This window comes from Sinohyriopsis cumingii, chromosome 3 (genome assembly GCF_028554795.1).
Source record: "Sinohyriopsis cumingii isolate HCF-2022 chromosome 3, ASM2855479v2, whole genome shotgun sequence".
Lineage (NCBI taxonomy): Eukaryota > Metazoa > Mollusca > Bivalvia > Unionida > Unionidae > Sinohyriopsis > Sinohyriopsis cumingii.
The window spans coordinates 20,689,238-20,750,185 of record NC_142963.1 but is presented as its reverse complement, the minus strand read 5'-3'; the positions used below and the strand labels follow the sequence as shown (position 1 = coordinate 20,750,185).

The following is a 60,948-nucleotide window of genomic DNA, read 5'->3' as shown; positions in this document are numbered from 1 at the left end:
TAGTGTTAACACCCATATGCATACAAGAACGTTTGTGTTTTTCATTACAAACAAGATAAAAGTATTGCAGTTTTCATTTGTGTCATTGAATAACGAAACGAAGAGAAAGGTGAAAGGAGTGTGTGTGTGTGTCCGTGTGTTGTGATTTTAACATAGATTTAACAATCTAAGTCATATTGAAGAATACGAAACACTGTTATATATATATATATATATATATATATATATATATATATATATATATATATATATATATATATATATATATATATATATATATATATATATATATGTGTGTGTGTGTGTGTGTGTGTGTGTGTGTGTGTTGTAAATTAGATTGTATCTGAAAGGTGGGTGGATGTATTGTTAATTTTGATTGCATCTGAAAGGTGGGGGTGGGGTGGGGTGATTTGGATTTTTAACATAGCTTTAAAACACTTTTCAGTCGTATTGTTACGATATCTGCAATGTGGCAGTCTAGAGTGATGTCTTGAACTGGGGCTACGATATCTGCAATGTGGCAGTCTAGAGTGATGTCTTGAACTGGGGCTACGATATCTGCAATGTGGCAGTCTATAGTGATGTCTTGAACTGGAGCTACGATATCTGCAATTTGGCAGTCTATAGTGATGTCTTGAACTGGGGCTACGATATCTGCAATGTGGCAGTCTATAGTGATGTCTTGAACTGGGGCTACGATATCTGCAATGTGGCAGTCTATAGTGATGTCTTGAACTGGAGCTACGATATCTGCAATTTGGCAGTCTATAGTGATGTCTTGAACTGGGGCTACGATATCTGCAATGTGGCAGTCTATAGTGATGTCTTGAACTGGGGCTACGATATCTGCAATGTGGCAGTCTATAGTGATGTCTTGAACTGGGGCTACGATATCTGCAATGTGGCAGTCTATAGTGATGTCTTGAACTGGGGCTACGATATCTGCAATGTGGCAGTCTATAGTGATGTCTTGAACTGGGGCTACGATATCTGCAATGTGGCAGTCTATAGTGACGTCTAGGACGGGGGCATGATACCTCAGACATGTAGCATGAGGTCCCACACAGTCACATTATTCTTACACCAGGTTGACCAGCCCTAACATTAACAACTTTTAAGTCTTTGGTATGACTCCCGCATCTGAGACTAACGCTCTAACCACTAGGCCACAGGAGCGGTCAATGAAAGAATTAGCAGTCCAGTGTGTGTGATTTGGATTTTTAGCGTAGTTTTAACACTTTTTTAGTCATATCGCTACGATGTCTGCAGTGTGGCAGTTATAGCGATTTGTAGCACTTTGACATCATGTCGCAGACATGTAGAATGATGTACCACCCGGTCTCATTAACATAACACCGGGCCGACCAGTTCTAACTCTAACCTCTTAGTGCTGCGCACCTAACGAAGTATCTGTTAGTACCATTTTTGTAAGTCTTTGGTATGATTCAGCTTGGGTTCGAACCCGCGACCTCCCGCATCCGAGGCGGACGCTGTAACCAGTCTGAAAGGGGAAATTAAGTATTAACGCTTTAGTAAGATAAATTTTATTCCAATTAAAGTTTGTTACAAAGAAATTACAAATCTTAACTCTTATAACTGAAATATTGTTCCTTTGTATTTCCTTCAAACTGTTGGAAAATAGACCTAAACAGGATTTAGCGACTGTGTCGGGAATCTTGTAGACATTGCTTAGATTAAATATTACCAGGAATTGAAATCTAATATCTTGTTCTTTTGAAGAATCAATTGTAAAACAGATTTTTTAAATTTGACATAATTATTTCAAGAGTTTTTGAAAAACAATATCTGAGATATCAGTATTGAGCATTTTAGGAACAAAGGTATTGATAAAATGTATGCAGTTGAAAAAGTACATTAGTTAGTAAGAAGAAAAGGACCCTTATTGGATCATCGTACTGAGACGTCTTCATCAAAGACATTATGCTGTTTTCTTCTTTGTCCGATTGTAGAAGTGAGCGCACGACTGTTTGTTTAATCAATTTGCAAGTTATTGAAGGCACTTGAATCTACAGCTTTCTTTTATTGCATTGTCTTGTTTCAAAACACTTTCACTATCTGATACTAGATCGAAGAGAAGAAAATAAAATATATTTTTACAATATTTGCTCTGATGAAGATGTTTGCCACAAACATAAATTATTATCAACTGTTATCCAACTTAATGCATTACGATTTTAAACATATTTGATAACGCTATTTTACTCTGGCTACAGCTTCCCATTCAAGAATGTATCTAACATAGTTGACCAATGCCCCCGCGGCCACCGTGCTTCGATGACAGAGACAGCCGTTCCCTAGAGGTCGCTCTTCTCGCTTCACGATCAAGTGTTCCAGTTTAGAAGTTGGCTTGCGATACTCTGGAACGAAAAAGTAATTTTAAAAAAATAAGACAATTTTAAGAATTGTATTGAACGACGAAATAAGATGGACATTCAACAAATAAATTTTGTTTAAAGGTTCAGGATGAGTTAAAGCAAAGAATTACTGTCTGGAAATATCATTGGACATAACTCCTAAATAAATCAGGTGGTACTGAGTAAAAGAGTAGGGAAAGGTAACACACAATTATTTTTCCCCATCTTGGAACATGTGTTGTCAGTACTCGACACATATATGCTTGGTTGCTGGGCAAGGGGTGTTGTCAGCACTATGCATAGTTGCTATGTCAGCGGGTTCATCAGCACTAAACACATATATGCATATTTGGTGGATCGGGATAGTCATTAGAACTGGACACATATAGGGATGGTGCTAGATCAGGTTTGTTATCAGCACTGGTATCGCGTGTGTGTGTGTGTGTGTGTGTGCGTGTGCGTGTGTGTGTGTTTGGTCAGGGGTGATATCATGGGTATTGGATCAATTGTGTTATCAGTACTGATCATATATATGCATCGTTGGTGTGTACGTGGTGTTGTCAACAGTGGAAACATACATTCATGGTTGGTGCGTAAGGGGTATTATCAACAGTGGAATCATACATCCATGGTTGGTGGGTTCAGTGTGCTATTATTACGGATATTCTGAGTTGCTTTCTATTATGACACGACAAATTCTTGCCCTCAACACATATTTAGTTCTGAAAAGGCGCAAACAATCAAAAGGCATGTCTACGTTATTTACATTGAATATTTATTTTCAAATGGATCTCCAAGAATTTAAAATTCAAATAAGACAATGAGTTTTGTAATTAATGTCACTGAAAAGTGTAGCATTGCCAAATTATATGGTGTACATAACAAAGCGATTCCAAATGACACGGTCACATAATCATGGGTTGTTATTTGTTCTGTCAAAAAGAAAAACAGAAGGATACTTTTTAGTTATTGGAAGACATACTCACCTACTTCTGTTTCAAAAATAGTTTGACCGGTGTAGCATTCTTTCTCTTCGTCGTACCATGACAAGATGGCCTGCAACCAATTAGACTCGAAGAATTCTCTGTAACCCAGCATACCGCACAGTGTTGCTGCCAATGGTGAATAAAAAACATTTCGTTTATGTATATATTAATGAATTAATAAGTCATCCATTCACTCATTTATATGCAATATTAACGATAAGCCAGTCTCTTACTCACGGAACTATGTATTAACATGCAATAGATAATTAAATAATATATAATAAGATCAAGAATGTGTATGGAATATTACACAAAGCATAATGAAAACCATAACAAATAGCATTTGAAATTAAACATTTAGAGGACAATACAAAATGATAAATGCCATGCCTGCTGTTCCGTCTATCACCTAACATACTTTATGTTAATCAGCTTATTAGTGGATTATCGAAGAGAAACATTTTTGATAAGCCGGTGGATATTGTTAACATTATGACCGAAGAACATCATCCGATAAGCTGTCGATTGCTTGGTCTGGTGTCAATCAAGGCGACCTGTCATTCAGGAATTCCAGATTCGAATCCCACAATATACTGTTAAATGGATTGTATCCCTTTGAATTGTGAAAGATAACTATGTTAATAATATATATATATATATATATATATATATATATATATATATATATATATATATATATATATATATATATACCATCAGGCAGACAGAGACAGAGACGGACAGAGTGTGTGATATAGATGGTATAGCTATATTAAAACTAGCAAATACTCTGCCACAACAGATGCGTGACAAGCGCAAAACCGTGTATATTTTATTGTGGTATATTGAATTGTTCATCGTGCATGATAGATGGGTTGGTTGCGGTTTGCCACAGTGTACCTTGCTCCATAAAAAGATCCTGTCGTCCTTCGGGGAAGCCATTCAGGTAAATAAGACTAGCCTCCCTGAGCATGTTAAAACAGAAGGTTGCTGAGAGCTTGTTTAGAGTTGGCTGTCTATTGAGAAGCCGCTGCCACTCCATGCTTTCCAGGCAGCCGATCTAAAAATAATAATTAGTGATGTTAATTATTGGACTGCACAAACTCTCAAGATTACTCACAAAAGCCTTACAATGAAATGTTTAATTGTACAATATTGGCAATCTATTATATGTAATTATATAGCCTGGACAAGACAAATAGATGCCCTGCGCTGTCCACACAGCTCTTACAATCTGTCTTCACAGCTGGGGCAATAAACATATCAGCTTGCCCCTCCCCCCCCCCCCGGACGTTCCAGAGGCAAATGTTGCTGTCCAATCTGGGTCAAAAGTCACAGTTAGTACCATCTACTGTTACTTAAGTAGCAGGCGTATCATGATCTGACATTACATAAGATGACTAAATGTCTCCACTTTTATTGTCAGAAGGATTCTACTCATTATACCCTATTTCTCGTAGAATTCTTAAAGTAATTTGTTTTTCTTTGCCATGTACAGTGCAGAAAGATAATACATTTTTTATAATTTCAATCAGGCCTTGCAAATTTAAATTATTTGTTGTTTTACTGGTAGCATATTTATAGTGATATTTAGTGACACAGTGTGTAGAGTTTTGTGATTTTGTGTTTTTTTTTTTATAATTTGGCACCAACAATGATTTGCTGAAGCGAGAATTTAATCTGTAATCCAGTAATTTTCAATAAAATTCTAAAATGATTTACTAAAATTCATTAAAATAACATTTCCAAAACAAATGTTGAATGGGTTCTTCCTCGTCTAAAAATACTAAAATTCATACAGTTCATGTCGGCGTTTAACATCAACTGTTCCATAATGGGTGTCATGTTTTTAAAATTTTATCTTCATGAATTTAAATGGAAATTATTCAGTTTATTTGGATCTACGTACATCCGTATTCCTTCGGAAGGTCATTAATTACACTCACCGAGAAGCAAATTCGGAAAAATCAATGTTACAGTGCGTGAACATTGTTGAATGCGATCAACCTAAGAATATGATACAGTACAATCCGGATTGAACGTCGCGCTCTATTACGTCACAATAAAATCAACGCATTTTGATAAACAAATTCGTACTACCCTATATTATGACAATTAGACTCGACGTGCTTCTTTCTTGACCAGTTTTATACCTTGCCACAACTGTGTAAGTCTATGGCGATCGATAATTTTCATCAGGATGTTGCTTGATGACAGTTAAGGTGCTGAGCATTCAAAAATCATGATTGAATAGACTTTGGTTAAACAAAATTTGTATTCAATTATAAATGAAAAATTTATATTTCATTTAAGATGAGTAAATGCGCATACATGACCTGCACTTTTACTTGTATACAAAAACTAGAAATATTTGTCTGGAGTAAACCTATCGTGTTTAAATAGCTTCTTACAGGTCATATTCTGCGAAGTATTCTATACTGGAGCCATAGTATTTTCATATCTGGTGCTTCTGAATACAGTTATGTAAATCAGTTTCCATATCTCTGCGTTAAAAGTTTTAAAAATCCAACAATTCCCATTTTGGTCTTGAATTAGATATTATTATTATTATTATTATTATTATTATTATTATGATTATTAATGGTGTTATAACATCTTTAAACCCTTCTGTACTTTTTAAAATTATCCTAATATGGATCGGTATACACAGGTGAAGTATATCAATTTGTATGTCCTTTCCCTCTCAACCTCAACGTTGTTTCTACTATTTCCAAAGACCAGATAAAATAATGTATTTCCCTTTTCAATATTAAATTTTGTCTTAAAGATTTCAAAAATGTACTCAAGTTAACACCATTAAAGTTTTCAAATGTACTCAAGTTAACACCATTAAAATTTTGAAATGTACTCAAGTTAACACCATTAAAGATGTCCCTGATAAATTATACCCCTCGATTGTACCAATATTTATAAACACCGTTTTATCTGCAACTTTAACATTTTTTTTCTCCCTCAAATAGGTAGGTTGATCAATTCATCTAAAGACAAAATGTTGATTTTAATCCGGCATTAAATAAATCTCTACAAAAAGGATCTTGGATCTTTGAAATTGTTTGTTTCACGTACTCTATTATAAGATAAGAAAAATGTTCAATTTCCCCATATAATTTCATAAAAATATTATCCCAACAACATTTTTACTTAATTATTTTTTTAATCTAGGATCATTTCTGTGCGTGAAGGAAGCTTTTTAAATTCACTATATTTAGTCCACCATTTTCAAAGCTTAGTTAAATAATATCGCTTAATATTCTGTCATTTTTGCATTGCTAAATAGATTTAAAAACGATTTATTTAAGTATTGTAAAATATTTTCTTGTGGGTTGGAAAATACTGACAATAAATGATTAAGTCTCCAGAAAGCTATCCCTTATAGTACTGCTGTTCTTCAAGTAGGAGTCAACATAATTTTGACCACTGAGTAAATAGTCATTGCGTATTGGGAATGCGTGTTTGACAATTAATTCGTTAATTGATCATAAGACTAAATGTTTTGAATTCATCATCAGATCCGGGAGATGTCATAATCATCATTTTAAATACACTAAACAGTTCATCGAGTTGTATTTATCCTTCCAAATAAACAGATTGCCGATGTTTTGTTAATTTGGGACATCAAATTCTCTTAGTAATCGGTCCAAACCAACATTCAGACTATGTCCTGATTCTGAGTAGTTATTGTTGTGAAAATGTCTCGTTTCATTAAAAGTTTTACTTTGCTCTAATAAAACAATTTCTGCTGAAGGTTCCATTTTACTAACCGTTTTGTGTATAACAAAGTATTCTCTAAATGTTTTATTTTTTCGTCTTCTTCAATCCATTGGGATCTGCTCTGAATCGCATATCCTTATAATTAATATTTTCTTAAAGTTTTGATCTGCTGTGCTTTTCCTTCAAATTCTCTACTCTATGTGTGAAAGTCCCTATCTAACTTATCAAATTTAATTAACTCAACTTATTTAAATGTTCGCCCGTCTTATTTTCTTATACGTAGCTAAAATAAAATAGTTGTTCCCCTAATGTTCAATAATAAAACGCATGAAATAGATGATTATCAACCGTATAATAGGTAACCATAATTTAACTCATCAAGATTATACTCAAGTAGGATATATTTTTCCTTTTAACAATGTGAATTGTATCTTTCACTTTGTACTGGATCATTTAAAAAGACTTATTAAATCTCCAGAATCTTTCCCGTGTGTAAAGTTATTTAAGTTGTAGTCCAAGGGTACTAAACGAATGATCCTACCTCTCACCTGATTTAATTTTTGATATCGTTCGCTAAGTTATATGACGTAAGAAAAATATCTAGCATAGCTTGTTTTATTGGCTTTTCATGCGCCAAGTGTATTTTTGTATATGTGGATTCCGATTCAGTACTCTAAAATAGTCTACCATATTATGATCATCCGTGAGTTTATTTAATCTTTCTCTAGTTTTGGGAACATTAACATGTACATATCCTTTCAAATCCAAAATAATAACTGTTAATCAATTGATTTCTAAATTCAAGTCTATTCCCAGTAAATTACCGCCCCCTCACTTTTCTTTCTCTGTGTAACTAAATTTCAAAATTTGTATTGAACATTTTACTTACTCCGCTTGGATAAGGTTTGTGAGTTAAAATACATCTACCCATTATTCATCAATATATTCCTTAGATGTAATGTGTGTATCTTGTAAGCACACACTTCTATATACAAGTAAAGTGTGTATCATGTAAGCACACACTACTATATATATGTAAAGTGTGTATCTTGTAAGCCCACGCTACTATATACACGTAAAGTGCGTATCATGTAAGCTCACACTACTATATACATGTAAAGTGTGTATCATGTAAGCATACACTACTATATACATGTAAAGTGTGTATCTTGTAAGCACACACTATATACATGTAAAGTGCGTATCATGTAAGCACACACTACAATATACATGTAAAGTGTGTAACATGTAAGCACACACTACTATATACATGTAAAGTGTGTATCTTGTAAGTACACACTACTATATAAATGTAAAGTGCGTATATTGTAAGCACACACTACTATATACATGTAAAGTGTGCATCTTGTAAGCACACATTACTATATCGATGTAAAGTCCGTATCTTGTAAGCACACACTAATGCATACATGTAAAGTGTGTATCTTGTAAGCACACACCACTATATAGGTGTAAAGTGTGTATCATGTAAGCACACACTACTATATAGATGTAAAGTGTGTATCTTGTAAGCAAACACTACTATATACATGTAAAGTGTGTATCTTGTAAGCACACACTATTATATAGATGTAAAGTGTGTATCATGTAAGCACACACTACTATATACATGTAAAGTGTGTAACATGTAAGCACACACTACTATATAGATGTAAAGCGTTTATCATGTAAGCACACACTACTATATAGATGTAAAGTGTGTATCATATAAGTACACACTACTATATAGATGTAAAGTGTGTATCTTGTAAGCACACACTACTATATACATGTAAAGCGTGTATCTTGTAAGCACACATTACTATATAGATGTAAAGTGTGTATCATGTAAGCACACACTACTAAATACACGTATTGTGCGTATCTTGTAAGCACACACTACTATATAGATGTAAAGTGTGTATCATATAAGCACACATTACTAAATACATATAAAGTGTGTATCTTGTAAGCACACACCACTAAATAGATGTAAAGTGTGTATCATGTAGGCACACACTACTATATACATGTAAAGTATGTATCTTGTAAGCATACACCACTATATAGATATAAAGTGTGTATCATGTAAGCACACACTACTATATAGATATAAAGTGTGTATCTTGTAATTGCACACTACTATATAGATGTAAAGCACACACTACTATAGAGATGTAAAGTGTGTATTATGTAAGCACACACTACTATATAGATGCAAAGTGTGTATCATGTAAGCACACACTTCTATATACACGTAAAGTGTGTATCATGTAAGCACACACCACTATATAGATATAACATGTGTATCTTGTAAGCACACACTACTAGATAGATGTAAAGTGTGTATCATGTAAGCACACACTACTATATAGATGTATCGTGTGTATCATGTAGGCACACACTACTATATATATGTAAAGCGTGTATCTTGTAAGCACACATTACTATATAGATGTAAAGTGTGTATCTTGTAAGCACACACTACTATATAGATGTAAAGTGTGTATCATATAAGCACACATTACTGAATACATATAAAGTGTGTATCATGTAAGCACACACTACTATATAGATGTAAAGTGCAGATCATGTAAGTACACATTACTACATGCATGTAAAATGTGTATAATTTAAGCACACGCCACTAAATAGATGTAAAGTGTGTATCTTGTAAGCACACACTCCTATATAGATGTAAAGTGTATATCATGTTAGCACACACTTCTATATAGATGTAAAGCACACACTACTATATAGATGTAAAGTGTGTATCATATAAGCACACACTACTATATAGATATAAAGTGCATATCATGTAAGTATTAGGACAGTATTTTTTAGTACAAGTAACAAGATTGAAAATTCCTCTAAATTGTATTAAGAGTAAGTTTTGATTAAATTGTATTAGAAGTAAATTGATAAATCATATTGGAAGTAATCTTCTACAAAAAAAAATATTGAGATTGAATCCATTTATTCGTGTTACAATTACTACTATTCAACAATGATTACGCTATTATGATCAAGTACGAACATTCTTATACAAAACATTACTTGTATCTCAGACTCAGCACAAAAAGAGTACATTCATTAGGTTACGTAAATAGTGAACTAGACAGATTCCAAAGATTCCTATAGAGGGCAAATGTGCTGATCTTGCAGAAGTACCTACGTAATAATGTACATAGACCTAGACAATAATCTGTAAGGACTACGAAGCCTCACTTTGAGATTCTGGCCAACGCAAGAGCTAGGAGCGCGCCATATTTGGCGTTGTCTTAAGAAACGGGTATAAAAAGCCCCAGCCACGGGCTGACATCAGTTTTGCTGGCCAGAAGCTCAAACAGGCTTTGTCTTTGCAGGTAGGATTATGATCTATGTACAGTTTTTCATAGTATAAGACTTTTTAGAGTTATAAGAATTTTTAGTGTTAACATGTTAACCTAATATCAGTATGTTTAGATTCTTTTAATATTTCTTTACTATTATTTAACATAATGTATTAGAAAGTTTAATTGTTTGAAGAACTCATATTTACTTATAATTATATTATTGATTATAGTAAGAGCAACGTTCGGTATTAACTTCATACTCAGTAATAGTTAATTTAGAAATAAAATACTCTTTAAATAATAGAGTTTAATATGTTGACATTTTAGAATTAATTCAGTAAAATATATTTAAATTACGGTATTAGTCTGAAATATTGAATTTTAGATTCTTTTGCTATCATGAATTTATTCGACATTTAATTATCTGTATTACATTACAAACGGCAGATATTATACAAGTATGATGTTAGTAAGTGAAAGAATATCGTAGTTTTATATATATTTCTTATATCCGAAAATTGTGCTTGTTGTAGTTTGATATTGAAATGTAAGTTTATATGTTGAGTATTTCAATAAAGTTTTGCTGGCCAGAAGCTCAAACAGGCTTTGTCTTTGCAGCTCAACCCGTGTACTCTCGCATGCCAAGCTTCCCCAACATGTAGCTGTATTTACAACATCAACAAGTGACACCTCTTTCAAGAGTTATGAACTTCCTCTTCTCTCTCTCTCTCTCTCTCTCTCTCTCTCTCTCTCTCTCTCTCTCTCTCTCTCTGTCTTTGTCTCTCGGATTTGAGAAACGGATTGACTAGAGTTTACGAAACAAATCTTCACGTAAAAGCTGGTGAACAAATTCTTTCGTAAAATAAGCACACGCCACTAAATAGATGTAAAATGTGTATCTTGTAAGCACACACTACTATATAGATGTAAAGTGTGTATCATGTAAGCACACGCCACTATATAGATGTAAAGTGTGTATCTTTTAAGCACACATTACTATATAGATGTAAAGTGTGTATCTTGTAAGCACACACTACTATATAGATGTAAAGTGTGTATCTTGTAAGAACACATTACTATATAGATGTAAAGTGTGTATCTTGTAAGCACACATTACTATATATTTATTTATTTCCAACAATTCAAGACCTCTTTTTTTCTTATTGAACAATCCCTATCCCTGACAGCTTTCAGATGCTGTTTTAACAATCCCTATTCCTGACAGCTTTCAGATGCTTTCATATCATCTATAGTTAAAGTTTTATAATTTACCATTATGACATTCAAAGGTATTATCATTGAACTGGCAATTACATATTGATATGTTAATATATCTAGGGCCGATAACCCTCCTAGGAAACAAAAGTAAATGAAACGTGATTTCCAAGAGTAAAATGATCAGTAAAACAAGTACTGAATAATGAAAAGTGGTAGATAAAGCTGAAACAAAACTGGTACAGTGACTGAAAAAGTACAATTTTTTTCTGCCGATAACAACACACACACACACAAGTTTATAGAAGACGTCACAAAAACGCCCAAGCATTCTGTCATTACTTGGTTGACAAAAGCAAACGACAAACAATTATTATCAAGCTTAATGTTCTTAAGGTAGTCATCTTTATATTCGGATAGCACAGATACAATCGTTGTAGAACTTGCCTAATAACTGAAAAATAAATAAATAAATTAAAAAAATAAATAAAAATAACAATAAATAAAAATAAATAAGTAAATAGATGGTTTTAAAGAAAGGAGGCAGAACCTTCTATTATATGATATATGTATTCATAATGTGCACTGAAGCAAATAGTAACCATATTTAATTATAGTATATTCTTCTTGATAAACGACATTTCCTAGACTGCTATTTTGTATCAGATTTAAAAATAAACCTATATTAGATTTATTTTATTAGTCCGTTCGACGAGCGATATACTGTCTAGGTCTGTTTACCTAGAAGCATTCCCAACATTATTTGGTCGCGCAATATACGCGCAACACTTACAAAATGGTCTGCATGTGCCCGAATTCAAGCCTTCGTTATTGTTATCTCCCATGTTGTGTCAGCAGCATTACGAATTTTGGAGTTTACGTGATAAGGCTACTTGGGAAGATATGAAAAAGAGTACTAAGAAAAACACCCACAAACATTTTATTACTCTTGTTAAATAATACCTAGAAACGATACCTAACATTTTGTATATTTACCTATCTTTTTACATCTTACGTCTTCTGGTTTGAAATTCTTTCACTTTCTCATGAACTGAATCACAAAATTCGAACATGTTACAGTCCTTAGATTCTTTACCCAGTCCAGCTGGCTTTGCGTACACTTAGCTATTGTAGAACCAAGTCCAGCTGGCTTTGCGTACACTTAGCTATTGTAGAACCCAGTCCAGCTGGCTTTGCGTACACTTAGCTATTGTAGAACCAAGTCCACCTGGCTTTGCGTACACTTAACATTGTAGAACCAAGTCCAGCTGGCTTTGCGTACACTTAGCTATGGTAGAACCAAGTCCAGCTGGCTTTGCGTACACTTAGCTATTGTAGAACCAAGTCCAGCTGGCTTTGCGTACACTTAGCTATTGTAGAACCAAGTCCAGCTGGCTTTGCGTACACTTAGCTATTGGAGAACCAAGTCCAGCTGGCTTTGCGTACACTTAGCTATTGGAGAACCAAGTCCAGCTGGCTTTGCGTACACTTAACATTGTAGAACCAAGTCCAGCTGGCTTTGCGTACACTTAGCTATTGTAGAACCAAGTCCAGCTGGCTTTGCGTACACTTAGCTATTGGAGAACCAAGTCCAGCTGGCTTTGCGTACACTTAGCTATTGGAGAACCAAGTCCAGCTGGCTTTGCGTACACTTAGCTCTTGGAGAACCAAGTCCAGCTGGCTTTGCGTACACTTAGCTATTGTAGAACCAAGTCCAGCTGGCTTTGCGTACACTTAACTATTGGAGAACCAAGTCCAGCTGGCTTTGCGTACATTTAGCTATTGTAGAACCCAGTCCAGGTGGCTTTGCGTACACTTAACATTGTAGAACCCAGTTCAGCTGGCTTTGCGTACACTTAGCTATTGTAGAACCAAGCTGAGTCAATCTCATGGTGAAGATATATTCTGTCTCCTTTTTCTTGCATAGCATCTAATAAGACCCGATGGATGTATTCCCACCTTTCTCGTAGATTCCAATTATTTTATATTTATTTTTTTATATATGGAGCATTGTTAGTGTCTTTTTAAGTGCAATTTAGGCCTTGTTTATCCGTCTTTTTAAGGTCCCAATCTGTTCATGAAGGGCAGCAATTTTCTGATATTTTCCTTCAAATTAATCCCTCAAAATTATTTTATTAAAAATTTTCCTGGCCTTGCCTTTGTTTTTATTATCCAATTTTTCCTGAACTTCCCCTTCTTTTTCCTTTCTGTAGTCTTTTTATTTCATGTTTGACGCGGTTCATAACTTTTTATCACAGAGTTCTCCATTGTACTGTTAACCCCATTTCCCGTTTGTAAAAGATTTTATTTCCACCTAAATGTAATAGCTTTCTCCCTCGCCACTGGCTTCGGTTTGAGATCTTCCAGGACGTTTAAAAGGCTTTCTAGACCTTTCTTTGCACTAAATGGACGAGGTTTAACATCATAGCTTTCTTTGTCTTTCTCTTTTTCTTTCCTGGGCTGCATTTCCAGTGGATATATTTTGTTGCGGAGTGCGATATTTTGTATTCCAGTGAAATAAGGACAGCTGGATTTTGTTTTCCAATTGTAAAAATGTGTCTGACATTTAAAACGCAACACTCAATGTACATACATCTACATATTTGATATCTTATATAGTTGTTACCCTTGGTTTTGTTCTCCATCCTAATCGGAGTGTCGCCAAACAGGAAGTCTCAGATAACTAAAACTTTACACGACATTATGACGACAAGGTCTGACATGATATAAGATAACAAGATCTGACATGATACAAGATGAAAAAAATCTGATATTACACAAGATCACAAGATCTGACATGAAACAGTATGACAAAATTTGACATGACACAAAATGACTAACTCATAAAGGGACATTGGCATTTTTTTCTTGTGTGAAATAAACTGAATTTGTATCGATTCACTTCTGATTGGAATTTTGCCGGATTGAATAGAAACAGATTCCACTGATTGCAAGGATAACAGTAACATGTAAATGATTTTGTCGCTGTGGGGAAAGGAATAATATGTTTTTATTCATTTGTAATGTAACTGAGCTGTTGTTGTCCTAGTGAATCTTGGTTGATTGAGATAAACAAGCCTATTCTATGAGTTCGATTCTTTTCATATCCTGGACTATGTTCATCTTCCTATGAATTATTTATTGTTCATCCGGTTTATGTTAAAACATTATTTCGCTTTCAGAGATACATAGTATCAACGGCTAAAAGCTATCATTTTCCCTCAGTTTTTCCAGCGTGCCTGTCGCTTTGGAAGCTATCACGGTTTCACAATGTCTATGTTCCTCACAAGTTTTACCTTCATTTTTTAAATAACTGAAACATTTTAGTTTTAAACAGTAGTCATTAAGAAAAATGGTATTGACTCATAGTTATTGTCATTTAGTATTAACAGGTTAATGGTAAATTATTGGGCGGAAGTACTTAGCTACATCTAACTGGTAATATGTAAGATGATATGAGTCATTGTTTCTGGATTCTGCGGCACACCAGCACTGAAAGGCATATAGCGCCACACTAAAGTTATATGAGGAAAAAGAATAGTAACAAAGGTTTATTGGTAAAGTGTGATAAAAGCACACAAACACAACGACACACATGCTGCAAATATATGAGGGCCCCGATCAACAGGGAATGTAAAAAAAAAAAAAACGACGGTAGCCGATCAACGGGGATGTAAATCTTCTTTGTAAATCGTTAAACGGTAAGATTGTATCCCCCAATGGGTACTATAGTAATAATGTCATTTGCAATCACTGACAACATTCGCAGCTTTGACGTCAATTATATGGATCACACCTCGAATTTATGCCGATTGCTGTCATTCGGACCACCTTGTTCATTACCATAAAACAAATGAGCGAGAAGAGTTGCTACTGCATCTATTGGCTAATTCGGAACTTCTCGGTCAATAATACAGTCATCCCAATAGTAGAAATAACCGAGCTGGTCCGACTAGATTGAGGTTCGTTATTTAGCTGAGAAATTCCCGGTGAACAAATTGTATGACTTTTCTGTAAATTACTGTGCCGACAAACATCTGAGACATATTTTTTATTTCTCCTAAATAGCCGAGGTTTAATGGCATCACCAGCATTCACAAATTTCGAGGCGAATCCTATAAATTATATTTCAGATATATGCCGATGCATGCCGACCACTTTAGTTTTTGCAAAACAGTGATTGCCTGAGATGTGAATGAATCTAACAATTAGGAACTTCTTGTCAATTCTGGGGGCGTTCTACAAATATTATTAACAACTGAGAGCGGTGAAGGGTGAAGTTGTTTACATTTGCAATATATGTAGAGAATGTTGGCATGCCTCTATATTTTATTTACTATGGCTGAAATTTCCTTGGAAATTACACTTGTGAAAATTGTATATGATCTAAGCACACAGCTATCCAAAATGATTGCTCTCATATTCTCAAAATATTCAATTTAAATTAGTTTAAAGTACAGTATCTTTAGCAGTTATTAAAATAGGGACACCTAATTTTCCCAGACTAGACAATGCCAGCTTCTGAAAGTGCAAAAAATCAACTATCGTATATACACAATTTTTAAAAAGTTCAGGGCTCTTACTCTTACAATTTACCTCTGAAGTCCAGGAAGTAATAATGACCAAACACATATAGACACACATCTGAAGTAAGGCCAAGCTGTATACTCTAATCCATATTACACCAACCAAGTATACACCAAAATCAAGGAAATTAAAAGTTGCTTGAACAGTACCTAAGATATGAAAGGTATTTTTAAATAACCAGTATAACCAGTGAGGAAAACCGAGGAAATAATTTTTCGTCAAAAATCTAACCTATGCAAAATACGAAACTTAGAGCGCTACCTCTAATATTAATACAGTCGTATAAAAAGCCGATTTTGGCCGAATTCAATGCGGCTTCGTTTCTTTGCTAAACAATTCCTCCGAGCAAAATGTGTTATTTCTATGTAAATTACTGCGACGACATAGAAACGAATCATATTGTTGTCTCGCAGGAAACCCCGAGGTGATCTGAATGCATCTCGAGGTCACATACAAGATTCTAACCAAAACAATATTGTAACATAGCATGTAGAACATATATGGTTTTCAAGACAGTTTGTACTTGTGTGTCTTATTAAGATTGAATATAAGAGGTGATCAGGTCCAATCATTCATCAGATCCAGGATTGTAACATAAATCCAAGACGCTTGCCAGCGAAGATTTCGCCTATGTAAACATCACAAAGTTAGTGTATTCAAAAAGAACATAGGTCAAGAAATTGCTATTAACGGAGAACGGAATAACATAAATATACCCGAGGACGCACTCAAATTACTGCCACTAACTTGGTAAGTGAATACTCTTTTTTGTCATTTATTGGGAATTTATGAGGAAAATATGATATAGCTGAATAATTTTTATATCAATATTGACATTTCCAGTCTTGTTTGGGGCCAAAGTGTACAATTTAACTGGCGTTAATTGGTGAGATACCCTAAGATATACATGTTCTATCTTACCATAGACTGATTTGATTGAAAACTACTCAGTATATCTCCTCCACCCCCGTGTGGTATAGTAGTTGGTATAGGCTGTTTCTAGTTTATGACTGTACCCCAACTCAGAACGTGTGTGAATAAAAACTGTTAGTGTAACAACTCTCTCGTTTTCATGACATGGAGTCAAATGTAACTCTAAAAGATGATACATAAACATTTTCTAGTCATTCAAAATGGCGAAATTCCAGGCATCTGAGAGTTTTAACTTTGGGAAGCCAGTGGAGTGGCCGGATTGGAAACAGCGTTTTGCGTGCTTTCGGATCTCCACCTAACTAAATGACGAAGATGAAGCAATTCAAGTAAGTTCACATAGATGCAATGTGGAAAGAAACAGAAAATATTTCAATCGTTTGAATTTGTTGATCTTGAATACACCGACAAGCACGCTCAAGTTTTTACAGAACTTTGATGCGTACATTGTCCCCAAGAGCAATATAGTTTACAAAAGTCGATGTTTTATCAACTTACTCAAAAAACCAGGAGAATCACTGGAAGAATTCTAAGAAAACCGTATCAGATTGCCGATCATTGTGACTTCGGTGCCCAGAAGGAAGAGGCAATAAGGGATCGTCTCGTAATTTGAATCCTGGATAAAGATGTTTCCGAAAAGCTACAAATGGAGGCCGACCTTTCGTTAGCAAAAGCCATACAAACATCAAGACAGTCGGAATTGGTAAAAGGGCAAATAAGAGACCAAGGTCAAACGGTGAAAAATTTAGATGAAATTTCTAAGCAGAACAAGGCATCAGACCCTAAACCAAGACCAACCAACCGAAATGGACCACGACATTGACGAAAACCAAATTAGTCAGGGCAAGTAACAGCACAAAAAGCATGTCACAAATGCAACCAGTGGCACGGTAGAGGGGAAAGATGTCCCATTAAAGGTTTACGGTGCAGAAGTTGTAACAAATTGGTCTACATTGCAATTATATGTCGCTCAAGAACTGTAAATAAGGTTACATGCAATTAAACAGCTGCTATAGATTATGCAGAACACCAATTAGCATTGTTCCTAGGCTCAGTATCAATGTGCAATGACGACAATCAGGCATTTCGTGTGATTTGGAAACTTTAAGGAGCCGGTCTCAAAAGAGGGAAATGCGTAGTATAATAGTTTTACATGCTGTTTCAATTTAATAGCTGGTCCCCAAAGTGACTGCAATATTAGATAGAAACTGCTCCAGGTCATTAACATATCACGCATTCAAGAGATTCATACATTATCCAGGTCAGTAACCTGTCACGCAACCGCTCCGGTGGTCTAGTGGTTAGAGCGTCCGCCTCGGACGTTGGAGGTCGTGGGTTCGATCCCCGACCGAATCATACCAAAGACTTATAAAAATGGTACTAACAGCTGCCTCGCTTGGCACTCAGCATTAAGAGGTTAGTGTTAGGACTGGTCGGCCTGGTGTCAGGATAATGTGACTGGGTGGAGGACATCATGCTACATGTCTGCGGCATGATGCCCCAGTGCTAGACATCACTATAAACTGTCAGACTGCAGACATCGTAGCGATATGACTGAAAAATTGTTATAGCTACGTTAAAAATCCAAATCACACACACACACACACACACACACACACACGTCACGCATTTGAGGTTCATACATTATTCAGGTCAGTAACATGCCACGCATTCAAGAGATTCATACATCTGACTGACCGATTAGTGAGTGATTTACGAAGAAACATCCCCATTAGGTTTGTCATCTGTGTTGTATTTTGTTGCTGTTGTTGTTTCTGTTCTAATCTGCCCATGACATAAAAGGGCACTAGATGCCTCTGACTTTGCTTTATTTTTTGTAGAATTTCCGCATGAAATGTTTCCTCTTAATGTGCAATAAAAAAAATTATTTTAGCACTAATAAAAGGCATGCTAAATAATTTTGAATTCTAACATTTAACAAAAAAAGCGTGTCTCTTACAAGACGATGGCATTTAGTACATTTGAAAGCTTGAAAATTGGTTTGTTATGATTCTTAAAACAATTTTGCAGCAAGCACCTTAAACGTAAAATGACTATCCAAACTTGTTGAACTGAACTTTTATTATATTGAATATGAAAGCATTTTAACACAATGTGCATTATATTATTAACACCAACCTTTAGTAACTCACCTGCTCGCCTATTTGCAGGTAGAATACCTGATGGGACAGAGAGTATCCGTTGTAGCCAGGTTGTGTCATGGCCTTCCAGCATTTTGATGAAATGCGGCATTTCTCCTCAGAAAAAGACCTAGCATGATAAACTGTATGTTTTATTAAAGCAGTCATTGAAGATGAATTGGATACAAAGCACGATAAGACCATATCGAATTGTTATATCTATCCCAAGAGCATGTTACAAATGTCAAATTCTAAGAAACGTTATTTTGGACGCAACATATTCATTACACTCGGAATGAATAGACACTGATATTGTAGATAATCAAAGACACTGGTATTGTAAAGGGTAAAAGACACTAATATTGTAAAAGATCAAAGGAAATGATATTGTAAAGAATTAAATACACCGGTATTGTAAAGTAAAAAATGCACTGATATTGTAAAGGATAAAAAACTTTGATATTGTACAAGATAAAATACACTGATATTGTAAAGGATCAAAGACACTGGCATTGTAAAGGATAAAAGACACTGATATTGTAAATAATCAAAGACAATCATATTGTAAAGTATAAAATGCACTGATATTGTAAATGATAAAAAACGTTGATATTGTACAAGATAAAATACACTGATATTGTAAAGGATCAAAGACATTGATATTGTAAATAGTCAAAGATACTGATATTGTAAAGGATAAAAGACACCGATATTGTAAAGGATCAAAGACACTGGCATTGTAAAGGATAAAAGACACTAATATTGTACAGGATAAATGACACCGATATTGCACAGGATAATTGACACTGATATTTTAAAAGAATAAAGACACGGAGCTGGATTTTACCTAGGAGGAATAATGTCCCAGGGAAAAATTGAACTTTTAAATGCTAGCTGATATTTAAATATTTTCTTTCTTTAAAATAAGATCGCAGTCAGTGTCAGGAATGACCGAAGATATCTCTATTATCCTGAATTATCATTCGGAACTCACGGACACATGATACATTTAGTCAATATACAAATAAAGCGGTTATTCAAACGTGAGATGCCAACAGCCGCATAATGCGTAGATTATCTTTGCAGTAAAGTTAAACGGGTTGACGTATCTTTAGCTTTCATTATGCTAAAATCTGTTGTTCCGTGTAAGATGACAACAAGGTCAGTGATGCTACCGTTCCTTTTTCCATGGAAAATTCTGGACAGCTTAAACAGAAAAGGTTTTAAGCCGTTTTTCATCAAAGAAATACATTGAGTGTCACGATGTAGTTTTGTAGCGCTTACAATGAGAAATTATGAAATGACGAAGTCTATCAATTATTAATTAACCCATGGGTAGGCAAAGAAAAGTATCAAGCACGTTCTTTAGCCAACTCAGGACCCCATCAGACGGTTTACATCATTAACTTTCGGAAGTCAGACCCTGTTTACCTAAAAATGTGTAAAGCACTACATCTATTGCTTTCCATGACCGAAACCAACGTTTTCTTACATGTTCCGGTCCCCCGTGCCCCTTTTATGACCCACCCACCAACCCCTCACTTCCAACGCTTGGACTGTGACCCAAGGGCTGTAACCCAAATTTTATTGCATATAACATGTGCAGTCCTGATTTGAATGCGTTCATGAAGTTTGGTCAAAACATATTACAAAAATATTGCTGTAATTGCAATTTGTGTATATTTGAGCTTTGACCCCCTTCCATGGACGCCACCAGGTGTGGAGGGGTCCAAATTTCATACTCTACATTGTAGTCTATGTTCAAAGTTTAATGAATTTCGACCCTTTGTTTATGAGGAGATACGCGTTAGGGACAGACGGACCGACGAAGGATATTACATATAAAACTTACATGTTTAAGTCTGAGACCTTTGCACAAATGTTGCTTTTTTCTTCAAAAAACCTCGTCACCGAGTTTAATCAGTCCACAACAACAGGGTTTTCCAAAATCTAAGATGCAAACATGGTGGTTCTGAATGGAATATGATAGTAAAGCACGGATTTTATTTAGCTGACTAGGTTGTTTTTAACGGCGCTTGTAACACCATAATGGTTATGTGATACCAAAGAAATGGAAGCTAAATGCCTTTTCCAATGACACAGTAAAACCGCCTATATCCGCTGTCCTTAGCATGTGTCGCAGTTGCGACCTTTGGAGTACGAGTCCGATGTTTTGTCAACGAGCTAATGTGGCTCTCCCGTTATAATCTTTAAAGAGCTACGAAAAACACATTCATCACATTGAATTAGGAGTTGCAGCTGGAAGACAACACAAACAGAAAATGGCAGATGCAAGTCATTGTTTGATGCAAAGAAAGCTAATGTGTGATATAGCACTTTTTGCTGGCAACCCCTTAAATGCTTATCTAATTTTTTACCTACTGAGTGAGGCGCTTGGTGTTAATAAAAATATTCATCACGTTATAAAATTACAGATTCCCAGATTGCTCAGACCTTGATGTGTCCCATACATTAGTATACTAAAATTAGCATGTGCTACTGAAAAGTTCACAGCCTTAGCACGTACCACGAAAAAATAAGACCCTGGTGCTGTGAGACATTTCAAACTACAACGAGCATATGACTTGTCAATTAGGTGGGAGGGGGGGAGTAAACAAATCAGGCTCATTTAGTTGTTCAAGTAAGGAAAACGTGAATTTATCATCACTTCTTCATACTGATAATGTTCTTCAAACTGGGACAAGTACATAGCTGATATGGATTGGTTTTTAGAAGTCTATCCTACTGGAATTTCCCAAAGCATCTTGTAAAAACATCAAAATCAAGATATGAAAATGTCAACGTTCATTACTAAGATGTCTTCAGTCAATATATATTCATTACTTTGCATATGACTATTAATGGTTCAAAAGTGCCTTCGATATATTTATCAACTTTTTGGTGTATTTGTTTTTGCTTATGAAAAACATCCAACAAAACACAGGTAATCTTACATATACGTCCATTACAATTACAGGAGACAACATTTTAACCATCAAATACTCTCACTCCTTATGTTAGGTCATAGTGCTATCAATGGATACCTTAATGCTATTGGTCGGTTGGGTTTGGCGGGATTCTTCGACCTACTCAGCTATGTAAACGAAGAAATGCTAATTAGGCACAAAAACTATGAATCCATAATTATTTTTGCAGGATCGTCAAATTAGCCCCAGCTAAATTGCCTTTTAAGAGAGTTTTCAATATTAATCTTAAATCCCAATCATATATCTATCACAAGGATTCATACATAGAAATATCGTTCCTTTCACAGATACTGCCGCACCAGGTAAATCCTAAGACAGTGAAGTAGCGTCCCTTGCGAATCGGTTAACGGGGTTGTTTTTGGCATGATGGTATCGTAAAGTTAGCAGCACTTTGAGCGAAAGTACACTTTGTGCCGTTTGGAGGATTCTTTTGGTGTCAATCGTTAACGAGTTTGATATACTGAAGTTGATTGCAATCTGCAGCACAAAAGTAAGTCTCAAAATGAAGTTACTCTCTCTCTCTCTCTCTTTAATATAATATATTGGCAATGACATCTCTTAATTTTCCGCGACTTCTCTTAATTAGAAGCATTCGATCGGGAATACAGTTATTATTGCTAAGAGTACAAAACGATTTTTTATTTTTCCGCAAGGCAGTGCAAATATTTCTCCATTAATTGTTGGCTCTGTGATGGATAGTTTTACAATAGTGGGTTTCTTTTTATTGACGTTTTTCAAGTATTTACCAAACGATAACATTTTGTTTTTAATACGGTCTGAAATACCACCAATCCAAATAGCCTTTTTTTTTTATCTTTTATGAATAATGGGTTCATTATTTTAGGCACGAATGTAATAAAAGTTTCAATTCCTCTTGAAGTGCATACGGTTTGATGCTTAATTTACGCCACGAAACCTAACATATTGTCAGAGTGTAGAAAATAATAATTAAGAGTAAAGTGCACATTCTTTCCTCCAGCCCTTTGCTCGCTGAATTAAAATGACACTTGTAGTTCTGCTTCTTTAAAGAAACATAAAAGCAGAGAGGTTTTTCCATAATGGATTATTACCCCTCCCTCCCTAAAACTTTATGTACAGCCTCCTGCGATCATTAACCTCCCTCCCCAAGACTTTATGTCCAGCCTCTTGCGATAATTAACCCTCCCTCCTTAAGACTTTATGTACAGCCTCCTGCGATAATTAACCTCCCTCCCTAAGACTTTATGTGCAGCCTCCCGGGATAATTAACCGTACATTCTTTCAGGCACAGCCAGATGGCATAATTTATCCACCCACATAATGGAGACATCGTGTTTATGATACACTGAAAAGATTCATCAGATATATATTTTTTTATTTTACATATTTTTGACCCTTAAATGCGGAATTACAAAGTAATTATGAAAATAAAAATTTGTGTCATGGAAAGCCACCGATTCGGCGTAACCTTGCAAACATCTTTTAAAGAAAACGAGTAAGCCAGTGTGTGTGTGTTTGTGTGTGTGTGCTTGCATATTTAGTGAAAGATAGACAGAGAGACTCTTTAAGTAGGAACTGATATGAAACCCTGACATTACCCAGTCCCGAAGAATTCTGCCAGACAGTTATCTGAGTCCTTTTCTCGTAGTGTTTCTCCAGGTTGGTATGGCCAATATGTCTCGATACCCGTAAAATCTCGGCTGGGATAATTCAGCTCCCAAAACCCTGCAGCTAGTAAGACACCGATTTCTGTTGAGAGATGGGTGAAATTCAATCTGCTTTACCTATGCGTGTATTAGGCCTGACGTCATTCTGATCATACAAGCTTGCATTGAACACGCAACTTGAGTTATGAACACACACACACACACACATACACACACACACACTGTATGTCGGTCAATTGGTAGGTATGTCTATCTGAGTGTTCATCTGTCGGTCCGTACCTACATAGACAAAATCCATATAGGCTACATGTTTAGAAATGTCTACAAAAGCACATACACAAACTACTCATTAGGCGAAATTTACGCATTATATGAAATTGCGTGTTTCTTTACACGTGAAGTCATTATATGAAATTGCGTGTTTCTTTACACGTGAAGTGTACATATCCAACTACTTAAACCTAACCCTGGACGTTTGCACAAGAGCAGGTGTTCATCACACAAATTGGAAACATTAAGGAAGTGAAAAGCAAATAAATCGCACATTCCTATCTATACACTAACAGACACTAACACAGAACTAGAAGTAACAAAATTGGTTGAATAAATCTTCATCAGAGGATGATTACAATAAATGGATGAACATTAGGCATTTCCCTTCGGTTTTATCAGTTACGAGCATTGTTTGTGCCTTTTGAGACGTTACATTTTAGTGGTGCGCGGTTTTACCGGTATACGAGTTCACTGCAATATTTGTTCTCCGGTTGTACATATCACTGTACTTCTTCACTGCACCGGTACTTGCGTCATTAAGGAATGTAAGGACATTCCCGAGTAATCTTGTTACGAATTTACAAATATAATTATATCCATGATCCGTTAAACACGTTTAGGTGGACAAGTGTCACGTATGCCAACTTCGGTTAAAGTCCAAATTTTGGGGCAGATGGGATTAAAAACAAACATAAATGTAATTGCCCAGTTTTGTTCTAGAGTATGTTAATGTGCATGATGCAAATCAATTTAAGACATTCAGAACAGCAGTTGTTTTCTGTTTGAAGTTTACGGAATTTCTTAAGTCCACAACATATTTTTTCTTTGGTGAGTCAGTGTATGTTTATGTTTACCATCCGTCTCTGATAACAGTCGGATCTTTCTACAGTGTCACACACTTGTCACAGAATAGCAATATTTTTCGTGGTACCATATCTACCATATTTCACAAACGGTTGTTTACTTTCCAATCTCGCGTTTCTTTCATCGTATCTTCATCGCGGTCTGTGTTTACTTTTGATAAAATCTCAGATTGCTGTATGCATGCATGCATGCATGCATGTATGTATGTACGTATGTATGTATGTATGTATGTATGTATGTATGTATGTATGTATGTTGTATGGTTTAACGCCATTTTTCAGCACAGGATAGGCTATACATGGCGGCCAGTATAACTGGTGGAGGAAGAACCCTGGAAAACTCCGGGAAGAACCATCGACCCACGAGAAGCTACTGGCAGGCTTTCTCACCTACCTACGTTAGCTGAGCCTGAGACTCGAACCCACGCAGACAGAGGTGAGATGGCAGTGATCCGGAACGGTGAGCACTTTAGACCACTCGGCCACTCGGGGCCCCATGTATGTATGTATGTATGTATGTATGTATGTATGTATGTATGTATGTACATAAAAGATAACAAAAGATAATGTTCAGTAATCTAAACTATCTAAATCAGTTCCACTTGTACAAAAATGAAATTAAGCATACATATTTTCGGGCGGCGGGTGTTTTATAGATCCATATTGCAATGATATAAAAAATTTCAATCGTCTTCTAATATTGTGATATGCCTTTCAGAAAAATGTGTTCATCAACGTGTCTTTTTCGGTTCTTAATTCAAATAACGGGCTTTCAAACTATTTCAAAGTCTGAAAATGAATCGTCATCGATCAATCACCAAAACAATCAGGGATTCTACAGTCAAATATTTTGCATACGGGGGCTTGTGTTGTTCCTATTCTATATCTCTGGGCAATAACACAGTGATCGATCATCTAGATAACGATAACCGACACGCCATAACGAGTTAGGGATTGATCACAAACTTTGACAGCATGAAAACACATGATGAATCCATAACTAGTTATGGCGTGTTGGTTATCGTTATCTAGGAAATGATCGACCAGATCGAGTAAATAATAACATAAAATATGAAATTAATGGATGGAATAACTAAGATATGAGCAGAGATACATAACAGAACAACACGAGCCCCCGTATGCAAAATAGAACAATTTAATCAATTACATAAACAAAATGAATATTGAACATCACATTTGAATGATACACTTTTTCACAGAAGCAGAGTCAGTAAATTAATAGGAACTTCAGTTATCCGTTTTGTTATACCGATGAAACAGATTTTATCGTATGATCTAGTGACTGATCGAACTAAAATTTCCGGTTTGTCAACATCACTTGGTTGCTTACAGTCTTCTGCAAATCACTGTTGTTGATAGATAGGCGTTGCCGTATTATTTTCTCTCTCTCTCTCTCTCTCTCTCTCTCTCTCTCTCTCTCTCCTGATTACCAACTGTCTTGGTTACAGACTGTGTTCTTTCCCACTGTGATGTACAAGTATGGAGCTATTTTTTCTTGTGCTTTATTCGAGACCAGCAGCTTTCTATGAAGTCAAATCTCTCCCATTTCGTGCCCCTCATTTTTGGACACACGTCCCTTTGACGATTTAACGAGAAAAGTACGTTTTACTAATTCTCGGAGCTAACGTCTTGATTTCCTCAGAAACTTAGACTGACTAATTTCGCGAGTGGGATTTCTTCAAAACCTGAATTCCGTCTGGGAACACTCCCATCTTCGTTTCTTTAACCTCGAACAGTTTTATCACTTCCATCAAAGCCAGAATAATCCTCTCTAGACCGCCTTTATTAATAACTATTCTGAAAATATCATTTTATGGCACTTGTTTCAAATGGTCCGCCATTTCCTAAAGTTTCATTTGGTTTATTTCAACTGTTGTAGTTTCCTACACTTAACCACATAATGACATATTTGTGGGACCATTATCACTCGGACTCTAATAAGATTTCAATTCATACCCCAAACAGCCAAACAGAGCAGATCCCATCCCTCACAATCTGCAATTTAATGCGAGTCTAGCCGATACGTCTATTTTAATGGTTACGTGTCACGCTGACCTGACAGAATGTACTGCGAAATTATTCTACAGAATTTGCACCATTACATCCGCCATCACAAAACTATATCTCATACAACGATTTTACGCTGTAAAAGAACCTGCTATAATTATATATTTCCAAATTATGCATGGCCTTATTTAAAATTTATGATCTTATTCTTATTTTTACAAAACTCATTTGAGTTATTTTTTCTTGTATTTCTAGTGTTTGTTCTTCTTGTTTGTTTCTCTAAACATTTATTTCTCGTTTGTATGAGCTGTATTCTAAAATTTATTTCGCATTTCAATGACATCATACTGAATTTAAAAAAATTGTTTCTTTGTTGGTTCATGAATGAAATCTTCTTTACAGGCAAACACTGATATTTGATTTTTCAGAGCCTTTACTGCATATGTATTTTGGGCCTTTGAGTTTACGGAATAACTCTGAGTCCAAGACTCCAAATTTTGTGATGTATTCTAGTTTGCATGATTCTGGATTTTTTTTCTTCAATAAACGCTTGACTCTTGAATGATATTCAGCCGTGAGTATATAATACTCTTAGATACTTTTCTTGTAACGCATGAAAAAGACTTGTGGAAAAAGCAGCATATTAATTCATTTGTTTTAGTTTTTATTTATAATATAGACAAAGGAATTTATTCATGCTTAATAAAAACCAAAATAACATTAGATCGCGTCATGCGCAAGTCCAACAGTCAGTACAGCTTTCATTTCAGAATTAGTTCATACTCTCTTTTATATATATAGATATAATCATGTTTCGATAGATTTATGTAGGTTATAGCGAGGAGAGAAAGCGCAGAGAAAGTCTAATTATAGTATAGTGATTATCACACGGAATCCAGTATCATACTGAGGCATTTGGACTTTATCAAAATACAGAGCTCTGATTGAGAACGGCAGGACATATCTCAATCACCGTATAGCCTGTTTGATCCATCTAACCTAGGGTCCTCCAGAGAAGAGTCGTAAAACATGGAAAAGCCTTTGCACGCAGCTGTGTAGGATAATAGTCTTTAGATATATTTCCTGCTTGGATGAACCAGAGATAATTGTTTCAAGGAAATCGACTCATTCTTGATCACAGTTTATAACATACAAGAGCTTTCTGTGACTGTACCTTTACCAATAGCCAAGGAAGTATTCCGAACACAATTTGTCGTCAGCCACTGAGACATAAGCTCAGATAATCTAGGTGACAGGGGATCTTGTTTAGAGGAGAATTAGTGTCGTTTTGAAACTAATTCTCAAGATAATGAATGGCACTTGCTTGTATCAGCACAAACATAACTCTTCCTCAGTATAATTACACTGCTATTAAAACACATGCGCCTTGCTATTTAATCGTTTAATCGTGTTTGCCTTAATAATAATAATAATAATAATAATAATAATTCAATCATATTGATGCTAATACAAACTTGGGACATACTCGAAATTTATGTTCACTTTCTGAGAGGAAGGAAACGTTTCTTTGAATGAAGATACAACATAAAATGTAAAGGAAAAAAATGTATCACTACAGCATATAAAGTATTGTAATAAATTGCCTTAGGACAACCACAGTTTACGGATTTCAACATAGAACGGATTAAGCCTCGGTAGCAGCCATATTCACAGATCGTCCTCAACCTCAGTAGCAGCCGTATTCGCATATCGTCATCAACCTCAGCAGCAGCCGTATTCACAGATCCTCCTTAGCCGCAGTAGCAAAGTGTATGTTCCAAACTCCGCCTCTTATAAAACGGACCAACCGCCCCGGTGGCCTAGTGGTTAGAGCGTCCGCCTCGGATGCGGAATGTCGTGGGTTCGATCCCCGGCCGAGTCATACCAAAGACTTACAAAAATGGTACTAACAGCTGCTTCGCTTGGCGCTCAGCATTAACAGGTTAGTGTTAGGACTGGTCGGCCTGGTGTCAGGATAATGTGACTGGGTGGGACATCATGCTACATGTCTGCGGCATGATGCCCCAGTGCTAGACATCACTATAAACTGCCACATTGCAGACATCGTAGCGATATGACTGGAAAATTGTTAAAGCTACGTTAAAAATCCAAATCACACAAATCACATAAAACGGACCACTCAATTTTCTTGTGCACGTAGTCTCAGCTACTGCTTGTTGGATGTTATTGGTTGACCATCGTGCTTGATGAAGTCAATTCTGCGCTGCTCTTCGCTGATGGGTCTTCATGTGGCTGATGCATCTGAAACGAGGTGCGCATGTCCTGGAGCACTGTGCACACTGGAGGCATGGGTTGGTTCTTGACGTTGAGGCCTTCCTGAGTTCCCTGGCGTCGGCGACTTTCGTTCTGCAGTCATCCGCGAAGGTTTTGCACCCATTACTAACATCTGCACGCCAGCCAGCTCTATCCTTCGCGCAGGACTGGAGGTTTGTCACATACATCGAGTAGCGTTTCAGGCTGTCCATGATCGAGTCTTTGAATATTTTTTTTGGGGGGGACCAATTTTTCTGTGTCCACTAGATACAGCTCCATACAAAATCTGACATACGGATGACATGACCTGTTCACCGGACTTGGGCTCCCATGACCATCGCTTCGATACTAGTTAAGCCTGCTATATCTAAAGATTCAGTAGCAAAGTGTATGTTCCAATGTCAGCCTCTTATGAAACGAACCAATCAATTTCTTTTTTGCACACGTGGTCTCAGCTACTGCTTGTTGGTACATACAAAATAATAAATACCCAAATGTTTCATGTTTAACGTGCTTCTTTGAACGAAATCTTAAACTTTACAAGCTTTTTTGTGTCAATGAGTTTGATTTCTAGTCTAAAATAATAGTTTTTTTTTTTTTGTGTAAATGAGTTTAATTTCCATTCTGAAATAATAGTTTGTTTTCAGTAGCTGAAGTCATTCTTGAATACGTAGACATTTTACGCTAACAGGTGAAGATTCAGAATCTTGATAGTCCGTCAAAACATTTAATCTAAATCTGGAAAATAATCATTGCTTTCGATTCATAGTTTATATATCACAGTTGCATTATTTTCGCATTGTAAGACGCTCATAACAATCTCAAAAGATATCAGTCTGTGTTTCGTGCCAATTACGATATTAGCTAATATAAAACATCTCTATCTAAACAACAACTATGAAGTTTCTGAAAAGCCTTTGAGTTACGAGGAATGACTAAACAAATTTTGCGTCGATAAAAATAGCCATTAAATGATGACTGATCACCCAGACTGACCGTAGTTATTACAAATTGACATTATGTGTGCACGAGTCCGGTATGTGTGTCCGCTACGTATTACAGAATAACACAAACATAAAACATATGCAATGTTTCTGTCTTTAAAATCATTTGGACAGTGACATACAGTCTTGCCTCTATACAGACTTTGCTGCTCCAACAGTTCAGTGTATGTGGGGAGGGGGGTTTTAAGATGATGCAATTGTGGCGTGTCTAAGGGGTTGAGACCTTGGGAATTCTGTGGATTGAGTGGGATGTCTGGGATTTTCTGTCGAACCTGGATATTTTTTCTTTCATATCAAGAAATTCTATCAATTACTACGATCAATATACTTAGTTATTTTTCAAGCTTTTGGGGCTTTTGTATAATATAACCCACCCCAACCCCGATATTTTTTTCAAGCTTATTTTTTAGCTTTGTGAATGATAATCCAGACCCCCACCCATCATCATCACCATCATCAGCATATCCACGAAAATGAAATGGTCGTTCATCTTTGCACTTTTTAGAGTCTGGATGGTAATGTTTTTCAAACTTCCCCGATGATCTAGTTGACCTTTTTGAGCATCTTTGGGACTGGATTTCTTAGTGATATCGCTATCAAGGAACATTTCCTTACATTTGTCTGCAACGTACTACGAACGAGCAGACAAGTACGTCAGCTTTTGTGACAGAGTTTTTCCAATATTGTTTAAACAGGTTAATTGCTTTGGGGATTGAGCTCTGCATTCGTACATTGTACTGATACATGGTGGCATTACTATGTAGACGGCTGTGGTGCGCTAACAAGTGACTAATATCGATATGGTGTTTACATTACGTGAAAAAGATAGGATGCACTCCTTCCTGCTGCGCCTCACAAAGTTAAGCCAAAAGTTTTGAACTTCAGTTTTTCTTTGTTTGCTCGCTTCGTATAACTAACTGAATATTGACTGAAAAAAAAGTGGTGGGACATCTTAATTCAAAACAGAATATTAAACGACGTTCACTTTTCTGCACCACAACAATGAATCATACTTTCACGTAATTCGATCTACCGAGAAAACCACGTTTTCCGTTTTAAATATGAACTAAAACTAAAACTGAGCTTCAAGGAGAACGTTTGGCTAATCACGAACTTGCCAATACTTCTAATACATATTATATTTTCAATCAAGTCAATAAAATCTAATAACTTTGTTTCTTTTACACGTGCTTCTTTGATGCAAACGATTATGGTTGTTCCCCCTTCGTGAACTGTACCTATGCAAATTGGCTTTAGGGGCTCTCCGACAGCAGTATTGAGAGACATTTCAATTTAAAACATCACCTATTAACGGTAAATTCAGTAATATGTGTTGTAGTGATTGTTGTCTTTACCTTTGGATCACCCCTGGGACAATCAACTGTATAAACTGACACATGGTGATAGTTATTCGAAATATGATTTATATACATACATACATACATACATACATATATATATATATATATATATATATATATATATATATATATATATATATATATATATATATATATATATATATATATATATATATATATATACACACACATATATATATATATATATATATATATATATATATATATATATATATATATATATATATATATATATATATATATATATATATACATACATATATACATATAAACTGATAACGAACAGTGCGAAACTAGTATCTAGATTGCCTGTCCGCTTTCGACTCTTGAATGAGTCTTTTTCAAAGGCAAATATAAAAAATAGACAAAACAATCAAATAAAACAGAAAAACGCTTATGTTTGCGAAACTTTACAAGGCTGTTTATACAGGAATTCAACTTTTTAACTTTATTACGTTTCAACTAGTTTATTTCACCTTGTTGCTGATAATGGAAACTATTTGTGTTGACCTAGAAATTAATGAGCCATAACGACATCTGTTAATTTATGTAAATTTATGTCAGCGCAAATTATATCCTGGATATTTAATTGCTATATACTAGTAAATATTTATAAAGCTTTGAAAACCATAAATATATAACCAAAAGCGTATAATTATTTATTTATTTATTTATTTATTTATTTATTTATTTAATCGGAGGCGCCCTGGATGGCTGAGCGCTCACCTTTACCGATGACTTCCATATCACTTCTGTCCGTGTGGGTTCCATTCTCTGTCCCGGCCAATAGGAGTATGTGAGAAAGCTTGCCAGCAGCTTCCAGTTGGTCGGTGGTTCTTATAGGGGTTCTCCCGGATTCGTTTTCCAGCAGTTATACTGGCCGCCATCTATACCCTGTCTATCAATAGTTTTATTTTACAATAAAGTCATAGTTGTAATAACATATTTGTTATATTTAAATCATTTAATAGGTGATGTTTGTATGAACCGTTACGAAACACTTAAGGTACACACTGCAGTACTCACTTTTGTAGTAGGCGGGGTCTGAGGCTTCTACAAAGGGAATTGCTTTGTCACTAATATCCTTAGCAAGATCGCGGAGGCCACCGAGATCTCGTAACAAGTAATCGTCAACCGGCCAGTCAGATGGGTTTTTAGTTATTCGTTGAAGTAGTACGGTTAGCTGACCTGTTGAAAAAATAATACAAACGTCAATAAGTAATTATGTAGGTAAAGTCTCTGCACATATAACTGCGCATCGTAGTTGTGATATTTACTTAAATACAGCAGAAATTATCAAGAAAGAAATATAATAAACCTTTGAAGAATAATTAGTCCTTTATATTGGCTGGGTAAGTTTCCAAAGGGGTTTCAAATGCTTCTTCTTGACGAAAAATTTAGACTGGGTAACATTTATTTCATGTTTTAAGCATGTCTGTACAAACCACTTTTATTTCCATGGTGATTAAACATAGTCTTCACTCAAAAATAAATACAAAAATTCCTCCGTTGATAAATCAAGAAGTTAATCTTAAATACAAAGCGGTATTGAATGGCACAATAGACTGGCTAGTCATTTTTTTATTTGATTAAACATAGTCTTCACTCAAAAATAAATACAAAAATTCCTCCGTTGATAAATCAAGAAGTTAATCTTAAATACAAAGCGGTATTGAATGGCACAATAGACTGGCTAGTCATTTTTTTATTTTAAATCCCAAATGCCTCCGTTACCCGCAAAAATTAGTACATGCCACCAAAAACCCTGAATAATATTGAATCTTGAAAGATATTGGTCCTAATCATCGTTGGGTTCCATTTCATACCAGATAATATCGATTTGTCATGGCATTATGGGCCATATAATTTCACCCTTGGGATACACTGCCCTTTTCGACATGTGTAGGAATTAATCCCATATTCGTAGTCGTCATCCGCGGGTCAACAGATTTCAGTCGAAAGATGGCATAGAAGATTTGATGACGTAACAGATGTAAAGAAAAGAGGCTAACACCAGGCTATGTCGGATAGTATTCAGCCCAAGTTCACTGCATATTCCAGCAACCCATCTGATCACCAATCTTTACCAGTCTTATTTGTATCTAATGCAAGCTTTTTGTTTCCATATCCGCTTATAAAACGGACCTGCATCTCTTCATTTCCTCTCGAATCAATTTGTTCGACACGTGCGAATGCTGTTTCTAGATTAACGAAATTTGTCGAACGTACAACATCATAACTTTTGGAGCACTCCGGAAAAAGATCGAAATTACAAAGCGACTTCACTGACTGAAATAAGTGGTGGCACATTTTAATTCTAAACTGAATATTAAACGAGCATCACATCTTCGTTAGTTCAAAGAACGGTTTATGCCAGAAAGCCTTATTAACAAACGAGTTCTTACCTTCCGAGCTTTAGTTAGACTGGAATAATGGTGAAACTTATGATAAAGGGCGGCATTGGGGCTTTAATATTTATCAAAAAATTTCTGCATTTTTATGTTGTGTGTTTGTATCTTTAACGGAGCAATTCTAAAGAACACCGCATATATATCATGGTAGATACTTGACATAGGTATATAGAGATAGGATAGTGGATTGGTAGGTAAGTAGATAACGAGGCAGGTAGGTAGGTAAGTAGTCGGTACCTGTTTAGGTAGGCAAGTTAAAAGCAGATCAGCAAGTACAGTGGAACAGGTCTAAAAGACGAAAAATAACAGCCTTCAAAAGTTATCTTGGAAGACAATTCCCATTTATTCACGTTTTTAAATCATCGGAAGAATGAACAAAGAGTATTGTCTCTTATGAAAAGTGATTTCTTAAAAGAAGTGGTCTTTAGCATACATTCGACTGTGATTAATTAATAGCTCATAAATGAGTGGGTGGACGAGTCCGATTTCTTACACTAGAAGTACAATACAATATTACTTGCTTTATTAATAATAAATCTACGATACTAGTAAAAATATGCAAAATTTGTCCCATTTATATTGGTGTAAAAATGTGTTTTAACACTCCGCATGGTAACAAACTCTAATACTTTTTTCTTATGCCGTAAAACATTTGCAAATATTTGGTACTTGAGAGCCCAAATAAAATCCCCAAATATCCGCGCATGTATGACAATCTTGTAAGAGTCATGTTCTTGTGGGAGAATATCTTTGCACGAATAATGAAAAAGGTAGTATACAGTCAATGTGTGTGTAAAATAATTAAATATCTTATAATCTTATAATCATGCAATAGACTTCGAGAGAGGGGCAGGTGTTTGAATGCATTATTTATTTATGCTTCCACAGTGTTATGTTTTAAATTATTTGATTAAAATATCGGTCCTGTAATGTAACCAGGTGACACAATATATGGAAGCAAATAAATGTTTAAATAATTTTTTTAATCTTGTATTTATCCCACAGGTGATGAAAGATAAATAGCCGTGTGGGGTAGGACGATTGCACATGATTTTTATAATTTTGCTTTTCTTTTGTTCCAGTTCACACTTTGGGGGCCTTTAAAAGCTAAACTAAATTAGTGTTACAATAGTCAGGGTATGATAACATGATTAACAATTTCAATCATTTATATCAGTGATCATAACTATTACCGATTTATCTTTGCATCGTTTTGTCATCGTCGACATAAAACTGTTATAAAAACGTTTTCCACACAACACAATCCTGTTTAAGGTCTATAATTGTCCCAAACCATTGTAATTTTCCAACGTTTCAACCTTTGTCCCTCGCTGTGCAACAGATTAATCAATGGAGATGAAACAGTCGTCTGTATTAATGATCTGCAAATGAATCATGCACAGAGCTAACTCACTGACTTTGCTAATGAAACGCCGTTGTAATTCTCATGCGATCGAAAAAAGCCAATCCTGCAATGAGCATAGTAATTAACAAATCGTTTTGCAGCTTCATATAATGAGTGATGCCCGAGAACTAATTCAGAGTTCTGTTGCAATGAGATATTTATCGACAACAATAGAAAACATTATTAGTTGGTATCATTTTAAAATTTATTTGTTGATTTTGGTTACATCTCAATCCTTTGATACCTGAGCAAAAGCCTTTACATAGATCAGCTACTACGTATGGAAATGGCCAAAGCGTAAACCTATCACACACTAATCGATGACTTCTATATTTCACCAACAATTCTTGCATATTTAGTTTATAAATCGTTTTTTTAATATTATCACGTTATATTCCGAGCGAAAGTATTTTGTTGCTCTCAGGTCAATATATCTTGACACTGTCATACGAGAAAAACTATCACGTGGTTGACCAGTCTTGAGCTATGTGAGTAATGACACAGGCTTACCTTAAAGGGCACGACAACAATTATGCTGTGTACAGGTGAGTAAATATAATTGCATGTAACATTATAGTACACTACACAATTTTGTTCTAAAGTCTAATGAATAAAGAGAAAACTAGATATAATTTATTTGAAGTTGGAAAGGCTGCATTTTAAATTCCCCACTGCTCCAGCAAATCTAGCAAATGTCCTTATAATTTCCCACTGATATTGCAAATCTAACAACAGCCTTATAATTTCTCATTGCTATAACAGTTTATTTAAAAGTGCCATTAAACAAACAAGAAAAAGTGTGTGTGGGGGGGATAAACATACTGTTATGACATCTAACAAATACCTTATGCTGTGCTATTACTAAACAACGACTTAGAAGCAACGACACCTCAGTTTGTCCTCTGCCTCGATGTGTCCAAAAGAACCGCACTTAGCTACCATTTCCCTAGAGAAAGGCACTTAGCTCACATTTCCTTGTCATGATAAAGCCAAGAAAGTGCTAAAAGCATCGTCAAAACCCACAAAAACCTGACACATCACACATTGTGCGCTCCTACTACTACGATAGTTGTAATAATTGCTGCCTGTGCGCCAAATGAATTATTGTTTATGGAAACATAAGTTTGAAAATCGCCTTGACTATATAAAAATATATGAAAATTCAAGTTTGGAATATTATCTTTTCATTTAAATGATTGCGATCATTTTGTGTGGACTAACAAATGCGTAATTACAATCTTAATTTGTCTCTCTAATACACGAAAAGGGTATATTATTTTTTCTGCCTTTCCGAGGGACAGGTGCTCAACAAGATTAAAAGAGAAAAATTTAGTTTTTGCTCAGCTTCAACTCAATACATTTTCTTATATATCGATCAGCAGTACTTTCTTATCTGCATAAAGGTTGTTTCCATTGAAGTTATGACAGGTTTTTCTATCATATATATTTTCTGTGCAGTTTTCATTTTGATCTTATTTTTGGATGTTGTTTTGAAAATGTGCAAGCTTCCTACAGAAGCGAGGTAGAGTGGGTGAATAAGAGTAGGCCAACAGAAATATGGATGGCTATCATCAATAAAACAGACAATAAACACGGACGAAACAGTCATCGAGGTCACAGAAGAATAACACTTGTAGGTATGCCACAAGTAAGGATAAGTGATGATGAACATGATGATAAAGATTATGATAAAGGCCCAAGGCAGTCGTAGCTTTTTAGGTTAGTTCTGGTAATAATTTTAGAAACCGAACTTTTTACTTTCTGGTGAGGGTAGTATGGGGTTGAGGGAGTTGGGGTATGGGTTGTAATTTTTTTTTGAAACAGCATAATTAGTTTCTTTTATCTCAAGATAATTTTTTTTAACTGCTGTTCAGGATATAGCTTTTTTTTCTACAATGGAGAGAAGGAATTTGTCAAGCTACTTTGGTGCCGGAATTTTTTTTATCAAAATCAAATCACAGATCCCCTTCTCCCCTATTTGCACTCCATTCGTTCATCACCACCCATAAATGAAATGGTTGGTCCCTGAAAGGCCCAAAAGCAAGAATAGGGTAGGGGTTCTGGCACAAAAGTGGGAAATCCATCAAAAGAGCGAAAACAAACAAATCACAAGGGGCCCAGAATCAATCTTCTGTAGTCACTTTATACCTAACCGGAAATTAGTTCTTTGGCATGAATTTTATTTCTGACGTATATTGTTGATTCTTTGAAGCTAACTGTATTAATTTTAGTTCCATGAAAACTGTGTAGATTTATGCTGTTTAAATGTTTAGATTAATGTAGAATAATATAAGTGTTGGCATACAAAAATGAAACTTAGTCTGGTATTCAATTTGTTCTTTAAACTCGAACGTGTGGCATTTATCAAATAATGCATGTCTTTCCTCATTTGCAGCTTCTTTCTAGTATTTAATGTGGTCCAACTCATTTACAGTTCCTGTCTAGTATTGAAGGTGGCCCACCTCATTTACAGCTCCTGTCTAGTATTGAAAGTGGCCTACCTCATTTACAGCTACTGTCTAGTATTGAAAGTAGCCCTTCTAATTTGCAGCTCCTGTCTAGTACTGAAAATGGCCCACTTCATTTACAGCTCCTGCCTATTACTGAATGTGGCCCACCTCATTTACAGTTCCTGTCTAGTACTGAAAGTGGCCAACCTGATTTACAGCTCCTGTCTAGTATTGAAAGTGTACATAGAGGCATTGACCTAGCTGCAACATTTTTTGTTCTTCAAAATTTATGGGTAGAACAATAAGAAGATATTTACACCAAAAAATGTTTCGATAGAAAATTTAGAATACATGAGCCAACAAGAGTTAAAGATAGCACAAAATATGAATTTTTGACAGACCGGATTTCCAAAGATCCCAAACTATCTAGATATTTGTTATCCTAAAAAGTAAACAGATAATGCAAGTCAATGCAAATAGATCTGCTTAAATCTGATACTATTATGTTATATGGGTTTTATAGATTTGCAACTGTCTACTTGCATTTTCTCAACGTTGATCAATCAGAAAAATTCATTCACAAAGCTCCACTCTCATCGGTCTTTATTATCTCTTTTCCGAGATAATGATACAAATATATGACAGTGGATGCAAACATAGAAATGTGGATACAAAGATAGGAAAAGCAAACATATAACAATACATAGAAACATAGGAAAAAGTAAGAGACAGCACACTGCATTAGTTACGTATAATAAGCACAGGTGAACATGAAATAAGTCTCCTAAAAGCGCAGCTTCCCTTTGAAAATTCTCACATGAGAGCAATATATTCATTGTAAAGTAATGCATACTTCGGCGAAACTGAATTCGTGTGCGCGTTATCATTAAATTAGTACAGTAAGTAACCTTTTATGTTATGCCATTAATAGCGTGCAAGAAGATACGACTATCACATTTTCTGCGATCACATGCCCTCCAAATCTTGATCATTTGAATATAGATATGATTATTAAGAATTAATCCATGTAGTACAGATGCAGCAAACATTGAAGCAGACATTATGCGATTTCTTAGTATTTCGGACTCATCTAAGCCGATACCATTGGGAACTTTCCTAGACAGGAGATGTTGAATGAATTCCTCGTATGATATATTATTCAGGAACACACCAAGGCAAATGACAATATTATTCAGGTGTCTAAAATAGTTATCGTTGTCGCATAGTTCTTGACAGCAAAGAAATGCATGCATTATTATATATTTGTTAAAATAGCCGCAGTGCTTACAAAGATGTATGGTATTAGTTAGAACAGTGATCGGCAAGTTTGCAAAGGACTATAATTATCTGGTTGTTTTGGGAGTTCTCTTTATCCTTGAGAATTTATAGAAGTGTGAACAATTTGGATCTTTTATATGACATGTCAGTGTGGCACAAATTTGTTAAACGATCGTTTTCTTACTTATGAGCAACATGTTTTATAATTTGTTTCCATTGTATTTTTTCTTGAAATCATTTATCCTTAGCAAAACTTTAAATAATTTCATAAATATTATATTTGTGCAAAATGTTACATATATCGGGAATAAAAACTTTCTGTTCTGTAACATCTTTTCGAAAAAGATATGAAAATGATCTGAATAAAATTAATTTTTAGATTTTGCAGGAAGATTGCAAAATTTACCAAAAAACGTTTAGATTCCTTTGATCAATTTCCGATTAATTTCTCTTAACCTCCAGTAAACGTTTGCTGATTCCCGACCGTGTGTCTTAAGGAAATCATTGTAGAAATCTTATGCAATTATGCTGAAATACATCGAGCTTTTTAAGTCTTTGTGTCTGATATTCGACCAAACTTCACAGCCATTAAGGGCTGATCGTATCACACTTGCTATAAACAAATAGACGTAGTAAAGAGGATTGACTCTAACTTGGTTTGTGCCAATCCCTACAGAGCTAATAGGGATTCCAGTACGTTCGGTTTTATTTAAAATAGGTCAAGTATGATTCCTTATTTTTCTTGATCAACAGTGTTTGGGTTGTTGGTCGAAATTGAGTGGGGTCACTGTTGTTGCTTTGCTTAGTTAACAAACATTTTTGTCTAATTCTTTATTTCTCTCTCTCTCTCTCTCTCTCTCTCTCTCTCTCTCTCTATATATATATATATATATATATATATATATATATATAATAATAATAATAATAAATGAAATAAACTGACAAAGAAAAATGTGCAACTAGTATCTAGCTAGCTTGAGCACATTCGACTCTTTAATGATTTTTTTTTTTCTTCTCAAAGGCAAATACAAAACATAGACAAGACAAAGAAATAAAACAGAAAAACGGTTCTGTTTGCTAAACTTTACATGGCTGTTTCTAAGGAATTAAACCTTTAACTTTACTATATTTCAACTATTTTTTTTTTCAACTTGTTGCTGATACTGGAAAATATTTGTATAGACATAGAAATAGATGAGCCATAACGAGATCTGTTATTTGAAGTAAATTTATGTAAGCGCAAATTATATTCCGGATATTTCATTGTTATAGTAGTCATTATATGCTATTAGGCAAATTTAGAGAATTATTTAAAGGAACATGTGTCGGCTGCAAAAGATAATTTTATTTGTGTATGGTTGTCTTTTTCTAGTCTTCTTGGTTTAAACCGCTTGGTTTCATTCTTCTAGGGTGGCGTATCCAGTAAGATTCCTTTTCTTTCCTGTTTTGGGAACTCCAGTTTGGGTTATGAGCAATTGCAATAAGTGTTATATCACTGAAAGTGTGGCCAGGGGAGAAGAAGTGTTCTGCGACCGAGCTTCTGTCCAGTTTCTTTGTCATCCAATCACATCTATGAATGATGATCCTTCTGTGTAGCTTTGAAGTTTTTCCGACATACTGAAGGCTACAGATCTTACATGTGATGAGATAAACGACATTCTCTGTTTTGCACGTTTCGTTTGGACCATGTATGTTTAGTTTTTCTCTAGTCACTGTACTAGAAAATGTCATGATCTATATCATATGTGGACAGGTTTTGCATCTTTTATCGACACAGGGGCCGGATTGACTAGAGTGGTCTTAATTAGTGTTTGGCGTTAGCTTCTCCCTGACTCGGATGTCCTTGAGTTTTTTTTTGGTCTCCGGTAGGTTACTACAGGCTTGTTAGGGAGGATTAACTTTAGTGCGTCCGACGATTCCACGATGGGTCAGTGTTTCCTGATGATTTTACCTACTTTGGGGTTGTCTGGATGGTAGGTCCTGATAAACTGTATATATATATATATAAGCTACGAAAGAAAAGAAAAGACCAGACACACAAAGAGAAATAGATAAATAGTAATCATAGACTTTGAGTTACGCACTGTACCATATAGCGAAACATAAAAAATGTTTGATTTTGAGTATTGAGAGCATATATTTTTAACACTCCCTCAAGAATAAAATATAATTTTTTGAAATAATGTATATGAGTCATTGGCTATGATTCTAATCTGATTTATTTTATTATTGGGTAGGTCAAAATTGATCTTTCATGTTTACTTATCAGGGTGTGTGTCAACATGAAATCGTTACAGAGCTGGATTCGCATGACACCATGGACGTAACATATAACGCTAATGCATTTCCTCCATAAAACTAATATTTATAGCCGACACATCGATTTAGCGGAAAATCAGCAAACTTTGACAAAACTGTTTTAGGCATATACTTTATTGAGAATACGAATAACAAGAATATCGTCCATGAACTACCAATAACTAAGTACTAACTTTGAATAAACTACCATTGGCTGAGTAGCAAGTTTGAATGAGCTACCATTGACCGAGTACTAATCTACAATGAGCTACCACTGACTGAGTACTAAGTTAGAATTAACTATGTTAAGTATATTTAATTTATTTTGGTGTGCTTGACCTTTGTCCGTGATTGAGGATAGTTTTGGTTTATGTATATTGAATTTATTTTGTGTGCTTGACTTTTGGCAATGGTTGAGGAGAGAGTTTTGATACGTACCTGATTTTTGTCTTGTTTATAAGTTATAAATAGATATTTACTTGGGTTTGAGTTTAACGCCTATCCTTGATTAGAACCTTAGAAGGATATAGAAACGAATGTTTTGTTTACATTTCGGTGTAATTGTCTATTAAAACGATTAAGTTTTTGGAAAGAAAGTTACACGTCATGTAGGGATGTGGTTACGGTTGAGATAAAAGAAAGATTATTCTTTGCTCCTTTTAGTATTAGTGGAATAGTTTGCTGTTGTGTTCCGATATAATTGGAAAGAAATCATTTATAGAAAATATCCATTCTAAATTAAAATGTGCTTATCGACTGTTTGGTCAAAAAAAAAACTATTTTGGGATGCTTGAGAATTCATTCAGATACATTCTGGGTTATATCATTGTGATAGATCAACAATGTTGGCGCGTCAGCTCTTTCAACGTTATTGGTACATCAACATAAATGGAATTCATTCAGAACACTATACTTTGGACTCGTGGTATAATTTTTAGGATTATTTGAGATTTGATTCACACTACTGTAAGTTCAATTTTTAAATTTTCACTTGATATTCTAGTGAAAAATATTGTTTGTTGAATTTTGCTAAACGTTTTGGCATTGTTTATATGTTACTTAGTTTATGAATATCGAGTCTTAACATCTACCACTGACTGAGTACTAACTGCGATTATTATAATTAAATTTATTATTATTATTATTATTATTATTATTATTATTATTATTATACAAATATGTGGAACAAGTTTGGATATATAAAGTGAGGAGTACATACATACATGCATAGATACATACATACACACACATACAGACACACAGACACACACACATACATACATACATACATACATACATACATACATACATACATACATACATGCATGCATGCATGCATGCATGCATGCATGCATGCATGCATACATACATACATACATACATACATACATGCATACATACAACCGATTAGTTTTGTCCAAGTAAATATGCATAGTGTTTAATTTAAAATTATAAATATCAGAAAAGACATGAATATATACATAGCTTTTAACAGTCTGAATACTATTTTTATGATATTAAGCGTTTGCTCTAAAACACGAACTTTTCAACTAAAAAAATCATGTCTAAATGATTTGGATTCGGACCAATTTTCAATTCAAGAAATCAAGCCAAAACAAGCTGAACGCAAACATGTTTTCATTTCCAGAAATCATACCGCAACATGATAAATTCGTGCCAGGTTTTTCTTCAAGAAATCATGCCGAAATGAGATGAATTAGGATAACTTATGCACAGATTTTACTTCCTATTTTTATGATTGTGTTGAGGTAATCAGCATGTGAATCTGAGAGAGAGAGAGAGAGGCAGACAGAGACAGAGACAGACAGAGTCAGACAGAGAGACAGAGTAAGAGACAGACAGACAGAGAAACAGACAGACCGACTCTACATACAGACAGACCGACAGACAGACGGAAAGGGTGCAGATATTGGAATGCACTATTTGATTTATTAGTCTCTTTCTAGCAGAGTTTATACAGCTTCAGATCAGATGCGATGAAATTTCATTAGCACGCAGAGATAGTGCAGATGTCTTCATAGGATGCAATGGAATACCAGGAATCAAAACTAAGTAGTCGCCTACAAGACACGACACATCGATTGCGTTGAATCATGTGCAATGGACAAACATCAACATATTTCACTAGAGATAATTTGTGGCTGATTCATTCAGAAACTTCACTCATGGAGCTAGTCAGCTTACTGAATGCACCATAATCATGCTGGAGAATAGAAATGGTCGAGTAAAAGGAAATAAAGAGACCGATATTTTTCACCTTAAATAATGTCTTGAAAGGAAAGTAGACTGGCTTTATGTGAACCATTTTTCAGTAAAAGTAAAGACAAAACTGGAGAGACAATTCCTCCACATACACATGCATGCGCACACGCACGCACGCACTCAGTCACACACACATACATACATACATACACACACAGAGATATATATATATATATATATATATATATATATATATATATATATATATATATATATATATATATATATATATATATATATATGGAGAGATAAAATTCAATTGCTCACATCCTATCGAATGAGCATTGATGAAAACACCAAAAGCAAACATGTACCAGAGATGCTTGACTGCTTTAAATTGTTTGTTTCATTTCAAAATAATCCGCCTAGCGTCTGATAAGCGTCATAAATACAACCCGTCAAAAACTCCCTGAGGAAATAAAATGTTATTTCGTGTCGTTACCTTTATTGTCACAATGTTTCCAAAGGGATTCATAAGCTAAGCAATCACTTCACTTCAATCAGTCTAATAGGAATAACTGATACCATTTCACTCTGTGGTAAATATGGCTTCTATTGTTTGCATCAAGAAATTAAAGCAGAGTTCAATAGTGATGGCAGGAACGAGTATAAGGACAATATGTCGTTAGGATATTGTTTTTATATGCACCAAATTTTAACAGGGTCACAACAAAATCTTGGCATGTTTGTGCGTTTCAGGATAGGATATAACATTATTTTTTTTGCATTGGGTAATTTTATTGAAGTACGATTAACAGTATTCACAGTTCCCTTTGTCCAGTAAATATTTATTGCTTCCACATGAATTTGCATGAAATGAACATTGTTGCTTTTTCCCTCCTATTCAGAGACGATTTTAAAAAAAATTCATTTGATAAGAATGTCTTTCATGTACCACTGATTTATTATCATCGATGAATTTAACTGTCACTAATCATTCCATAACATCGTTATTTATTTGACCATAACATATTTTGATTTGAATGTATGCCATACGACAGCAACGAAGTGTCGATAATGAAGTGTCGAAATTTTCATTTAGGTTATCATATTTTAGGTATTTGTCAACGTTACACAAGATAATTGTGTAAATGTACATGTCAATATCCACAATGTCGGATACATATTTAGAAATTCTGGAAACATGTTTGGCGCTGTAAAAATGAATACTATTGCATTTGATATTATGATTGAACAACATGGCAAAATGTGCAACGTTACAAATTGTTCTAGATTTGACAAAGAGATTGATACGTCTACCTACGTCATAGAAGACGCACAGAAGACCTAATATAAAAGAAGAAAAGGAAATGTTTACTTAAATAACATTTCTTTAAAAAAGAGAACTATTTACACTATTTAAGCAATACACGAATGCATGTTTATTATCAGCCACTTTTTATTTGTGTGATTCTTGAATGTATGACAATGCATTTTTTCAAATATATTTGTGAGAGTGAACCTGTCATTCAGTTAGTAATTGATGGTAGTCTGGCAAATCTATAGAGTTTTTTGTGCTAACTATCACACTATTTAAATATAATTATTATTTTATACCATATTCTAATTTTCTTATCATATCTTGTGATACGAAACATTTATTTCATCACCTGTATAAATTGGCGGGGGGGGGGGGGAGAGTGCGAGAGTGGTGGTGTTGGGTCAATGTCAGAATGACGGTGACCCTGGCTGCATTTGTGAAGAGAGTAATACCCCTCGTTTTAGCATAAAGACAGTGCCAGTACAATACAGTTTTATGTAAAGAGATTAAAACTTTATGACAGGTTAAGACAAACTGTCACTTTTGCTCGAGGAGTTTCCTGTATCGCATTGCTTATATAGGCATGTGTATGGAGGAGCGACATATGACTACAAAACAAAATTGCCAATGTAGAGATTATAGTTTCTTAAAATTTAAGAAATTAAAACTAATGTTACAGCTGCTGTCAACTTGGTCATCAGCAGATAGAAAGAAGAAAAGAAAAAAATGAATGACAAGTCTTGGAAAGAATTATAGCGATGCTGTACATGCTACATGCAGAAGAGCGATATCGGTACATCGTTCTGAACATCTTCCAGCTTTTAAATTATAAAAACCATTCTGAGAAAATAAATAATTGTATTGACAAGTTTAGTCGAACTATAAAGATAATAACTCCTCGAAAATAAACTGCAGTTGTTTGTAATAGTACACGAGTACACCACCCCATTCAGTTATTTCTGATAGTACATTGGGACACCGCCCCATGCAGTTGCTTGTAATACTACATGTGGACACCGCCCCATTCAGTTGCTTGTAATATTACATGAGGAGACCACCCCATGCACTTGTTTGCAATAGTACATGGGGACAATGTCCCATGCAGTTGTTTGTAATAGTACATGGGGACACTGCTCCATGCAGTTGTTTGTAATAGTACATGGGGACACTGCCCTATGCAGTTGTTTGTAATAGCAAATGGGGACACTGCCCCATGCAGTTGTTTGCAATAGTACATGAGGACAAAGCCCCAAGCAGTCATTTGTAATAATACATGGGGACTCCATCTCATACAGTTGTTTGTAATAGCAAATGGGGACACTGCCCCATGCAGTTGTTTGCAATAGTACATGAGGACAAAGCCCCAAGCAGTCATTTGTAATAATACATGGGGACTCCATCTCATACAGTTGTTTGCAATAGTACATGAGGACAAAGCCCCAAGCAGTCATTTGTAATAATACATGGGGACTCCATCTCATACAGTTGTTTGCAATAGTACATGAGGACAAAGCCCCAAGCAGTCATTTGTAATAATACATGGGGACTCCATCTCATACAGTTGTTTGCAATAGTACATGAGGACAAAGCCCCAAGCAGTCATTTGTAATAATACATGGGGACTCCATCTCATACAGTTGTTTGTAATAGTACTGTAATAAAATTTGGCGTGTGCGCATTTGTATATAGCGCTCCTTTTTAAGGAATTCTTAGATTTTTGCGATTACTTGTTTGATTATGGGAACTCGGTCCTGAGGAAATATTTCTCAGCCCGAAATAATTACCTAATTACTAGCAACAAAAGTCAAGGAGTTAAGTGTTAGTGAGTTTCCATGATGCCATGGTTTACTTTTGGTGAATTCAGGTCAGTACCGCATGAGTGTCCCTATTAAAATCTAGTTGTGTACATTGTTTGTGTGACTTCAGGTTCAGTATTTATGATTGGAGACTGGTAAATTACAAAATGGAATAAACAAGAAGGGATTGTTCCTACGTTGGAAGATAGCGTCTCTGTTGTCATGGTGGCACATTTGATGCAAAGTTACAGGCGAAATGTGGCTTAAAACCATAATTTGTCTGGCCTAAGGTGGCGTAGTAAAATTAGTTCGCTATATTAGGGGGAGTTGTACAGTTTTATGGCGTGAAATGCTGACGGTACGTTAATGAAGGTTAACGAAGAAAAACCATGCAGATATCCGGTTGATAGGCAATGGGGAATTGGTGAGATCTGTGGTTTTGCATTAATTAGAGTAAATTTATTACAGAATGAACACGTTGAAATAGTACATGGGGACACAACACCATTCAGTTGTTTGAAATAGTACATGGGGACAATGCTCCATGTAATTGTTTGAAATAATACATGGGGACAACGCCCAATGCGGTTGTTCTAAATAGTACATGGGGACACAGCCCCATTCTATGTAACCGCTTAACATCTCTCCATATTTGCTTGATATTTACTGCTCTTGTTTCTCAATCATAACCCTATAAAGGAAAGATTATATATATATATATATATATATATATATATATATATATATATATATATATATATATATATATATATAGTTTACACTTATGAGGAAATGACATATTTACAATACTCTTCTTCTTCTCGCTCTTTTTCTCTTATAATTTCCAGGATAATTACCTAAATATATAAATTAATTTTTCAATATTTAAAAGGATGATTTAAACATTTATTGGTTTTGGCTTTTAAACAAATAGAATGAACAGTAGGATTTACTAAGGAAGGGTCGTCATACTACTTTCCGGTTTTACAGTGAATAATCGGCAGATCTCTATTTCTTACTTTTTGTCTCATTTAGTAATTGAAAAGTAGGGAAAACTATAGAACTTGTTTCTGATTTGTTTAGAAGTTGTTCTTTCATACTTAACATGTCGATTTTTTGTTTACTTGCAATGAACGTGTTGTCAAACCACTTTGACTTACATTACTGGCTTGTTGGCTAGTTTTACAATGACGTCACACATAAGAAGAATATAATTTTATTCAGATGATGCAATGCAGTAGTAAATTATGGGCAATTAAACCATTTATTATTTTTGGGGTAAATATCGAAATTCAGTTGGAGAACATTTCACCGAGAGAAAAATTAAAAAAGATTTTATAACCTACACACAATAGTGTACAAAAGTCCTGAAAAGTTTATGTTTTGAAGATTTTCTCCAGAATTGACCTTGAAGAACAATACAAAGAAAAAGGTGGATAATAGGTTTTAAATGAAAACTGAAGTGGCTAAAACAGATACCACGGTGACTTGATACGTTTTGTTTCACTTACCTTCAACAATTCTTGTCCCAATTATTGCGTCTAAGTTCACATTTCGGTATTCCCTGTTAAAAAAGTTTAACGTTTTCCTGAGAGTTTCAACGGTTTTATAAAACAAAACCGGGTCCTCTGTTTGGTTGCTCATAACCGCTGCAGATACGGTAGGCCATGAGAAGAGCATCAGAATCGCAGAGGACAGGAGTAGATGCACGAACGCTTCTACCATTTTTTAAACCTAGTACGTTTTTTGACGTCGATAGGCAAGAAAATTACTGTCTTGAATATGGTATGAATAGAAGATACCTGACATTCTTACTAGTACAATGTTTTTGTAGTATTGGGTTGACAGGTCTATCTCCCACACATCTTTCGCAACACAACGATTGGATGAATCGATCGCGGTCTGCCAATACTACTCTGAGCTGTTGCACGTGATGACTTTGGTAATGAAATCGCAGCATCGTTTTATTCAAAACCCACCTGCATCTGTTTCAGTTAGCATACATTGGCTTATTTTTTGAAATAATGATTACATAGGCCGATAATGAATTGATGGATAAAAATTAATTAGAAAATTGCAATAGCTTGGATATGGTCAAATAGTTTAAAATCTTAACGAGGACAACTAGACTCATTTCTATTTATCATTTTCACTATCTGAGGCATCCACGCTAGAATGTTTTTAACTTTTGTTATAAAACCATAATGTTATTCTTATCTGTAACAATCGAAATGTTTGACATTGATAGTATTGCATTTATGAGTATGCGTTCAGCAGTCATAAAAAGAGATACAACTTTTGAAAGTAGAATTTAGTATTGACTGAGGTAAATATTTCATATTTGATGGCGTTTGATTTAATTTAGCCCGAAGCTGCCTCAATTTACAAATTAATGAAATGTGATTTTATAGTTGGGTTCAAATATCAACTTAGTAATTCCCAAGACTACGAATGTTAAACTATGTTTTGGATTATAATTTAATATTACCAGTCATATAAATCATGCGTAGATAACATTCGATCCATACTTTCTCATGGTACCATCAGGTAGTCATTTGAGTAAAAAATAATTTCGCACTTACAGACAAATCATTATCACCGACGTCGTCATATTTCTTATTTGAGCAGTTATTGTTGTTTAATATTAGTCATCACATTATCACCATCATTTTCGTAGTCGTCGTTGCTCTCTCCTATGTTCATTTCAAAGGCGAACATACAATGAATTTTCTAGAAATTATAATGTGCATTCAATGTTCCTACTCAACAAGTTGACAAATCTACACAATCATTTGTAAAATGTCATGTTACTTCACGTGTCACTTAAAATGCGTTATTATACATTTTATTGTATTACTGGGCTAGGTAGACGTATTGCAAATGATAATAATCACTGTTATAAATTATACTTTTATTACTGGGCTAGGCAGAGGTACTGCAAATCATAATATACATTATTGTACAATATGCTTTATTACTTGGTTAGGTAGAGATATTGCAAATGATAATATGCGCTATTGTACATTATACTTTATTGCTTGGCTAGGTGGAGGTATTACAAATAATAATATACCTTTTAATGTATTATACTTTGTTATTGGGATATGTTGACGTATTGCAAACAATAATGTGCTGACTTCAATGCTTGTAATTAACTCTTTCTGCAACCATAATTTAAAATTATCATCTTATCATCTATTGTACGGGTTGGATCCGTCTGACAAAACTGAGTCTACACTGATGGCCAGAAACCCTTGCAAACCCTGTATTTCTGTAAGGATTCAAAATTCGCAGGAGAACCATGGGAGTCATGGGACACCTCGTCTTGCGTAACAGGTTTAATGGTATAGTAATTTCAAATCCCATCTCTAAATGAAGTAAACTTTGAGTTGCCAATAAAACTTGACATTTATGTGCCGAATATCTGCTGTTTTGACAGGCGTACAGTAACATGGTGGAATACTTGACATTCACGTACCGAATATCTGCTGTTTTGATGGGAATATTGTAATACGGTGGAATACTTGATATTCACGTGCCGAATATCTGCTGTTTTGATGGGAATATTGTAATACGGTGGAATACTTGATATTCACGTGCCGAATATCTGCTGTTTTGATGGGAATATTGTAACACGGTGGAAACATCGTGACTCTCTAGCTAAAAGGCCTTGCTATTGTTTTCTCCAGTTACACTGAATTAGTGTTTGGTAATGACTTTTGGTTATGTTTTGCCATGGTCAACCAGGTTTCTGTTTGTTATCGCATACGCTTTACTTCGGTTTTCATTGATGCAGAGAGAAGTCAGGCAATATAAATATTTATCTGAATCGGTTTGGAATTTATATAATAAGTCTAATTATCTCATTGAAGCTATTTTGCTCACAATAAGCCATAGCATAATTAATGTAGCCATCATGCACACATACCGTCATCGTACATCCATCCATATGCATACATGTCTCAAATATGAAAGGGTTTTTACTATTACGGCTCATTGGTCTTAAACTAAGAATCGAAAAGAGCAAAAACCAACAAGTTTTGTAAACTTCAACTAATAATTTATTTCCCTAGAATACAAAGGGAAAATGTAAAAATAACTTATGGTATTGCGAACCGAATCCCAAATAATCCTAGATATTTTAAAACAAGTTTTAACGAATAAAGTTCAGAATAAACTTTAATGGTATTTCAAAAGATTCACAGGTGTTGATGTGCCTGTAGTCACCTGCAATCTCTAATATACTAATGTACCAATGGCCCAAATTGTAATGATATTCCAACAGCTTTTAGATGAATCACAATAATACAATCTGATAAACCCTTTTTTGAATTTGATATAATTCAAGTTCATGTCTTTGTCCAAGAATATTATTATAGAGCATCTTGTAGTTCCAGAGAATAATAAATAATTTCACCCAAATCAAAATCTGGATACAACAATACAAATGATTTCTGCCCAGTTTTATCACAGGAATAAATACTTTTTTCAGTAAAACAGATTATATTAAAAGACACAAAAACACCCGGATGAGGGCAAAAAGTTCATATCTAGAACAATCCTTGTTATAATTGGAAAGTCTGTTGCAAGATTATACTAAAGAACATGATAAACATAATGACATTAATTGAGAATAAGATAATAATCCTAACATCTAACCTACACTAAAAAAGAAATATAAATTATGTATTTGTTTGTTACAGAATTTAAAGATTCTGGTCATGTAGACAATGAACATGATTTTTATACATGTTCTGCTATAAAATAAAATTTTACAGAACCCATAGAATACAATACATAAAAGAAAGAAAAAACAGCGCACATTAAAGAAATAACATTACTAATATTTGCCATGGTTTTCATTAGACTAATCATTACCTTAATATTCCATTTTCCAAAATATTAGTTGTGTTCGTTTGTGAATGGCCGCAAGCAAGCTTCTCTCGTTCGTGTTCCACTATACCTAAGAGATCTGGTGGAAAATAATTATTTCAGTAAATCACTATCACCTTTCTAACCTCGAGGTGTCTGAGCATCTTTGTATTTTTCACCACAATTTCAGTATTATCCGTATAGATACACATTGGTGTTTCAATAGAAGAATGTTACAATGACACTTTATACCGTCTAGAATTCGAGGATAGAATTCACAAAAATCAATAATCACTGAAGCAGTGATATTATTAAAATTATTTTGCGAAGCGATGAAAAAGATAAATTGAAGTTTTAATGGATCAGACATATTTGAACGAAGCTCAGTTTTATGAAATTCAAGAGCTTTTAGAGAGATGAAAGAAATATGGCATGAGTTTAACACAGAATACACCATGTCATTGACTAGAGATAGTGACCATCTGTTTACGAGTCCAGACGGAATAAAACTGCTCAAATCTGTGTTAATTAATAGCATTCAAGATGATGTGTTAATTTATTGATTTCAAATAAACAAAACTATCTCTTACAATGTGTCAGCAAATGTAAGATTTACAAATAAATTTCAAAGATCACAACGTAAAGATTTGCAGCGTTAATCCTTATTGTAAAATTGTTAAAACAGCGAATTATCGGGGCGAAATCAGTTATGTACTTGATCTGGATAAATGCACGCGTTTATATTTTGGTTAAACTTTCATTATATCTTCCAAATCGCTTAAGCTTTGAAAGACCAATGTGCGACGAGTCAACAATATCAGAGTTATACTTTATGAAAAACAAAGTTTGTCTTAAAACAGCACGCAATGATTCAATATAGGAACTGAGTATTCAGAGTCAATTATGAGACTTGTCAATGTAGACAGATGCGTGATATAATTAATGCGTTTAAACGGATTAAAAAACATAGCAAAAATCCAGCAAATGAAAGTACTTGTTTTAGACTGTCCTTGCGTTGGCTGTTAATAATATCAAAACACAACGAATGTGGCACGAGTTATTATCTGGATGCATTTATACCATTTAAATTAACAACTGATTATTAGGTTCTTGAAGGTCTAGTTGATTTTACCAATCTCAGACAGTCGCTGCAACAGATCAATTGGAACATTTCTAAAAATAAAACAATGAAGAAAGGTAAACTGAACAGTTCGTCTGGACATTACACAAGAACGATAGATATAAATCTGCATAAAAATGATACAATAACGCTGGTATGGATCTTTTTAGTTCTTGATGATGTCCTTTTAATCCCATTAATCTATTACTAATACGTTCATACATCAAAACAGCTTATTTCATTGATGCTAGTTTTTAATCAAGAACTACCACAGCACCTTCACAACCCTTTGATTATGTCTCCTCTTTTGCAGTGTATATTCTTTACACTGCTGGTTGAAGCTATCCGCTTTAAATTCTCAAGTTGCAAACGGATCTTATTTTTAAGCATTTCGGAAATAATTCACAGATTAACAGACTCGTCTTTCGTCGTTTGTAGGTCTAGAATCAACAATATTATCACCATCATTATTCAAATGAATTTCAACTCAGTTATCAAAGTTATTATCAGCAATCTCAGCCATTTTTCTTTTATCTAAATAGCTAAGATTGTATTAAAATCTACCTTGATTTGAAACTTTGCAATCGACGTATTATACGTTGAGGGAGATTTTAAAACCCCAAAGCTATACGTATAAGGAAAGAAAGAATACAAGTCTGAAGTATGCCATAACATCACTATTACACTAGACTTGGTCAAGTACAAGTACAATAATATACGTCACGCATGCGCGCACATGAAGTTACATGTTACGTATTAAACATTTCATCAGATCGACTGTACGAAACTGGTACTATAATAACCAGGTTCGTACACGAATCCGTATCCAACAAGAATAATCTCACAGAAGTAGAAGAACCAGAACATTTTCTAATCATTTATTAATGCAAAATTTAAATGGATTCAATTCGTATATTCAGTTATAAGTTGGTTAACTTGAAAATAGACTTTAGCCTAACTAATAACATAGCGTTATATGGCATAGATCTTACTATTCGTGAAACGTAGAATAAATACTGGAACTTCCAGTGCATCAAATAATTCTATCATATAATACCGATAGCGAAAACAACTGAAATTTAATATGTCATATACCTTAATAGTTGAATATTGCTCCCGTAACATGGACAGCTTCCTGACAAAGCTTGTGTTGTAACATTACTCTCGGATTTAACTCTATACGTATCGTGATTATGGTACAATGCACGGGCATATAGCTCAAAGTAACCGGTTTACTCACTGCAAGAAATTTAATCGTGCAACATTGGGTGAATCGAACTCAGTATTCTGAAATTGTTTAAATTGTAGTGCATAAAAATTAAGTACACACAATTATGTGACACACCTCATCATTCTGTAATGTACATTTTGACAAATATGTCAGGAAGATCAACTATACAACTTGCAATATCTAAAACTAAGTCAAAAATATTGATTGTATCAGGTAATTGACTAACGTTATTTGCCATTGCGGTAAAGGGATATGTTAACAATGTAGTGCTAACAAATTTAGGAAGAATTTTTTCAAGCGATTTAAATAGTTTTAAGTATGCGATATTTAGTGACGTTGAATGACAACATTTTCATGACATTCACATATTTGTTGTTACCTGATCTGCTGAGCGAGGAATGTTGAATGAAAGATTTAGAAATTTAAAACCCAATGCCCTGTGCACAAAACAGTGGCAAAGAACGTGTTCAGTTCGCAGTCAATAGTGACAGTTTATATACCACTTGATTTAAACACAAAAATAGTTCACTATCTGTTCTGTCCTTGTACTCTTGCATATGATTTCAGATATGACAAAACACTTTCAAAAGCCCTTCAAGTGATGGAGAGTACTACGGTCTGCAAACACGATTCGCAACATCAATTATTTGCACAAGATAAATTATAACAGTGGCTAGAGTTACAGATTGATGTATGCCAAGGTACAATTACTTTCTTTAATACGTGTCTTTCTGATTGAATAAATAATCTTTGTACATGTTTAATTTCAAAATCTGTTTATTAGACATTTTAATTACTTTTTTAATTATATTTTTTACCTTTGTAGATTCTAACTTAATAATATTCTGACTTTCATGCACACAAATCGTTAGCAGGAACACTATTGTACCGTCCTTAACACGTGAAAGAACGTTCTTTTTCATGAGATAATACCAAATATGTCGTCCTTGGGTGATTACCGGTGTCAAGGAACAAGGTGTTATGTTTCATGTCGTTATCATAGTGTTCTGTTTCAACAACGATACACAATGAATTAGTGAGTCAGGTGTTGTCTCGCTCTATTACTGTATTTTCTATTGCTTTTGTTGTCGCTTTAATAATACGATAAAACATCAGAGGGAGTGAATACATCGTAAATCATCAGTTTGAAACAATCTTTTTGGAAATTGCTTGCTACTTGTGTCGAAGATATGTATTCGGTTCATAGTATGGCTTAAATGTGGTTGTGCGCAAAAAAATTACATCCATGTGTCGTTTTAAATATTAAGTCTTATTGTATCTAAAGCTTCATATTCTGTAGTGTATGACATATTTCTGGTTTTCTTTAATTGTACATATATGTTTTGGTTTTTCTCATCGTGGAACTTATCATTTATCAACTTATTTTGTAAGGGAGTTAAGTTATTCATCTGGAATGAAGTTCTCGAGATTTCATGTATCTAAATCGTTAAGCGTAGAGCTAATTTTTCTACTGCTCTTTATAAACTGTAGCATTATTTGTGTAAAGCGTTCATAAAATATTTTGATGCTAGTTGTTGCATTGCCTTAATCACGACTCGCATCAACGAAGAGTTATTGTTTCCTCCATTCATGAACCTATCAACTATGAAATCTGCTTTGAATGACATGTATCTGTCGTAGTTCATAAAGTTCTTTCCCTCTTTATCTGAATCTGTCTTAGTTCAGTAAGTTGTTTCCATCATGACCTAAATAGGTCTTAGCTCAGTAAGTTGTTTCCATCGTGATCTGAATCTGTATTAGTTCAGTAAGTTGTTTCCATCGTTATCTGAATTTGTCTTACTTCAGTAAGTTGTTTCCATCGTTGTCTGAATCTGTGTTAGTAAGTTGTTTCCATCGTGATCTAAATCTGTCTTAGTTCAGTAATTTGTTTCCATCGTGATCTGAATCTGTATTAGTTCAGTAACTTGTTTCCATCGTTATCTGAATTTGTCTTAGTTCAGTAAGTTGTCTCCATCGTTATCTGAATCGATTGTAGTTCAGTAAGTTGTTTCCATCTTTATCTGAAATTGTTGTAGTTCAGAGAGTATTATCCCTCTCTTTATCTGAATCATTTGAACCTATTATTTTAGTAAACAGAAGACTGTCATCACCCGACAGGTTATGAATGAGCAGTGGTAGGTATTTTTTAAATTCAAAATTGCATTAGTTATGTTCTGAATCTCAATCGTTTCAATCTAACTGGTCATTATTATCAGACATTACTCCTCTAGCGCACGTTGCCTTTGTCACTATTATGTCCTTACATTTGTAACATATATTTGATGCATTTCCTCCTCCACAGGGGATGAAATAAGCGTACATTTTGTTCATAATTATTCTCACAATAGTTTTGGAATTTTACCTAACGCATCATACAATACGTGAATATCCCACGTTTCTCTGTGAACTATAGGCTTATAGCTCTTGTACGTTTATTTGAAGTAAGTAAAAAAACCTGATGGAATTTGTTTGGCTATATTTATTGTCCAAGAAACTTCGTGACATAGGTATTACTTTCTCAACATACTTATCCGGAGAGATGAGGTGTTTAAAATGAACACGGTTGTGTTGCTCTCAAATTCAAAATAAATAACATATATAACTTTTAAGTCCTGCTGATAGTTTTCGAATGTTGCAACTGAACCTCCTTCAGGTATTAAATCAATCGAATGTAGTACTTGCAGCATATTATTTTGTGACACTGCTTCTCGTGTATGAAGCGACATATACGTATACATTCATGCCCGTGTTAGCTGTTTATCTGTGACGATACCAATCTTTAAAGAAAATAAATTATTTCAAAGTAATGGCATCTTCCGTCTTTACAGTGAATACTTTAGTGAAATATATTTAACAGGTCAACATGGGTTGATATTCTATTTCGGTTATTTTAACCGATGTAATGTAAGATGGTTCAAATGCTTCATTCTCATTTTCGGAGATATCGATTGGATTTTCAACTTTCCCAATGTCCTCTTTTTCTACCAAATATACGTCAAAACCAATGATTGTATAAACTATATTGTGACATCCACTGATAATCTTTCTACGAAGTGTTTATTACTGAGCAAATGACTTGAAGATATTGTATGAACACTTATTTATTAATGCATGCACTTTTGTTCTTAACCAGTTCAGGCAAATTTATAAATGAACATCCACTGAGAGATATATGTCTATGAGCAATACTGTTATCCGAAACGTTGACTAACATTATTCTTCCTGTCTCTATTTAGTAACTTTAGAGTTGTTGTTTTTTTCTTTGGTAAAAATGTATAAGTTCAACTTAGACACATTCTTGAATGAGCCTAGTCTGGTCGTGAGTCAGAAGCAAATTGCTGGAATTGCAAATGACCATCTTCATATGTTAAATATCATAATGAACAAAATTCATGCAAATATCGATAATTCTCACCGCACAATATATTTTAATTTGCATTCTATAAAATCACTATTTAAATGGTTTTGTCATAATTCCATTTGCATTCTGTCGATTCAACCTCCCCAAGTATTTTATAGTTAGAAGTTGTTTTAAATATCGTTGCATTTGTATACAAAATATCAATGTCTTCATTTTGATTTATTTAACTAGAAATAGTTCAAGATATATTTAACCATTTTACACCATGTAAATTTTAGTGTTTGGCATCATATTGTGTACATATTTATCTTCGTTTATCGTGTACAAATCTTAAGCAATTACGGTACTAATTTAACTGTTATACATTAAGCCTATGGAAATACGACTACATTCAACATTCAATAACTTAACATTTTTTAATTTTCATGATAAAAATTATATTTCTCATTATAGACCCATAATTGATGCAAGCGTCTGTATTAAGACAACATAATGAACCGCGGAATTTTCTTTTTATCTAAACGTGCATAAAACATGAAACATAAATTCTGCTCCCAATGAACCAGGCGCTGCCTTCATTATTGAGTGTTTCTAACTCAAGTCTGGGAAAATAATACAACTGCATAAACAGAATCTTGCCTCTATTTTATTCGATTACAGATTGGATAAGCTCTTTTCAGATTTTTTTCCTCCAAACATTTACTTTTCATTATGATCCATCAAACCCGTATATAAACTATTTTATTTTCACCATTTTGTAGAATGGTTTACAATTGTTCCGTATAATTAGTACCGTGGGTCATGTAACCAGATCTAAACGTTTTAGAAAGACATATTTTGCTAATTGATATGTTTTGCCCGTCACCTGTGCTGGAGTATAGGCCGCCAACAACAGATCGCCAGAGGCTCCTGTCCTGTACCATCCCCTCGAGCTGATTTCAGGTGTGACCCATCTTAGTGTTGTCCGCCTCGAGGTCGCATCGCCAGGTGTTTCTTGGTCGGTCCCGTCTCCACTTGCCTCGAGGGTTCCACCTAAATGTATGTCTGGTAATGTTGGTTGGCGGCTTACGCAGGATGTGTCCTATCCAACCCCATCATCTCTTCTTTATCTCGTCCTCTACCGGAAGTTGGGAGGCTCTCTGCCACAGGTTGGTGTTGCTGATGGTGTCTGGCCAACGAATCTAAAGAATTCTTCTTAGGCAGCTGTTGATGAAGGTCTGAACTCTCTTTACGGTCGACTTGGTGGTTCTCCAGGTCTCTTCTCCCTACAGAAGGACTGATTTCACGTTGGAGTTGAACAGTCTGATCTTGGTAGTCAAGGAAATTTTTTGGAGCTCCAGATGTTCTTGAGCTGTATGAAAGCTGCTCTCGCCTTTCAGATCCTTGTATTGACATCTGCTGGTAGATATTGCTGCCCAGGTAGGTGAAGGTCTCCACCTCTTCCAGGGGACTTCCCTGCATTGTGAATGGGTTGTTACTGAAATAATTGATCTTGAGGATCTTAGGCTTGTCTTTGTGGATGTTGAGGCCAACCTGTGCTGATGTGGCTGCCATTACGTAGGTCTTGCCCTGCATTTGCTGCTGACTATGGGACAAGTGCACTAGGTCATCGGCAAAGTCCGGGTCCTCAAGTTGACTCTACAATGTCCATTGGATCCTGTTTCCCCGCCCATTGGTGGACGTCTTTATAATCCAGTCGATGGGGAGAAGTAAGAGAAACGGTGACAGCAAGGCGACTTGCTTCACTCCAGTCCGCACTAGGAAGCTGTCTGTGTGCTGTCCTGCATGAATGACTCTGCAGGACATTCCGTTATAACTGTTCTTGATCAGGTTGACCAGCTTGGTTGGGACGCCATAGTGGCGAAGAAGTTTCCAGAGTATTTTTCGGTCCACGCTGTTGAATGCCTTCTCATAATCGACACAGTTGATGTAGAGCGAAGAATTCAACTCCAACGATTGATCTACTATGATGCGAAGAGTAGCTTTTGGTCCGTACACGATCTGAAATCCCGCTTCCTCATCTCGCAACTGTGGGTCGACGGCCTCCTTCATCCTCTCCAAGATAACCCGGTTGAAGACTTTCCTGACAAGAATGTGATTCCTCTGTAGCTGGAACAGTTGCTCAGGTCGCCTTTATTTAGGATCTTGGTGAGGTATCTTTCCTTCCTGTCAGTCGGTATTTCTTCTTCCTTCCCAGATCTTCTCAAAGAAGGGGTATAGCATTTCCACTGAAGCCTCAAGGTCTGCTCTGAGGGTTTCTGCTGGATTGTCTTCAGATCCAGATGCATTGCCGTTCTTCAGTTGAGTGATGAACTTCCTGATCTCGTCTGTGGTGGGATTGTCACAGCTTATGGGAAGATCTGCGTTGGCTGGGTGGATTTCTGGGGAATTTATTGGTGCTGGTCTGTTCAACAGTTCTTCAAAACATTCTGTCCATCTATTCGTTTGGTGTTCTGTACTTGCTATGGTCTTTCTCTGCTTGTTCTCTACGGGTCATTCTGTTTTGCTGTTCTTGCCGGACAGCTTCTTAGTGATGTATAGCTTCTTCATGTTTCCACTTCCTGCCGCTACCTCTGGCTCTGCTGCCAGTCCTTCAACTTAGTTTATCTTGTCTATCTTGATGCTTCTTTTCACTTCTCTGTGGGCGTCAGTGTACTCTTTTTGTACCTTTACATTTTTAGTTCTTCTCCTACTGCTATTTGCTGTTACTTTCTTCTTTTTCCGCTCATGGATCTTGCTTAATGTTTCGGCTGAAATCCATTCTTTCTGCTGGTACTTCATGGAGCCTAGTATTTCTTGGCATGTTGATTTTACTGCCTCCTTAACTTTCTGCCATCTGTTGTTCGCATTGTCTTCCTCATTTTCAAGAATCTCTTGTAGCACTTGGTACTTGTTGTTAAGCGTCAGTCCGTATTCTTCTTTAGTTTTTGCATCTTTCAGCAGGATGATGTTATACTTTGTTTTCTTCTATTTTGTGACCATCCAGTTCTTCTTCCGCTGAAGTTTCAGCCTTGTGACAACTAAGTGGTGTTTAGATGCCATATCTGCTCTCCTCTTCACCCTCACATCTTGCAGGGATGTTCTGAGCTTCCTAGCTATGCAGATGTGGTCAATCTGATTTTCTGTCAAATGGTTTGGTGATATCCATGTGTTTTTGTGGATTCTCTTGTGGGGAAAGATAGTACCCCCGATGACCAGGTTGTTCAATGCACAAAGGTCTGCGAATCTCTCCAGTTTCGTTCATCTCGCACAGGCCGTGGATCCCTATGGCTTCTTCATATCCTGTGTTGTCTGACCCAACATTAGCATTGAAATCATCCATGAGGATGTCGATGTCTTTGTCTGGGAAGTTCTCTACTATGTTCTTTGGTCTGTTGTAAAATTGGTCCTTCTCTTTTCTTCGCCATCATTTGTTGGAGCGTAG

The 60,948-nt window shown here is 35.2% G+C and overlaps 1 protein-coding gene across 2 annotated transcripts; it reads right to left on the bottom strand.

Annotated features, from left to right (window-relative positions):
* Positions 1–1,528: 1,528 nt before the first annotated feature.
* On the bottom strand, positions 1,529–48,829 carry LOC149802512 (UPF0764 protein C16orf89 homolog). Of its 2 annotated transcripts, XM_089951288.1 has the most exons (7): positions 48,452–48,827; positions 32,785–32,946; positions 23,866–24,016; positions 19,314–19,431; positions 4,262–4,421; positions 3,362–3,487; positions 1,529–2,378 (listed from the first exon to the last, which is right to left on the bottom strand). In XM_089951288.1, exons 1-7 carry the CDS (start codon positions 48,663–48,665, stop codon positions 2,215–2,217), a joined length of 1,095 nt encoding a protein of 364 aa, XP_089807414.1. In that variant the 5' UTR covers positions 48,666–48,827; the 3' UTR covers positions 1,529–2,214. The 2 variants fall into 2 exon arrangements, with proteins under 2 accessions (XP_089807414.1, XP_089807415.1); XM_089951289.1 differs by lacking the exon at positions 23,866–24,016 and having other exon boundaries at positions 19,314–19,444; positions 48,452–48,829.
* Between the last annotated feature and the right edge of the window lie 12,119 nt (positions 48,830–60,948).

What these genes read in the sequence shown, in the direction of transcription:
- LOC149802512 (XM_089951288.1), bottom strand. Translation starts at nt 48,665, where the DNA reads ATGGTAGAAGCGTTCGTGCATCTACTCCTGTCCTCTGCGATTCTGATG. An exon ending in ACCTGCAAATAGGCGAGCAG is followed by an intron (nt 4,422 to 19,313) that starts GTGAGTTACTAA and finishes TATTATTTTTAG; the next exon opens with ATCGGCTGCCTGGAAAGCAT. An exon ending in TATTTTTGAAACAGAAGTAG is followed by an intron (nt 2,379 to 3,361) that starts GTGAGTATGTCT and finishes TTTTCGTTCCAG; the next exon opens with AGTATCGCAAGCCAACTTCT.